The 70,382-nt window shown below is 40.5% G+C and overlaps 5 protein-coding genes and 1 long non-coding RNA gene across 8 annotated transcripts; 4 read left to right on the plus strand and 2 right to left on the minus strand.

Annotated features, from left to right (window-relative positions):
- Positions 1–611: 611 nt before the first annotated feature.
- Positions 612–9,467, plus strand: LOC137295995 (small ribosomal subunit protein mS25-like). Of its 2 annotated transcripts, none has more exons than XM_067827614.1 (5): positions 612–989; positions 2,206–2,364; positions 3,682–3,788; positions 5,045–5,132; positions 8,692–9,467. In XM_067827614.1, the coding sequence occupies exons 2-5, from the start codon at positions 2,228–2,230 to the stop codon at positions 8,876–8,878; spliced, it is 519 nt and encodes a 172-aa protein (XP_067683715.1). In that variant the 5' UTR covers positions 612–989; positions 2,206–2,227; the 3' UTR covers positions 8,879–9,467. The 2 variants fall into 2 exon arrangements, with proteins under 2 accessions (XP_067683715.1, XP_067683714.1); XM_067827613.1 differs by lacking the exon at positions 612–989 and adding an exon at positions 1,368–1,411.
- An 896-nt stretch (positions 9,468–10,363) lies between these two features.
- Positions 10,364–10,720, minus strand: LOC137297249 (uncharacterized). Its single transcript, XM_067829261.1, has one exon. It carries the CDS (start codon positions 10,718–10,720, stop codon positions 10,364–10,366), a length of 357 nt encoding a protein of 118 aa, XP_067685362.1.
- Positions 10,721–11,553: 833 nt separating this feature from the next.
- Positions 11,554–12,342, minus strand: LOC137297250 (fap1 adhesin-like). The gene has a single exon (XM_067829263.1). It carries the CDS (start codon positions 12,340–12,342, stop codon positions 11,554–11,556), a length of 789 nt encoding a protein of 262 aa, XP_067685364.1.
- Positions 12,343–13,779: 1,437 nt separating this feature from the next.
- On the plus strand, positions 13,780–28,313 carry LOC137296801 (dentin matrix acidic phosphoprotein 1-like). Of its 2 annotated transcripts, none has more exons than XM_067828657.1 (7): positions 13,780–13,948; positions 18,521–18,769; positions 19,347–19,484; positions 20,782–20,823; positions 22,289–22,318; positions 22,970–23,042; positions 24,627–28,313. In XM_067828657.1, the coding sequence occupies exons 1-7, from the start codon at positions 13,879–13,881 to the stop codon at positions 26,551–26,553; spliced, it is 2,529 nt and encodes an 842-aa protein (XP_067684758.1). In that variant the 5' UTR covers positions 13,780–13,878; the 3' UTR covers positions 26,554–28,313. The 2 variants fall into 2 exon arrangements, with proteins under 2 accessions (XP_067684758.1, XP_067684759.1); XM_067828658.1 differs by having other exon boundaries at positions 13,840–13,948; positions 22,295–22,318.
- A 7,866-nt stretch (positions 28,314–36,179) lies between these two features.
- Positions 36,180–41,449, plus strand: LOC137297251 (attractin-like). Its single transcript, XM_067829264.1, has 4 exons — positions 36,180–36,459; positions 37,808–37,999; positions 40,289–40,465; positions 41,439–41,449. The coding sequence occupies exons 1-4, from the start codon at positions 36,180–36,182 to the stop codon at positions 41,447–41,449; spliced, it is 660 nt and encodes a 219-aa protein (XP_067685365.1).
- Positions 41,450–58,418: 16,969 nt separating this feature from the next.
- Positions 58,419–64,541, plus strand: LOC137297122 (uncharacterized). The gene is made up of 3 exons (XR_010957687.1): positions 58,419–58,613; positions 63,141–63,311; positions 64,471–64,541. It is a non-coding gene; the product is annotated as an uncharacterized lncRNA (long non-coding RNA).
- Positions 64,542–70,382: the final 5,841 nt, after the last annotated feature.

Genomic DNA, 70,382 nt, shown 5'->3' on the forward strand with positions numbered 1-70,382 from the left:
ACAGAATACTAAAACTCTCTCGATAGATAGTTTATATGTTTATTAAACTCATGAATGATTCGCTCGTTTGATACGAAATCATTAACTCGTTCAATAAGAATGGTATTACACGTATCTACTATCTAGTTGTTTACTATCCTCTTTGGATCGTTCAAATTTTATGACCTAATATCGGGGTTCATATTTTCCGTATACGATACTTTAGGGTACTCCCGTTGAACCCTTATGCTTGTAAGACGTGGCTAACGGGATCGGGTGATCAGGCTCGCTGACTTGGTTGACACATTTCATAGGTTCCCAAGTGATGCTCATGCTGCTGATCACTGGATTGTCTGGTCGAGACTCGATTATCTACAGACCGCCGACATATAACTGGACTATTGCTGAGTGCGGCGCACGTAAAACTAAACTCACTCACTCACTTTAAGAAAACTTTGAGTGAGTGAGTATGGTTTTACGCCACTTTAAACAATATTCCAGTAATATCACGACGGTGACACGAGAAATTGGCTTCACACATTGTGCCCATGTGGGGTATCGTACCCAGATCTTTAAGGCTACCCCACAGCTCACAAATCGAAAAATCTGTGCGTGCACACAGAATGTACATTGACATGTGCTGACGCCCCGGTTGGCTTTTGTTTGTGTTAGTGAGTGTGTTTAGTCCTAACTGGCACTATCCATACTCCTTCAATAATAATCGGGTCTGGATCAAACAGTATAGGGATGAACAGTATAAGCTTCATTATTCGCAGTTAGGATACGATGACGTGTGTGAGCCAAGTCAGCTAGCCGGACTTTTCGATCCCGTTAGTCGCCTCTTACGACATGCATAGTCGTCTGTTGTGGCAAGCTTGGGTTGATGAAGACCTATTCTACCCCGAATCTTGGTGTTCGGTTTGAGGCCTCATAGAACCAGGGATAATCTACAATCATATTGTCTCCCAGATAGAACAGAGGCGATCTGGGATTTTTAAGATACGTATTGAGTGAGTATTATGTTTCATAGACAGCGTTTCAGCTATACTGGTATTTTTGTAAAATATTTACCTTTTTATAGCAAGTCATTGTGTAAAACTCGCATTTAATTACTGCACTGACCATTTCTTATTTAAAAGGAGTGTAGTCACATGGAACGATAGGAGGATGGAATAATTTGAGAAACTGCCCTGTTGATATGTAGCTATATATCACGGGGAGCATACGAATAAAACACCGGATTGTTCTAACGACATTAATATCTTTGATAGCCATTACATCTCATTGGTATCATACGTATTATAAATATGCCGTTTGAAGTAATACATCTGTATTAATGACGCTATTTGAAAAACACTTCGTATATCCTCAACGTGTCGTAAAACATTAGACTGAGTTACGGCACAAACTGACTTCCGGTTTTCCAAGCATGGTATGAAACTATCTCACGAAATTAGGTGTCTGTTACTTTGAACTGTAATTAAACCCTTGGGTAGCTGAGCATATACCTTGTTTCATGGTTGCTTGTTACGTGACGTGTGGATTACATATGATTACATTAAATGAAATCAGCGTGTTTCAGAACACTTACTTTTAATTGTTGCAGTATGAAAAATACAAGACAAATCTTATGGACAACAACCTCTTTGTTCATTTTTCACGTTTCTGGGTGCATATGACTAGAAGCCAAAAAAATTGTGTTAGGTCAAATAGAGCCTTGCATAATGTGTGAAGAAATTTAGTTTTATGCCATACTTAGCAATGTTCCATCTATAAGGCGGCAGTCTGTAAATAATCAGATGTTTACCATGAGATCTACTGTGTGAACATTGATCTATGCATTTGGGATACAATGACATGCATCAACGGGATTGAGTGGTCCGGCTTGCTGACTCGGTTTACACGTCATCAGTTCCCAATTGCGCAGATCGATGCTCATGTTGTTGATCACTGGATTGTCTGGTCCAGACTCGATTATGTACAGACCACCGATATAGCTGGAATATTGCTGAGTGTGGCGTAAAACTATACTCACTCACTCACTCATGGGTCAATTGCACAATGAAGTTTAGGAGGGATGTTGGTAGAAATCTTGCCGAAGAACTACTTACAAACAACAACATAATCACAAGATCTATTTTTTTGAGATTTCTGAAGAAATATGTTGTAATTTCTGTGTAATGTTGTGAATGTTATAATTCACAAATACTGTATTAAATTTTTCAGCTCTGAACAAACAAAACAAGCAATGCCATTTATGAAAGGAGCTGCGCCTGTTCGGCGTACATTGCAGTATCTCCAGCGTGGGCAACTTGTGTTCAAAGACACAGTGCAGATTATGACAGTCAATTACAACACAGGACAGAAAGCCAGCAAAGGCGCCTAGTAAGGAGGGAGTATTAGACCTGTATTATATTGCATCCACTTTTTCTTGTTGCATTCATATTTTAGTACTCAGGATGATCTGGGTTAGAGTTGGTGTTCAGCAACCCACGCATGTCGTAGGAGACTAACAAGATTGGGTGGTCGGGCTTGCTGACTTGGTTGACACATGTCATTGTATCCCATTTGTGTAGATTGATGCTAATGCTGGCTTGGACTGGAGACTCCAATCTGGTCCAGATTGGAATATTTCCAGACTGCCACTATATAGCTGGAATATTGCTGAATGTGTCATTAAACAGCAAACCATTGAACAACCAATTTTTGACAGTAAATGTGTCTAGGGTATTTATCATTATACAGTGAAGATCAAGGTACTCCAGACAGACGAACATGAACTCTTGGAGTCTCTGAATTGTAAATATTATTTGTAATCCAGTGTTCTTGCAGAAATAGTATTACCACTACTTGAATCAAGCGTTGACATCTTTTCATGTGTGACATAATGGCAAATTTTCACGTATATAGTTAAGTTTAATGGAAGGTATGGTGATATTACACCATATGAACAAACAGGCCATCCTTGATTATCCAGTATGTTCAATCTTCATTTTATTATGCTTACAAACATCGGCCCCATTGCACCAATTTAGGAAGTGCTGTTGCCTACTGCATCTCTCTTGTTACTATTTTTGCACTTTATGTCAAGCACTGGCTATACTGGTCTCATTCATGATAAGAATTGATAGTTGATTGATCCAAATGACATGATGCTGAAAATAGATGTCACTGGACACTGAAAGATACAGAGATTCTTCCATCGTCTTAAATCACATTGTCACCAACAATCCATTAAATCTGAAGTAATAACAAGGCTTGACTGCAAAAGTTCATTTATCTTCTGGTGGTGTTGGAAAACCAGGGCGCCATTGTACAAGCACTTAGCAATCAGATGACTCTTGCGACAGTCATAACACTGAGCTAGTTTTTTACAATGGCATCCTGTAAAGTTAAGATCGGTTAGACTGAGGTAGTACTTGATACTGGAAATTTCAATCTCTCTATGGTAGTCTTCAATGACTTTGGATATAATTAATCTCTGAAGGGAATAAACTGGAGTTATTTAAGAGTCTTTTTGATGTATGATATCGAGAAACAGGGATACTTTCCTCTGAAACTGTTGTTGATATTTCCAACTGCATGTCCAGGTGAGGTATTATTCCAAGTGAAATAATCTAAAATGGGAGAATTTTCTGATGTTTTTCGTTTCTATATGGAATACTGTAGTTGGGTTTTAATGTTTATTTTGTGTTTTCACAGTGACTTTGTGTTCTGGCATCTTGCCCAGATCCAGTACAAGAACCCTTCTGTCCAGATACTGACATTCAAGAACATGACGCCATCACCCTTCCTGCAGTTCTATCTCAGTAAGTGACATATCCTGATGTGTGGCATGGAACTTTTATTGCTCGCCATTAGTACATGTATTTATGGTGACTTTGGATATGCTTTTGATCAATTAATGTACATCATGCTGAGCAATATACTGTTGTAATTGTATATAAATATAGTCATATCCTCCCACATGACGTTATGAAGAATTACTTCCCTTGGGCACTTAAGCAACTCTGTGCAAATCCACTCAGCAATATTCCGGTTTCATGTCAGCAATCAGTAATTAATCTTGTCTGGACCGTTGCTGAAGGGGTTGCTGATGACCAGTTTTAACCTGGAACTTCACAGGTAGCAAATCCAGGGAAACATACTTGAGACACTCATGACTCTGGGTATGTCAACACCAAAATGTGTGTTTATGGATTTCACCAAAGTTGTAGACAAGGCCTGCATTACCCCTTGCTATCTTCCAACATTAAGCTGACATGTCATGACAAAACTGGAATGCCCTTCAAAGCTGTGGTGAAGGCAGCTCACTGTGTTATACAATATCAGCCATCTATCCTACTCAGTCACAATGGCTTCCATAAGAATCATGAGTTAGTGTGGCTCCCACCTCTGAAAGGCATGAATACACAATGCCATTCAGAGAGTGGTCAAAAGAAATGCATGTCATATTTTGGATTACACTTTCAATGTAAAGTGCAGATTCAAGTACTTAAGTATGTTGGTTCCATATGAGATTAATACCCATACTCTCAGAGTCTGGTGCCTGATTGCACATTAACACTTTTACTTGATACTTCTGATACTACGAAAGACACTTACACTTTGCTAAATTTGAATGAGCTTTACTTGGAGCATATGCTTAATGTTATTCTAAACAGTGGAGATATTTGTCTTTCTGAATATCTCTAAGGAATGAGTCCTTGTTACGTAAGGCAGGGATTTATCTAGAAGTTAGTGAGTTTTAAGTTTTTGCCACTTTTAGCAATAATCCTGCAAGATCATGGAGGGGGCCATCTGAAATGGGCTTCACACATTGTACCCATGTGGGGAATTGAACCCAGGTCTTCAGCGTGATAAGTGAACGCTTTAACCACTAGGCTATCCCACCGCCCCATTCATCAAGAAACATCTTTTAAACTATGTAGATGTAACTTTTTTGAATAGTATGTCTTTGAATTGTGTCGATTCCAAATGTATTCCTGTGCTTCAAATACTCATTAACACACTTAATTTGGCCAACACATGATGTTTATCTCCTAAATGATGTTTGTTGTTTCAGATGGTGGAAAGAAAGTGCTGGTGGATATAGACAGTCAAGATAAGGATGACATTCATGATCATGTCAAGCACATTCTCTGCAAGTCATCGTAAGAATGCTCTATTTTCTTTCTACAGACTATAAACTCTGATTCATTTGAATACACTTACTGCTACTTTGGTTAACTGATTTTTTGCTCACCCGACTTAGTCATATGACCTTAAGTTGTCCCCTGTTATATGTTGACAGCTGTAAATATCTTCTCCGATGAAATTAATTCACTATTTCAATGAAAGTGTATGTATTAGGATGTCATGCCAGTATGGTAAGTGAGTGAGTTTTATGCCACACTCGGCAATATTCTAACTCAGTGATCTGTAAATAATCAAGTCTGCCCCAGACAATCCAGTGATAAACAGCATCGGCATCGTTCTGCGCTATTGAGATATGACGATTTGTCTACTTGGTCAGTGAGCCTGACCTTCCAATCTTGTTAGTCGCCTCTTACAAGAAGCATGGGTTGCTGAAGACCAATGTTAACCTGGTTTTTCACAGGTTGACCCAGGAGTTATATAGGTTATCATGCGAGTGTGTTTTGGGATGGTTAATAAACTGCATTGGGAATAAAGATTGTATTTAGCAGGCCTTGGTGAGCTAAGTACATAGTGTTTAATCCTAAAGCAGGTTATTAACCATCCCAAAACACACTTGCGTGTTAACCTGTTTATCATACAATGTCATTCTTACTTTAAAATTTAAAAAAAGTGATTTCATTTGCCACAGATCAAGAAATTAAACTTCCAGGGATGTACCTGCATATCAATGATGTCACAAATATATGCGTAGTAATACGTGATGTCACAAGCTCGGTGACACAGTTTTCTACTGTTCACTCATTTGACTGCGTTACGTCATGAAGTTCCCAGTCAGCTTTTATGTTAAAGAGCCTATGAACGAGAGTTGCCAGATAACTGATCACAAGTTTCATTGTATAGGCTCTTTTTCTGGCTGCATTCTTGTTTTCAATTATCTTGTTGATGTCGTCTACTTCAGCGTTTCAAAACCTGGATTCCCATGCCATCTGCTCGCTTGCAGTGGGTCGGGGAACTGGAGTTGGTATCTTTTAGACCCTATGCCATTCTAACTTAGCTTCGTAATCAGTCCCATCTATCATTACGAGACAAGAAAGCACTCATCAAGGCACTCACGGTACCGTAACCATGGCCGTCAATCTGGACACGATTGTCGATAGATGGGCGTGATGCTATGTTTGTTTACTGTGTGAAAGGAGACCCTAAAATTTGCATATGACCTCTCTAATTTGCATCGGTATCCATATATGACCCCAACGGATACTGAAAATATTTGTTGGCTTTGTCCTGCAGAGAACACTACCCACTGTATGATAATACAAGCTATCACACCATACCAGGAACTGGTAAAAACAAACATATAAGCAAACATTGACTCCAGATTTCACAAGCCGTGTATAGGTCAGTGCACCAGTAGGGCGTTGTCGGGCTGTTTGAATTTAACAAGAAATACGTTTGGGAGTTGCACAGTGAAAATCTATTCTTTCAAATTTACATATTTAACACACACACAGTGATAATAAATCAAGTGATCAAGAACAGCAACATGTATCCATGTGAAGGGCAAGTGAAGGGCAAGTTAATGAGTACATTCAGGGATTAGAAAAGGCAGGAGCCATGGGCCTCTTTGCACATTAGAATGAAAAGTAGCCCATTAAAATTTTGAAGTTTACTATTGTTACAAGGGAAGTGGCCCATTCTAAATTCAGAAAATGGCTAATAATCCTGTAAATGGTCCATTTTCAAAGTTTCTCTTTCCCAATCCCTTTCACATCTGAAGAAGACTAGAAACTTGTGCAGATGGCATGATTTCTAGAAGTACAGACTCCGTGTAAACGGGGCTCGACTGTATACTAACTTGAATCATTCATCATTATCATCATGGGTCAGGTTCTTTTGGATGTATCTGGAAATTGCTAAAATATCTTGCAGCTTATTGAACCAGTGACACTGTTTTGTGGTGCAACCAGAATTGTGATAGTGCAGCCAAACCTCTAAGCCTGGTTGCACTCAGTGCAGGAACTGAAAAAAAACCCCGAAACACACCCTGGGTTAGTCAGATTTCCTGGATCCCTTGTTACAAATGTTTTCTCAATGTAGTTATGACAATTTTACTTTTATTAATATTCGTGAATCTTATTTGTGTTCCAAAACCTTAAACCTCCTGAGTAGATAATGCTCATGATGCTGTTAGTGGATTGGCTGGTTGTCTGGTTGTCTGGTTTGTACTCAGATATTTCCAGACTGTCGGTATATAGCTTTACTCCTATTTGTGAGACTCCCAGTTGTGAGACTCCCAGTTGTGAGACAGTAGAGTAGCTAATTAGCAAAGAACACACACCATACTCCCCTATCTGATAGAATGGATTAACCATGGCTAATTAAGGTTTATCTATGTAACTGAACATTGTGTACAGGATATCACATAAAGTACACAGAAAATATACAGCATATTGATACATATTAATACATGAGGATGTTTACAGAAATATTGGTTAAGAAACTGAACAGTGTCTTCCGCATTAATAAACTAATTAAAAAACTATGCCTTGGGCTGTTCCCACTTTCATTGTTGTAGGCCTGAACTGAACTTTATTTACACTCCGGCCGCGGTCTGCGGCATAAGAGGTACAAGATTACACACAATGTATTACTTAAATACAGTTGTAAAGCGTAAAATGTTCATATACACATATCGCTTGATTGCAGGCATGAGTCGTATGTACATTCATTTAAACAATTTTACAGGGATGGGGAAGCACCACCCATGTGCATTCAACCATTATTTAATGTGTCTCACAACTGGGAGGTCTCACAAATGGGAGGACACCACAAATTGAACACACGTAATTTCATCTCAATTATTTGCTCTGACATCCTCATAAATCCAACTATTTGCTGTGCAATGGAGGATGCTGGATGAATGAGACTTGACTATAGCGATTGCAACTGATTGTGTAGAATTTATTTGATTGGCTTACCTGTCAAATTTTCCATAAACGACAAAAATATGTCAATCAATCAATCTTTATTTCAGTACATGAAAGGCCGCAGAGTTTATATGAGTAGTTCTTTACTGAAACAATACTTTCTCTTAGCCTCATAGCGAAGTAGATGTGCATTGCCAGATTCTGTAACAGTGATGTGGTAGTGTCTGTTAATAGTGAAGTTAATGTTCTTACACTGGGTGCTTATAAAAAGTATGGTTTTAGGTAGCTTGTTCGTAGAGTCGTATAAACAGGACAGATTAGAAGGAAATGTAGTTAATCTTCAACAGCATTCGTATTATATAACAGATATGTCATGCCTACAAATGGACTGGACCTTCTGTAGCATTACTACGCTGAACAGTTTTGTATTACTGTATTTAAATGAGAAAATAAAACAATAGCCAGTGATGTTATAGTTGAAGTATTTATCAGTGAAGTGACTGAAATGTGTGCATACCTTTCATAAATCTTTGACATGGATTAACATTATCAAGGCATTATGCATGTATTTTTCCATTAATATCTCATTAAATGCAAACACATGTTCTTTATCAAATGTGTCTTATGCATGTACTCTTTATTCCAGGGAAACCCTGAGAGCTGAAGCACTTGCCAAAGCAAAGACGTCTAACCCGGCCAACTTCGGCATGAGTTTCTCCAGGCAGTGTATATGTGAGATACCTGGACAGGTACCCTGCCCTGGATGGGTACCGTTGAAGAAAGAACTGAGAGGAAAATATAAGTTTCAGAAGAAGGATGTGGAAGAATCATAACTAAAGTAGTTAATATATATGTGTGTGTGTGTGTGTGTGTGTGTGTGTGTGTGTGTGTGTGTGTGTTGAAGATGGATATTATGGACAGAAAGGTATTGAGGATTAACTACAAGGTGGATATGGATTATAGGATGGACAGGAAGGTATTGAGGATTAACTACCAGAATGGAATATGGGAAGGAAGGATTACCTGATGGTATGATGACTTGCCAGGGTTTGCTCATTTGGATCCAGCTGCTACTCCTGCTACAGAAGACCATTTCTGACATATTGCAGGTATATTGACAACAGCAGGAAAACTGAATATTAAAGCTTATTCACCTCAGTTAGAAGTGAGAGGATTTAGGACATGTCATATTCTGACTGTGCCAAAATATTTGAGGCTTCCAGCTGAAACACTGTGAAGGGGTGTGAGAAATGTAATGTCAGGGGTTTGAATCCTCTCTCCTGAGGTGTCCATCTTTGAGAGCTAGTCCTGAAGTGAGATGTGCCAACGTTCAATGTTAGGTGACAGATGTATGCAGGAAGTAAATTTGTATTGCACAGTCATTTGTTTGTAGTGTAATAAATCATCATTTACATACAGAAATAATTTTTTCAAAATATTTATCACAAGAGAAATTGATTTGACACTCTGTTGTTACTTAGGTTATTAAATGAGTTGTAAGGTTATAGCCTATGATATCCATTAGTGCAGTTGCTCATGCTCCCTAGTATCACAGCATGGCTTGTACTGTTCTCAGATTGCAGTACTGCATTATTACATAAAGCAACTGACATTATGCCATCTACGTATACTTTGTGTGACTTCTGACAAAAATGTTTCCACCATAACTGTGGATTGAAAGGCAATGATTCTAAACTCACATAGCATAAGAGAACAATCTATACAGACTGCCTCTTTTGGGAAGTGGATATAGTGTCCACCTGCAGAATGGGAGGTTGCAGGGTTCAGTCCCCTGCCGTATCATACCATAAGAGGTTAAACTAAGATACTTGTTGGTCCCTGGATGGTGCTAGGAGTTAATGGTTACAAGAAGGACTGGTCGGCTCGGAATCAGTATATTGTGTCTGAGCTTGATATCCTTGCTAACTACGCCATGGTATCTCAGTGGGCTAGCACTATAAAGCCAGCTGAATTATGGGCTAGTACAAGCAGTCACACATACCCATGTGTTCATATGAGCGAAATATTCTTAAGACATTCAACCCTGTTTCACCTCACCTATAATGTGAAAGTTTTGACATAAACTTGGGTGAATTCATCTAATGTATGAGTATCATGACTAAATGTCACTATTTGACCTTAGGTCATCACCATCGTGTCGCGTATCATGGACCTGGAATATCCTGTAATTTGCAATTGGTATCTCACCCACAGGAGTGTAAACAAAAATGTTTCATGTTCTTTATATACTATGGCTAAGGCCCTATGGGGCTAGATGGTGGGAAGGATGATGGCCCATTGGTGAAAGCATTTGCCCATCATGCTGAAGACCTGGGTTCAGTTCCCACATGGGCACAGCATGTAACACCCTTGGTGTCCCTTTCCATGATGTCATTGGTAATGCCCTTCGTGTCCCTTGCCCTGATGCCATTGGTAATGCCCTTGGTGTCCCTTTCCATGATGCTATTGGTAATGCCCTTGTTGTCCCTTGCCCTGATGCTATTGGTAATGCCCTTGGTGTCCCTTGCCCTGATGCCATTGCTAATGCCCTTGGTGTCCCTTTCCATGATGCCATTGGTAACGCCCTTGGAGTCCCTTGCCCTGATGCCATTGGTAATGCCCTTGGTGTCCCTTGCCCTGATGCCATTGGTAATGCCCTTGGTGTCCGTTTCCATGATGCTATTGGTAATGCCCTTGGTGTCCCTTGCCCTGATGCTATTGCTAATGCCCTTGGTGTCCCTTGCCCTGATGCCATTGGTGATGCCCTTGGTGTCCCTTGCCCTGATGCCATTGGTAAAGCCCTTGGTGTCCCTTTCCATGATGCCATTGGTAACGCCCTTTGGTGTCCCTTTCCATGATGCTATTGGTAATGCCCTTGGAGTCCCTTGCCCTGATGCCATTGGTAATGCCCTTGGTGTCCCTTGCCCTGATGCTATTGGTAATGCCCTTGGTGTCCCTTGCCCTGATGCTATTGGTAATGCCCTTGGTGTCCCTTGCCCTGATGCCATTGGTAACGCCCTTGGTGTCCCTTTCCATGATGCAATTGGTAACGCCCTTGGTGTCCCTTTCCATGATGTCATTGGTTATGCCCTTGGTGTCCCTTTCCATGAAGCCATTGATAACGCCCTTGGTGTCCCTTTCCATGATGCCATTGGTAACGCCCTTGGTGTCCCTTTCCATGATGCTATTGGTAATGCCCTTGGTGTCCCTTGCCCTGATGCCATTGGTAATGCCCTTCGTGTTCCTTGCTATGAAGCCATTGATAACGCCCTTGGTGTCCCTTTCCATGATGTCATTGGTTATGCCCTTGGTGTCCCTTTCCATGAAGCCACTGATAACGCCCTTGGTGTCCCTTTCCATGATGCTATTGGTAATGCCCTTCGTGTCCCTTACCATGATGCTATTGGTAATGCCCTTGGTGTCCCTTGCCCTGATGCCATTGGTAATGCCCTTGGTGTCCCTTGCCATGATGCCATTGGTAACGCCCTTGGTGTCCCTTTCCATGATGCTATTGGTAATGCCCTTTGGTGTCCCTTGCCCTGATGCCACTGGTAACGCCCTTGGTGTCCCTTTCCATGATGCTATTGGTAATGCCCTTGGTGTCCCTTTCCATGATGCCATTGGTAACGCCCTTGGTGTCCCTTTCCATGATGCTATTGGTAATGCCCTTGGTGTCCCTTGCCCTGATGCCATTGGTAATGCCCTTCGTGTCCCTTTCCATGATGCCATTGGTAACGCCCTTGGTGTCCCTTTCCATGATGCTATTGGTAATGCCCTTGGAGTCCCTTGCCCTGATGCCATTGGTAATGCCCTTGGTGTCCCTTGCCCTGATGCCATTGGTAATGCCCTTCGTGTCCCTTTCCATGATGCCATTGGTAACGCCCTTGGTGTCCCTTTCCATGATGCTATTGGTAATGCCCTTGGAGTCCCTTGCCCTGATGCCATTGGTAATGCCCTTGGTGTCCCTTGCCCTGATGCCATTGGTAATGCCCTTCGTGTCCCTTGCCCTGATGCCATTGGTAATGCCCTTGGTATCCCTTTCCATGATGCTATTGGTAATGCACTTGGTGTCCCTTTCCCTGATGCTATTGGTAACGCCCTTCGTGTCCCCTGCCCTGATGCCATTGCTAATGCCCTTGGTGTCCCTTTCCATGATGCCATTGGTAACGCCCTGGGTGTCCCTTTCCATGATGCTATTGGTAATGCCCTTGTTGTCCCGTGCCCTGATGCCATTGGTAATGCCCTTGGTGTCCCTTGCCATGATGCCATTGGTAACGCCCTTGGTGTCCCTTTCCATGATGCCATTGGTAAGGCCCTTGGTGTCCCTTGCCCTGATGCCATTGGTGATCAGTTGCTATTCACTAACCCACTGATTGCTTCATAATGTGTGAAGCCCTCTGCTATGTTACTGCTGGAATATTGCTAGAGGCAGTGTACAAGACAACTCACTCACTCAGTCACTTACTGATGGCATTATGATGTTGATGCATTGACTGTTCTTTGACATGAAACGGTATAATTTTCCCCACATATTGAAGAATCTTATGTATTGGGTGGTCACACGCTGTGACTATGCTCATTGTGGCTTCAGACATGTTGGTAGTTGCTCATTCTATTAACCACTGGTTTGTCATGCCTTGACTTGACTGTAACTGATTTCACTGCTGATAACAAAACTAGATAGGAGAATATATATGGCATATATAACAGCAGTCTGTAAATAATCGAACATGGACCAGACAGTCCAGTGATCAACAGCATGAACATAGATCTTCACAATCAGGGTCAGTGCACCATCCGAACAGTTAGTCGCCTCAAGTTTGGGTTGCCGAAGATCAATTCTAACCCGGATTTTCATGGGTGTCACGTGTTCCCACACCACGTCCATCAGGTGTAATGGCATCCTTTGACGTCATTCACCTATCATATTGGTACTAATGAAATCCTTTGACGTCATTCAACTGTCATACTCATATCTCAGGGAACACAGGCCATAAGCTGGTCTGTGTCATCGAAGCAACCGAACCAAACACATTTTGTAAGGACTAGTCTCTCAATATATATAATTTTTATAAAAACAATTTGTTTTAGCTTGAAAAGGAGCTGCAGTAAGAAGGGAGATTGTTTTTTTCTCATTAATCTCATTTTTTTTCACACTTCAAAATGAAATAGGGCGGTGGGGTTGCCTAGTGGTGGAAGCGTTCGCTCGTTACGCCGAAGACCCGGGTTCGATTTCCCAGATGGGTACATTGTGTGAGGCCCATTTTCTGGTGTCCCCCGCCGTGATATCGCTGGAATATTGCTAAAAGCGGCCTAAAAACAAACTCACTCACTCACTCAAAATGAAATATTACAGTGGAATCAGTGTATACTGGAGGTATTATTGACTTTATTTACATGTCATTGTGACGTAATGTCGGGGTTCGAATGTCCAGATGGGTACAATGTGTGGTCTGATGTCCCCGTTGATATTGCTGGAATGCTGCTTTAAAAAGTGGCGTAAAACCATACTCACTTAATTACTCAGGTTCATGTGTGGACTCTGGTCCCTACCCTTTGTCGTGACGCATATATGAAAAATCTTCTCAAAGACAAACAAAAAAAGTACCCTGATTTTCGCACAGAAGCAACCCGTTCTCCTGTACTGCTCACATATCTATTAGGAAGACATCTTGTCCGTATCAGTTTGTGAAACAGATCCTCCTATACACATCTGATACTGGCTATCAGCAACAGGGCAATGTCGCATCACGAATGCTGAAGATAACGGTCACTTACAACAAACGATAATGTTTTTTTCCCTCAGTCACGGAGAATACTGGCGTTCTTCAACATGACCATGGGGGCAGTGCTTCCTGCACTGTGTGTAGCTGTTGTGAGTTCAAGTCTGTTTGCAGCAACAGGTAGGTCTCTACTGATGGATCCAAGTTTCCAAGTAACATTGCTCGCTTCCACAAAGCGTATGTTATCCTATGCCAAATCCCACCCGACGTATGTCAGTCGAAGTACCAAGAGTGCGTAGTGGAACGGGTCCAGGGTATTATTTCCTACAGTACGGCCTGCTAGTGAAGTGAATGGCACTACTTAGCAGCGGAAAGTTAGGGTGCATTTTGCGATTTGTCAGTTCGTATTCAGTCATCATAACAATTTGCCCAAAAAAAGGCGCCAAAGAGGACATGATGTTTTATTTCCATCTTGTCCTCTTCCGGGTTGTCTTATGTCTTTTCAAATGTCTTAATGTTTAAAAATGAATGTCAATAATGTTGGATGTACCTGACAGTAGACAGCTGTTATCTGTAATGTGTTATCATATAGATACACTGTACACGAGTGTTTCTTGTACACTGGTCAGAGTCTGCTATAGGCTTGGTTGTTGTTTGACGCCTCATTCAGCAATATTTAAGCTGTTTGTCGGCGGTCTGTAAATAATCGAGTTTGGATCAGACAATCCAGTGATCAGCATCGTGAGCATCGATCTACGCAGGAGAGATATAATGACATGTCAACCAACTCATTGAATCTTACCACCCGATCCCGTCAGTCACCTCTTACGATAAGCAGGGTTTACTGAAGACCAATTATAACCCTGATCTTTATGGGTATCCACACCGGGTAGGTGTTGTATATATACCCTTAAACAGTTCTTCCGTTCGTGACCCGTGAAGGTCCCGGGGTAGAATAGGCCTTCAGCAACCCATGCTTGCCATAAAAGGTGACTATGCTTGTCGTAAGAGGCGACTAACGGGATCGGGTGGTCAGACTAGCTGACTTGGTTGACACATGTCATCGGTTCCCAATTGCGCAGATCGATGCTCATGTTGTTGATCACTGGATTGTCTGGTCCAGACTCGATTATTTACAGACCGTCGCCATATAGCTGGAATATTGCTAAGTGCGACGTAAAACTAAACTCACTCACTCACTCTTCCGTTCGTTTGATACGTTTTGAGTGAGCATGGTTTTACGCCGCTGTTAGCAATATTCCCGCAATATCACGGCGGAGACGCACTGTTTAATCGAGTCCTGGCGTCACATGCGAACGCTTTTACCAGTTAGCTATCATACAGCCATTGTTAGGTCTTGAAACCTTAGGATATAATGTAAATGTTACCTGGCAACCACTCTTGTAGCAACATGTGGACACATATATTTCCTTGACGACAAATAAAAGATCTTTGTGGCTCGAAAATTTGTAGTGCCATACGTTGAACATCGACAGGATGTTCAAAGTGGTATGATCGGCTTTGAACGAACCCAGACCAAATGTATGAGGACTGGTCAGGGTGGGAGCGTGCTTTCCGCGTAATTTTTAAAAGACATTTTTGAAAATAGATATCATTATACACATGGTCAAATTAGTAATCGGTGCTTAACATCAGGGTAAAGTACTTTTCTTTGAAAGTAGTTGTATCTGTAATACCGCAACTCTACGTCTCGCTTCCAAATGTAGGCGGGCGGTAGGGTAGCCCTGCGCTTAAAGCGTTCGCTCGTCACGCCGATGACACGGGTTCAATTCCTCAAATGGGCACAATGTCTAAAGCTCAGCGCTGGTATCCCCCGCCGTCATATTACTGGAATATTGCAAAACTAATCTCACTCACTCACTCACTCAAACACATTACAAGTTGAGTCTTCTTGATTTTACTCCATACATTGACCTACCTTTAGTAGCCACGTAACACAGTGACAGGTGAATGGGACATGTATCTGATTCGTTTTGTGACGTTAGTGGTTTCGTCACCTGCACGTGCGACATGGATCTGCATCTACAAACATTAATACTGTAACTGTTATTTTTCTAGTATTTAATTCTCCGAGTAATTTTCCGATTTTTACATTTCAAAACAATAACGCTACGACTCGAGAGTTTGTAATGTTACGGAAATGTGGACATTTATATACGATGAAGTCTGTTTTGAAAGGTCTTTTACATCACTTCAGCTTTGGCTAAAATAATAGCGGGTGGTATCGCGAAATAGAAACTTTCCCACAGAATTCGAAATTGTGAAGCATGTTTGTGTACGTGAAATATTTAGAATTTCATTGGACTTCTAAAAGAGGGTTGAAGAAGAAGTCCATACATATGTCCCTGTGGCACCCAGAGGGTTAATATCTCAGGATATATCTGATGTGCTACTGAGCTGATCATGATTCTTGGGGACATCGACCCAGTTGAATTAAATAGAATATCAGTGTACATGTATTTTTATGTAAAGTGGCCCTTCTACCCTTATGGAGGTATATATGTGTTAAATAATGCTGTTGATAACCCGAATACATACCATCTTTATGTACAAGTCCAAGAAATGAGTGAGTGTGTGAGTTTTACGCCGCTTGTTTGCAATATTCCAGCAATATCACGGCGGGAGACACCAGAAATGGGCTTCACCAATTTTGACCATGTCTGGAATCGAACCCGACTCTTGGATATGACTAGCGAACGATTCAACCACTAGGCTACCCCACCGCAACCAAGAAATCATTGAGATCAATGGATACATGTACTTTTTCCAGGAATAAACAATAAATAGAATAATACATAAATATTATGTCCAAGCCGTGCTTGCTTGCTGTTCAATACGCCAGGATTTTAACTTCATTTTCTGAGTGTATGATCGACTTAGGTTAGTTTGTATCTTGCACATGTCTTTTCCTGATACACTTGTCACTCCGTCGGTGTGATGAAAGACATTTTTACGACAAACATTACGTATCTTGATTACTGTGGTTTCATTCATTGTGGTACACGACAAAGATTAAATATTTCGGCTGCTCTCTGTGTCTTCTCAATGTTAGGGAATACATATTCCATAAAAAGGACAACCACACAGTATATGTTGCATGCACCATAAAACAACTTTGATTAAATAAACAGACGTCATCATATCAACAGCATACGCGGACATGACATTGCTAAGGGACGAAACTCTGCACGAAGGAACTGCAGCGCTAAATCACCAAGTAATATATAACTTGCTAGTCATTCCAAGACGTTTCCTTGCATTCAAAAGCCAAGGACTTTTGCTTGCGTTTATATTTTTACACAATAATGTATTCAGTTTTATGACTGTCTGATGAAAACATGAACTGGGAATTGTGGCGCCAAACAAAATAACTAAGAATAGAACCGTTACGTTAAACGCATATATATATTTCTGCAGTTGCTTGCGTATTAAAAGCTTTAATGACGGAGCCGGAGATCGAACATCTTACTTCCTGGGTACATTGCACCTACTACGGTTCACTCCCATAACGCAGACCTCCCAAAACGTAGACCTCCCAAAATGCAGATAGAAATAGCACACTGATTAGTTGGTCGATGCTGGTCACCCCTAATGAATGAATGGTCTGGTCCATACTTTCATGAATACGGAGAACAGCAATGGACTATGTGGACATCCTTGTCTAACACCAGAGGAAGAATCAAAGTAAAGGATGCCATTCGCTTTTAAACATATCCATTTCCAAAAGTGGTTTGATTGGTAAACAAACAGGATACCTTTCCTAATAGAAGTAAAGTAATTTATTTCGGTTAACCATGTCGACTGCTTTCTTGAAATCCTCAAAAGCGAGTGATGTTTTCATAATTACTTCCCCTTTTTATACTATAGGTATTATAATAGCAGTAGTCCATACAGCTGGGAAATTACCTTCACTCAATATTTGTGAAAACAATAAAGCAAGGTAGGGCGAAATCATATCTCCTTAATTTGGGAGTTGAGATTGAAATACGATGAGCTGTTGAGATTGACATCCGGTGATCAAGGGAAAAATATATGTAGCGCTTTGAGCATGCTTTATGTGGTGAATTCAGCGCATTATAAATACACATATTATTATTAATTTTCTTTAAAAGTGCTGATGGAATATCGTCGTCTCGTGGTGACAGTTTAGCATCGGCTATTGCAGATATAATATCTGCAGCTGTAAAATCATAAGCCACTTCTGGTCACAATCATCACGTGATATAGAATTTAAGAAATCTTTAAAGATATGTATGCCATTTTCTTATAAAATATTATTTTGAAAATATTATTTATCAAATAGATTTTGATTAAATAACTACAGTGTTACATTGTCAAAATGCGATGCATGGGCACGTGATACCAATTTTTCTTAATGAAGAGTACAGCCTACTAATCACACATGCAACTAACCATTACAAGTGTTGTTATAACGAGGTTGCTTTGAGCTATATGAAACTTCTTGATTTTGAAATGGAGATTCTAAGAAATCGTGCAGTGCGAAAAGTAAGGAGAGGGGAAGTACTTGCATAGTTTGAAAAAAAATCGAATATGCAGGAGAAAAGATAAGGTCAAAAGAAGGTAACAAGCAGGATATGTGTCTGAAAACGAATGTCTTCTGGGTCCATGAAATGTAACTACAAAACACATGCCGTTATATACAAAAATGTTTGTCCCTCTGACCAACTCATCAAACTGACCTCAGTAATCACATTTCTTTCGAATATGCAGGTACCACTGGATTGCCAAAGGCTGCTACACAGAGAACATCGACGAGTACCCCGTCGACACAAAAGACGACGGCAGCCGCAACGCAAGCAAGTTCAACGCTAATAACAAACGCAGCATGGGTAACCTTATTCGATTCAGACACAAGCGCACCACCTTTAACGTCAGTGGAAAATCCACCAACACATACCACGACATCACCTTCAACGTCAACGCCAGCGGCCACAGCGTCAACAGTGACAACATCACAAGGTTCAGATAATGATAAACGAAAGGGTGATAGCTTAGTGATTAAAGTGTTGGCTCTTAACGCCGATGAGTTCGATTCTCAACTTGGGTACGATTTGTTAAGCCCACCCAAACTGTTTCCCTCTATTACAATAGTTGGTTTATTGCTAAAACGCCTCATGTATAGCTGTTTGTCCATCATCTTGCTAGCGATTGATTTTCCTCATTTATCTAAACATACATCACATGATATACTAGTAAGCCATTTTCCATCCACAAAACATTTAATTGCGTGATTGGTTTAGAACTTTTACATCGTTTGCTACAGTAGATGATGCTGTAGTTCAAGATAATGACCAGTGAAAGTCTAATCTCACTCAATATCTCAAAGAGAAAGAGCGAGTTAGTGTCTAGCTGCCGGAACAGTTTGTTGGCGGGTCGGCTTAACTTGGGAGAAAACCCTGAAGTAATGCAAGTCTGTTTATCTCCTTGGTTAAACCCACAATGGCTGCTGCTGCAAAAAGTCATGATGAGGGCAAATCTGGGAGTCGACTATTCGCAGAGTGTAACTTGAGTGCCATTCCTTCTCGATTATTTGTAGACTGTACTCATTGCGCCAGCAACTCGTCATGTGACATAGAAACAAACTCATCCTGCCTCTATCTACTCTGTGATCCTGTGACGGGCAGTTGCTATGGCGACTGTGAAGATGGCTGGTTTGGAGACAAGTGCGACAGAGGTGAGAGTGAGTCAGTGAGTCGAGATTTTAAGTCTTATCAGCAGTATTTCACCCATAGAGATACCGGAACTAAAACAAGTTATACATTCATAACTCATAAAGTTAAATCACATATCAATCACAGAATGTAAACAAAGGACGAGGAGGCAGCTCGAATTTGATAGATTTACATGTTGCAGATAAATCTAAACTTTTCAACGTTATTGGAGACTGCAGTATTAAAACATGCTACATATCGCCACCCTAGTTGGATTAACACCACCCCTATCGATGTGAGCAATTGCTGAACAATCTAGCCATCACACATATCCAGCGGTTAGTGATGTTGGTAGGTTTACATTTAGTTCGAATGTTTCGGAACTTACGAATTGATACGAACTTACAAATGCTTTTATAATACTTTAATTCATTTTGAGAATACAGCCATTAACAATCTCAGTTGCTAAGTTATATAATCGGTTGTTAAATATTTATCTATTTTCAACATAGCTATAAATAATTATATAAGAATTCAGTTTCTTTTAAAACTGCAATAAGTAATGAGATTTGACATTATAAAAAAGATCCTTCATTGTTTTTACGCTATGATATTTATCCCTTGAGTTGGAAAATGTTGAGAGGAAGCGATATCAACAACAACTGTTGGTGGTAGCAGTTAACACACATATTTCATCAAATGACTCTGATGATTTACTCGGTGGATCTACTGAAACGTTAGAATTAGAACGTCAACAGCAGAGAATACACTGAAACAGACTTCGTGGGGCGCTAAAAACAAAACACTGAAACATATGGACACGAATGGAGAAATCAAAATCCAGTGAGCAAGCATGTCGGCTACATTGGAAGCGCACATTTTCACAGTTGTCATCAACAAAATAAGTACAAGGAAATATGATACAGAAACTCATAAAGACCATCTAAAGGCCATGGCATGGGATAGCAGCATGTCATATTTAGCCAGCGACCTGTATTAGTTTATATCTTTGACGTGACGAGCAAGGGATTTAATCACTAGATTGCCCCAGCACCCTAGATATATGTAAATGTAGTAACTAACACAAGCTATGTGAAGTAATATGAACTACATATGTTCATATATTACGTATATAAACCGTGCAATAATTTATGTTGTAAAAACGTCCAGGTGTCGTTAAAAGTCTAGGTTGAGCAATTAGTTCTTCAATATTTTCTAGAACTATGTTTTTCTCGAAACCACCCTTATAGCCACCCTTAACACTGTATGATCGATCATTACTACATTTGGCCTTTTTGGAAATGCTGCCCTCTGCTTCAGATCAGTCCAACGAAACATCATCAAACACCACAACGGCAACAGGTGAGAGGTAAACGGTTAGAGGTACAAGTTCTAGTCCATGCATACGCAAGTAAACTGTAGGTAATTAATTCTACCCTGACTTTTGTAAATGCTGGATTGTGATTGGTTAATCAAAGTCATTTCCAGGTATATAATCAAGTACAGACCTCTCACTTTTCCAACATGGTATGTTTAATTAATATCTTTAAACCGCTGTCATGGTAGAATGGAGATAAACATTCTGTGTTGGAAAATCAGAGGTATATATTGAATGAAATTTTAATAGCTCCGAATTTAATTTAAAACTGAAGGCGTAGCATCGGTCCTTTTGCAACATGCTACCCCTATTCCTCTAAATGAAGTCATCCCCTGTTTCATTCACCGAATGATTTATGCATCAATCCTCGGTCATCCAGGGAAATATACCTCCGTTATAACGTCATATATACTCTGAGCCCATATGTTACCCTGGGTTCTTTTCGAGTTGGGTTAGAAAGACAGGAAGCTAAAATTGACGTACAGTCAAACCGCAGTGTTTATTCATGGTTGATACGGACAAAGTAGTGAGCGATATTATGAGCAACGCCCCACGACGTCGGGGCACGATGATATATAGTCAACCGAGTCAGACCACCCGATCAGGTATGTAGTTGCCTTGCTAATTTGTATAGGGGTACACAAACTACACAATATAGAGTACCAGTTTTCAGTGGGTTAGATGGCTTTGTATGCCGATCCGAATTTCCTCGTATGAAAGAGAAAATAGACACCACAAGCAACTCCTTTTTTCATAAGAAAATGATATTTACAAATGAATTTTAATTTTAAACTTTAATAACACCATATTTTTTAACTTCATGTCGAGGTTCAGGCAGCATACCTATACTATGGAATCACAGACGGCCCCTGTTTGATGAGGTCGCAAAATGATTCACTGTGCACCTGGATCGTTGTTTAAACCAGTTATGTGTCTGTTTTGGTGCTTATTCAGCGTAGTTTTGTAATGCACAATGTGGTTGATGTAATATCACATCCGTACCAGACCGCCAAACGTTTCTAGCGGCAGAGCCTCGTTTTGAGATTTTCAGGTTACCGTTGTCAGAGCTCGCTGTAGGACAAAGCCCGCTGTACGACGTGCTTGCAAGGATTAGAAGGAGCGTACTGTTGCATTTTACAAGTGCTTAGACTTATCAGATCTTACTGTTTAATATTTATGCATCCAGTTAAATAACACAGTCTGAAAATTCTGGAATGGTTATCACACTAAGTTACGCAATAAGACGGAACCCAGACTGTTCTGTAATCAATGTTTTGACATGTTCACGGTTAACATACTATTTTGTTGAGCCACTATTACTCGCAGTCCACACGAAACGTACTTATGCAATGAAACAACGCTAATCCAGGGGATCTGGTGTCTGTTGTGAGTTAAGAGCTAATTACTATCAACGACATTGTAAATGAATTTTGAATGTGTGTTTTTCAGTTTCAGACTCTGGTTCCTCGTTAGGATCGAGTGAGTATACATTTTGGCCGCCAACTGATAATTTTCTATATAGAATATAGACAGTCAATTAGAACGAGCGAGAGATAATATGTTTTACACTGACGTCACTGACGCATGGCGTCACAGCGGTAGATCAAAGACTTATGGACGGAGGAGAGACGGTCCGGTACAGTTGCCAATAGTTAACTACAATTATACAGCGATTGGATGTGTGTTTGGTGTCTGTTGACGTGATGTCCCTCCCGACGGTCTGAAATGCTCAGTACCAATCTATATGATGACATGCATTCAAGAAGAGTGCTAGTCTGAACAATGTAACAAGGCCTATTCTTAATTTCGATATGTCGATATGAGTTTTTGGGGGTTTTGAAGGAACCTTGAAATAACAAGAACATAATGAAAGGAACGAAATTTCTTTCCAAATTAAGATTTTGTAAAACAAAACCCACAACAGCGAGGAAGATGTTGAAATTACGAGAAAATGATAGAAATAACCCTGAAGTAATCGTGCAGCGATGAACATAGAACGACGTGCGTGTTTTATCGGTCTTTGGCTGGATTCTTCATCTTCTTTGAATACTTTTCATCTGGGACCACGGCATTGTGATCGACACCATTATCATATCAACAGTATTTACTGTTGACATTTTTCACTTTCAGTGGAAATCGCCATAATTACGTTGTCTCTCCTTCTGGCTGTCAGCGTGGCTGTCAACATCATTATTGTTGTCGTGTAAGTTGTTTATGGACTTCTTCTTCTTCCTCACCATCGTCGTCGTCGTCCTTATTATCACCACTATCATCATTATTTTCGTCGTCATCACCACCATCACCTCTGTCACCACTATTTTCGTCGTCATCAACACCATCACCTCTGTCACCATTATTTCCGTCGTCATCGTCATCATCACCTCTGTCACCATTATTTTCGTCGTCAGCATCACAATCACCTCATCAATATTTTCGCCATCATAATCGTATTATAAATATACTCTTGGAAAGAAATAAGGGAACACGTGAAAGTACAAGTATTCCTTTATTCGTTTCCAAGTTTCGTCACGAGGTATGTATTGCACTGTGGGTGGGCCTCTAGAAATAAATAAAGGAACGTTTATACTTCCATGTTCACTTATTCGTTTCCATCATTATATTATTACATTATTACATTGGTGGTCTACTCATAAAACGACAACGAAATACAATATTACACGTACAGTGAAAACCACTTTGTTTATATGTACCACATCCACTACTAGTTCTTTGGAAACACGTGTTTACACAACCAGATGCTGTCATATTTCCAGAAAGACGGACCTCTCCATGTTAAGTCAGTGTACTCATACTGCATCTGGGGCGCTGGGTTAGTCTAGTGGTTAAAGCGTTCGCTTGCCACGCCGAAGACCCGGGTTCGATTCCACACATGGGTAAAATGTGTGAAGCCCATGCCGGTGGTCCCCGACGCGATATTTGTGGTATATTGCTTTAAAGTACGACCATGTCAGAGACGCATGGATTTTGTTTCTTGGTTTGTCAGGAGTACTCGTGCTCAAAGGTTCCACCAAGCCTCTAGAAACCTTCCACTGTCACGTGATTAAACCAGATCCTTATTGATGCAATGTTTGACAATCGAGGTTTCGAGTTCCTTTCCTTCCCTCATATTATGTTTGTAACATTACCGTCCCTGGACTGATTACCTCAACCCTATATATTGTAATTAATTTTTGGGGTTTTAGTTATTTTTGTGAGTTCTCTAGTAATTGTTGCACTAGGTTTTGTTCGTACGTGTTAATGCAGACATATCATGTGGGATGGTAGAACGGGAGGAACTCTTTCCGAGGTCTCTTATATGAATTTAGAATTGACCTTCAATAACTCATGCATGTCGTCAGGGCAACTAACCGGATTAGGTGATCAGACTCGGTTGATAAATATCATTATATCCCATTACATGCACGCTGCTGACCACTGGATAGTGAGTTAGGGGCTCTTTTATTTACAAACCCACCCATACGGCTAAGTGCGGCGTTAAACAACAAGTACATTTTATATAGGGGCTGCGCTGGATGCAAGAGGTGGCCAAATAGATGAGACAGGTCCGACCGGTGACTTGGATAACAACCAAAAGGCGACGATGTTGATCGTTGCTCATAATGTAGGTCACTGGATTCTCAAGTCCAGTCACAGGATTGTCTAGGATTATTTACAGGCCGCCGTTAAATAGTTAGAAAAAGGAATCGTTCATCAGCAAACCTGCTAATATATTAATTAATGATAATTTCTTTCACATTTGATGATAAAATAACTGGTTTATTTTCAGAAAAATTAAAACAAAGTTCCGCAAAATAAAGGGTAAAGCCGTGTTTCACCTCGAACGTAATCAGTACAGTCTTGATCGTCATGAAACTGTTGCACTGAAAGCCCTCAGTGCAGTCGAAACCCTTGAGTATCAACCCAACACAGGACAGCCACAGTTTCAGGACGACGAATATGAAGTCCTGGCTGTAGGAACTGAGAACGCTGCTTATGAAATACCGGTCAGAAATACCATAGTGCAACCGGATCTTGCAAAGACTAACACGAAGACGTTTACTCCGCCGATGCCGGTTCCCGGACCGAGAGCCGATACCGTGACGTTATCTAGACTCTCTGATGAACCTGGTCAACGAGAAGGTAATGCTGTGCCAAGAATACGATTTGACAAAACTCCAGTACAAAATGTACCTCTGCCACCAGTACCATCTGAACGACGTTCGAGAAACCAATCCCCTGAACCTTCAGAGAGTCCAGACGAGGATGAGACTGACGGCAGTGAAAATATACTGAGAGTTAGAGATTCTTTGGCCCTTCATGCCCAGAGGATTGGATTGACCATTTCTAAGAAAAGGAGATCAGGTGCTTATACCCTACCCGATGACGAAGCTAACTACTCCGTCAGTGACATTGAGGAAGACATGGAAAGCGAGGAGGACCCTGACGATGGACTGTATGAGAATGAGGTTGTCACGGGTGATGACAAAAAGAAGCCGACTGACATGGACGATGACAGCGATCCGTATGAGAACGAGGACTTTATTGACACACAGTTTCGGCGACTAAAATACAAATACAAACTGTCACCGGATGATAGGGTAAGAGCTGATAATGATTGTGATGATGATCCATTGAACACCAGTACTAATGAAGTCGACGACAGCGAAGATGACGATGAAGAACGGGGTGGCACCATCAGAAAGGCCAGTATGGCTGTGCAATACAACAGTAATGATCACATACATGATCTAGAAGTAGAAGAATCAGAAGAAGGAGGAGGAGGAGAAGTGGAAGAGGACGAGGAGGAAGCTGCTGGGGATGAAGTGTTTGATGAAGAATCCAGAGGACCCTATACAGGAGATTCGAGCCGGGAACCGGAATATTTGAATTACAGAACTGTTAACGGTTTAGTAGTCAGCGTCGATGCTATCATTGATGAAGGTGATGATGATGACGATTATGATGCTGATGATAGGGATCTGTATGAGAATGAAATGGTGTGGAGACGCAATATTGGTAGACGCGATGAGGGCGGAGCTTCAACCGAGAGGAACGTGGATGGTCAAAAGGAATCATTTCCTGGTAATGTGAGTGGAGACGAAGCCAGAGACATGGGTCAGGAGGACGCTGGGTTTGTAGTAGACTCCACGCAGTCTCTGACCGGAGATATAAATGGAATGGTGGGAGATGAGGAGGATGAAGATGAGGATATTGATGAGGATGAGGATGGGGATGTCGTCCAAGATGGTAAAGTGAACGATGTTCACAGCGATGGCTGTTATGACGAGGCGTCGTCATTTGATCCTAATATGAAGCCAGAGCAAACAGACCCGTGGGAAACGCCTCAGTCCACTGAGAATGGTAGCGATGATGGTATTCCTTCAGAATCGTCATCACCGCAAAACGAATTCGGCCGTAGAAACAACGACGATGGCCTGTGGGGCGGTGCTCAAAAACGTACTTGGTCTAAAAATGAAAGTCCTCAAAACGGATTTGCCGAAAATGAATTTAATCCCGATAAATTCCCAAATTTACTCCCAGCCTCTCGCCAGCGCCAAGTTCGTTGGACAATAGGTGATTCTGAGAGTTCAGGACAAACCATTGGAGACGAGGACTTAAATGAATGGTCCCAAGCCTTGGACTCCGACTTTCAACAAGATCCTAGAGGCCCCGTCACCGTGTTTGAATCCGAGTCTGACGAATATGACGTGTAGCTGATACTGAATGAAGATGCGCTTTCGCCCACTCAGCAATATTGCCTCTGAAAAGGAAAATGTGGTTTGTGATTCCGGTTCTAGCGAGTTTGACGTGTAGCTGAGTAGCTGAAGACATATTTCCCCTGACTCAGATATATTGTCTCCGAAAAAGAAAATTGGTTCCATAATTCCAATTCTGGTAAAGCTATATGTAGCTGATTAACTGAAGATACATTTACCCCCACACAGCAATACGCACAAAACTTACAGCATACTTGCTACGCTTGTCATATTTAACCCTTGCTCCCTTCACTATAGGTGACATGATTTGTATTCGGATACAAAGGTACACATCTCAAGGTATTTGTGAGCAGTATGTGGTGATTAATAATTGTGCTTCTTTGTTAACAGTTTTCATTATATATTTATTGTGTTTCCAAAAGAAATCTTGCAAGTCGATTCACTTATTATGCTGAACATGGATACCTTTAAACATGTGCACAACTTCACTTAAGTCATGTGAGATCTTTTATCGTTTTCTCTCGGTATAGGGCATATTGTTTTCTTCAACGTTAGACATAATGACTGAGGGCGTACATCAAATCACGTAAACAGAGGTATGTGAATGTCTTCTCGGGATACGGCAAGGTTGTGTTCTAAGTCCGTTTCTGTTCTCCTTTGTCATTAATGTATTGGTCGATGAAATCACGTCCACTTGTACAAGTTCCGTTATTCCCCGGCTTACTCGAGTTGTTTCTTCTTGCCGATGGCGCTGTTGCTGATGTTTTCTCATACGGTATTTGAGTCCAAAAACAAATTGATATTTTAGAGAATTACTGCGATAAATGGAGTCTCCAAGTTGATTTCAACAAAACAAGTATTGCGGAATTTAAACATGGGTACAGTTTTTCTAGAACGGAAAGCGTTTCATCTTCATCCAAGTACCATGGTAGGCTATTTACCAGAAACCTCACTCGGCAGGTATCCATGAACAATCTGGCTCTTAAATCCAAGAAGGCTCTCAGTTACATGCTTGCAGCGTTTTCATGGCATCCGCATATCAACAAGTAATGATACCGTATCAGGTGAATGCGGAAGATACCCGATGTATATCTTGGCACTGAAACGTTTTATCTGTTATTGGTTGAAAGTCATCCCAAAGCGTCCGCTATCCCTTTAAAGTTTGCTAGAAATAACTGGGCTATGTTAAATAAAATGCTTGGTTCCAACTTCGTCTTCGATATGCATGTGTTGGGCACGGAGGTAGCTATGCTACAACTCCATGTAAGGATGCAAGGACTCCAGAAGAGTGGATCTGAAACATTCAACTGGAAAATGTTCATATTCGTAAACTTTGTTTAAACAACTGTGAATAGTGTTTAAGAGTTGTAAATGTAAGTGATTTAAGAGTGTCGTTATCGCAGTTTCGATGTGGTTATGTATGATTTTATGTACAATAAATGAATATGTCAAAGTACCGAGAACCAATCCTGTAAAATGTGTGACAGGGTATACTATGTCCTTCTCTCCGCTCCACAGTAAGATGATTTAAGGAGGTATGATATACCATCTAAGTATATGTCCTGTCCCACATTTTACACATTCTGTTTACTAATGTCAACCAAACGTCACGTCAGTATCTTCAGAATTTTGCAACGTTAATACTCCATGCACTGTTATAACGAAAACGCTCTTGTACCACTCACTCATTATAACCAGTTATATGTGTTCTACGTGCCTCTGGCCTACATTTCAGAAATAAAGAAGACATATATTGATTTGGCTGGTTTTGATCTAATTTAGAGACTGAGCGAATTAGCCCCATCCTTCAAAACTAGGTTCGTGTATCTCCTTGACGACAAGAACGCTTACACGTAAGTAAACATGGGTACAAACATTTGTTATCTTGGACCATAACAGAAGGGTTATTTGCTACATCTCTAATTAGAAAAAAAATCGCACTATGGGTAGTTGAAAATAATGATTAAAAACACATCGATTTTCGAAAGGATTAAATTGTGAAACAAACAAAAAAACAAACAACAAAAAACTCGAAAAGATGTATTTTAATGAATTAAATCTGCCAATTTTAAATTGAGATGATACAGGTACTTGATCAGCTGCAGCCAAATTATTTAACAATGTAGAGAAAGCAAATGTCTATTACCTTGTATAGCTGTGAAAAAGTAAAAACGTTCAGTTCTTAAAAGCGCCCCCTCCCAGGTCAATATCTGTTGTGAACCTGTTCTGCGCCCTCTCGGCAAGTTTTTGAACTCGACCGTGTGAAATTCTGGGCCTAGATTTTCGAAGCTAAGATTGTCGTACGTTATTACGTACGAATGTTAATGTATTATTAATGTTAATGCATAGCACGACTATCTTAGCGCCAAGAGAGCCTAGGTCCCTGGTTCAATCCCCTTGCAAATCGTGCGACAGTTGATCTGCGGCGCCGGTTGATGTCGTTCAAGGTCATCCCCTAAATGGTCGGGCGATTTGGAGCACCATGGAAGCACTGTAATGTTCTCTTTCTAAATATACAGGATAGTATGTGCTGTGTGAGGCCTGGCATTATTTTGCTGGAACAACCCCTTCTGGCGGTCACTGATATGAACCATGTGAATCCATAAGATTTCAAATGACAGTTTAATTAATCCGCAGGCGCACAAAGTTAGATTCCTGCGTGTAGGCTATGGCTCCCACATCATGCTGCAGCACTACTTGTGTTCTAAACGTTCATTTCGAAGTCGATAGACACGTATCCTTCCGTCACGGACTAGTAAAATTTCTGAGAAATGTGAATGCATTGGGCAGTTTGTTAGTAAAAACAAGCAAGTGACATATTCTGGTGTAGTTTTGCTAAGTGCAAAAATGCCTAATTAGGAATCTAATGTGGGTATGAGTGCAAACGTGTTTAAAAAGTGATGTATTTTTATCAATCGGTATGCACACAAATAACTCAGTTTATGATATACTGGGCAAAAATAGTTAGGGATATATGTAAATTTTATTCACAATTTCATTTATATCTGTTCACTGACACAGTGATAATTCATTAGAACTAAATGTCACTCCTTAAAGGAGGACAAACTAGAGTCTTCTGGCTGCAGTTTGTTTTTGAACCATTACGAGTGGTTTGCTGAAGTTGCTGAAATCAAGATGTGTCAACCTGTCATGCATTTGAAGGTGTATCAACTAGTGGATTATTCTGTGGATCGCGTCGATCACGGTTTATTAAGAACTGATTTGTGGACACTGGTGGGATCAGGTGGGACATGAGTGAGTGAGTATGGCTTAACGCCGCTTTTATCAATATTCCAGCAATATCACGGCTGAGGACACCTGGAATGGGCTTCATACATTGTACCCATGTGAGGAATCGAACCCCGGATTTGACCACTAGGCTACCCCACCACCCCTCATGAGGAAAGAGTCAGTATGTCAGTGAAATGTGTCTGAACTGTGGTTTGATTACTCAGTGTGCTCACTATCCACGATTCAAAAATCCTACGAACACAACGACCATGAAGATCCGGGTTAGAATTGGTCTTCAGCAGCCCATAATTGTCTTTAAATGCGACTAACGGGATCGGGTGGTCAGGCTCGTTGACTTGGTTGACACGTCATAGTATCCAAATTATGTTGATTGACGGGCGCGCGAGCACACATACACGCGTGCGCACGCACGCACACACGCTATTGAAAGGCACCTAACGGTATATTTTCCTGTTTGCCAATGACCTCTCATGCAACAAACACTTTGACTCTGCCTCATAGCTGTAATTGGCCTAGTTTCTCTTCCATATAAACGTTACATTATCTTATCCTAAAGTGTAAATATTATCAGAATGTAAAGATAAATGTAAAATGGGTTACGGAAATTTGACAATTGGCACCTTTTTGTTTGTCGTCATGGCGTTTTTCACACGAGACGAGCTTGTTGTATTGATTAATGCATGCATTGCGCTGCTGCCGTTCATCGTGTGAAGAGAAATTCCTGACTATGTAAACTGAATTTGAAGCATTTGAGACAGACCAAGAAATGATCGACTATGGTCACCATTAGCGCCTGTTTCGGTATTATCAGAACACCACACCTGATGAGAATGACCTCTAATCAACCTACACGCACCTGTTCGATTTCCGTTTTGATATAATTTCAAACTCGTGCAATATTCACGTTGCTTTTGGAATTCAGTATACACATACGTGTGTGCAGAAGCTGAAGATTACTGAAGATCATTTTAAAGTATGAAGTTTTAGCTCGTTTGAAATAGATCACGTGTTTTACTAATGGATTTCGGTGTTTTATTGTGTTATGATACCGTCGCCCATGCTATGTTTACAAACAGTAAGCTGATTAGGCATGTCACAATAGACTCTTTAACGCGTTTTAACTACCGGAAAGGATCCTGATAAGTATATGGCAGTTTGTAAGAAAACTAAATATTACCAGGGGGATATTGATCAATGATATGCGTTTTCTGGAAAATGAACGTAGGGGGATATGTTTAATCTATTTTATGTCAACAGCAGAGGTTGCAATACTGTAAGTTGCCAGTTGGCCATCAGGGTCTGCAGGCTTTAAAATCTACAGACCCATTTCATCAAATCAATAAAAACATAATAGACTAAACTATATACCCAGTTTCAGACTCTTTCTACAAAATCAACTAGCGAGGCCAAAGGCGCAGAGAGATTTTATTTGTTAAAGACTTGCTGTGGGACAAAGGTGGGGTGTAAATTTTATATATATGAGACAACAGTGGGGTGTACAATGTATGTCTCGACCCTCTGTTCTACAGTGTATGTGTCTGCAGTCACGTACATGGGGTTTGTGTTCACAGTTGGGTGTACGGGTATGTGTCTACAGTTTGGTTTAAGGGGTGTTTGTCTACAGTTTGCTGGAAGGGGTGTGTGTTTACAGTTGTGTGCAAGGGGTGTGTGTCTACAGATGAGTGTACGGGTTTGTATCTACAGTTGGGTGCAAGGGGTTTGTGTCTACAGTTGGGTGTACGGGTAAGTTTCTACAGCTGCGTGAAGGAGTTTGTGTCTACAGTTTGGTGCAAGGGGTTTGTGTCTACAGTTTGGTGTATGGGTTATATGTCTACAGTTGGGTGTACGGGTTAATAGGGGTTATGTGTCCACTTCTGCAGTTGGGTGTACGGGTTATGTGTCTACAGATGGGTGCACGGGTGTGTGTGTACAGATGGGTGTACGGGTAAATCGGGGTTATGTGTCCACTTCTGCAGTTGGGTGCACGGGTATGTGTCTACATTTGGGTGTACGGGTGTTGTGTCCATAGTGGTGAGTATGGGGTGTGTGACAACACTGGGATGTACGGGTCATGTGTTTCAAGTGGGCTGTACGAGATATGTGTCACCGATGGATTGTAGGGACTGTGTGTCTTTAGTGGGGTCCACGAAGTATATGTCCGTATTTTGGTCGGTGACGTGCACAGGCTTTCCAAATTTCATATGTCCTACTGCTTATCGTGAGGAGGCAATAAATGGATCGTTGGTCTGGGTCCCATTTCACAAATTGATCAAAACGCCAAGAACTCCCAACACAGACGTAGGCCTGTCGTAGCGCTACGATCGCTTTGTGAGACCGGCCCCTATTCTGTGAGGTTGTTATGGTATCATGACAGCAGAAACAAAGCAGACGCATTTCTTTAGAGTATGATCAGATTCTATGTCTTAGTTCCAACCCTTTTAACTGTTAGATTACACAGTGCCAGAAACCAATAAACTTCTTAAAGAAGAATCGGAAACGTGACGGTGAAGCAGTTAGATATATCGATTTGTATTCAAAGACTTATGACAACGTGGATCTGTCCAAAATGTACATACATTTGCTTGTCTTCCTGTGATATTGCACCCAGTCGATCAGAAGATCAACTTTCACACAGGGCACAATACCTGAACATTTGTTCCAGACAGTATAGATACCGCCTGAAAAGAGCCTGTATGACACGAGGTGGTTTAATATTTCCAGTAGCCAATTATCCTGTCGTACAATATTTCAACAGCTTCAACCACTAGCGTTTACGTTTCACAACGTTTAAGGTTCCCGTCCTTGCTGGTTTTGCAGTGATTTCATACAGCACCCAAATTGATTCAGTCACCATATGACTGAAACATTGACGAACTCACTCACCCCGAGAGTTGAGATTGATGATACGATATGACGCTGAGGAATCGAGGGAAGCAAATGCCAGCGCCATGAGCAAGCAATACGTTGCATGGATATGTGTACTATCTGTAAATATCCTATAACAATAAAACAAATAATAGTGAGTGAGTGGGTGTACGAGTGAGTGAGTGGTGAGTGGGTGAGTGAGTGGTAAGTGGGTAAGTGAGTGGTGAGTGGGTAAGTGAGTAGTGAGTAGGTGAGTGGGCGAGTGAGTGGTGCGTGGGTGAGTGGTAATTAGGTGAGTGGGTGAGTGAATAAGTGGGTGGGGGAGTGAGTAGGTGCGTGGGTGATTGAGTGAGTGAATGAGTGAGTGGATGAGTGAATGGGTGGGGCAGTAAGGGAGATAGTTTAGTTTAAGCTATAGTTCAGCAGCAGGAGACACCAGATATGGACCTCATACGGCGTGCCCACTGGGGGAACTGAACCGTCCCTGGTGAAACACTAAGGTAGGTTCATTTGGACGAATAATGTGCAGGACCATTATTGTCCCAACCTACAGTCCTTAGGAGTTGAAAATTACGGGTGAAATTTTATTCGACACCCAAAACTTACCTTGTGGATTAGAACAATTGCACGTAAAGTTAGTAGAACATGTTGCACGTATTTGGTAAGTATGAAAATATCACACTCTTTTGACCAAACACACATTCAAATTGCATTGATATTCAGTTATCAACAAGTTGGAACGGACAGCCCTCTTGAGTCTACGACACTGATCGGAAAGTGCAGCTCACAGATACTCGTGTCTTATTTTACATGATATGAACATACCATTTATATTTACACAATGAAAGTCGGAAATAACTCTAGTTCTTCTGGTCAACATCAGCTAGCTAGAAGTTGGTGATTAGACAAGGAAACGACTACATCCATAACAGTGCATGACTCAACATCGGAATGTGGATTAATGCATGACTCAACATCGGAATGTGGATTAATGCAATTAGAACAAGAGGTTGGCATCCACCTAGTTGCTTGTGTTTTCTTTCTACTTACAACACTGGTACACGGTCTGGAATCTACACGAAAACGTTGCTAAATGCATGTAACTCGTTGCTTTCCATATACTTGTGTGAGGTCTTAATTAGTGTATTGCTAAAAGCGGCGTAAAATAGCTCACTCACTCTAAGCTAGTAATTTGTCGACCAAAAAAGACTATAATTAATAAGAAGATCCCATGGACACGATAAGATCCCAAAGACACATTTACCTTGTGTTTGTTCTTAATTAATGATTTATCGACTTAAAAGATGATGATTAAGAACACGATAAAAATACGTCACTATCCTTGAATTTGCGTGTGTTCTTAACGAGTGTTATCGATTAAAAAGTGGTAATTAATAATACGATGCAATAAACGCTGTGTGATCCATAAACCTGTTTATTGTCATAATTGTTGATTTGTCGATTAATAAATAGTGATAATACGATGCAGGGTACCAAATGTTTTTTCAGCATTCTGATCGAAAGAGACTGAAGGTTGTTTACCATCAAAGACGTTGTAACGGGTTCCATATAGATTTGTTTATGATTATATACTGGACAAAATAAGTTAGGGTTAGCGTGTCTTATGTCAACAGGAACCACGCTGTTTTTCCTAGTGCAGTAATCATAGGTGTTCTTGTGAAATATTTATGAACGCATATTTATGCTTTCAGCAACCCATGCTTACCATAAAAGGCGACTGTGCTTGTCGTAAGAGGCGACTAACGGGATCGGGTTGTCAGGCTTGCTGACTCGGCAGACACATGTCATCGGTTCCCAATCGCGCAGATCGATGCTCACGCTGTTGATCACTAGAATGTTTGGTCCAGACTCAATTATTAACAGATCAACGCCATATGAATATTGCTCAGTGTGGAGTAAATTGAACTCACTCACACAAGTTTGAAGATCCAGGTTACAACTGGTCTCCAGTTACCTATGCTGCTCAATGCGCGAATAACCTATCCAGACCTGGCTGACCTGGTCATATCATTGTATGCAAATTGCATGGATCGATGATCATGCTGTTGTTCACTGAATTGTCTGGTCCAGACTCGATTATTTACACATCGACGCCATACACCTGGGATATTGCTGAGTGCGGCAATCAACAACCCACCAACCAAACTATTGTTAAGTGCTTTTGACGGAATCCTCTTTGAAACAATGCTCAAACACGCTCGGGTGCATTCATATTGCAGTGTGCATATAACAGAATTAGTAAAACTTAATGAAGACCAGAGATGCAATATGGGTTCTCTTCAACCAGTTATTAAGGGCTTTCATTTGTTATCTCTCGAATTACATGAACATCGATTTATCTGGGAAGGACGATAGTTTTCTCTTTGGAAAGACACGTGCGTGAGGCATGAACGTGGGACTGACCGGGAACATACCCCGAGAACTAAAATGAGCGTTGTTGCTTTATTGGTTCAGTTGATTTTGTTTGTTCTTTAACAATACACATTCCAGGAATAACGGTTATTGTCAAAGAAACACAAATTAGTTGACATATATTGACATGCTTGATTCGAGATGAGATGAATTATATTTTCGCAGCGGTGATTAGTTTTGTTTATTTCTCGAAACATCAAGTTTCTTTAAAAAAACGTGGAAATTCTATTTTTTGATGGAATCTTGTGAGTAGAGATGATTAGAAATTAATCAAAGCAATGAGAAAATACTAGAAATTTTAAGCATTTATAAATAAGTTGAAATAACGAGAAAATAATTAAAACTACGAGAAAATGTTCGGCTTTTCGAAAATAATTTACATGCAATCATGCAATAAGAAGATAATGACTCAAAGGTCACATCGACAATATTTCAGTGTGTGTGTGTGTGTGTGAGTGTGTGAGTGCGCGTATGCATGCAAGCTTGCCATCGTGGTGATTACAAGTCTCCACCATACAGCTAGAATATTGCGGGTGCGACAAAACAAACAAACAAACAACAAATAAAATCCCCTATCCTACAAAACGTGAGAACTACTACAGGGTAACGAATGATGTTTAGGGTCGATCGATGACCAGACACAAAAACATTTTTTCCCAGTCTTTTGGCCCTTTCCCTCCCTCCCATATCAATGTTTCTTGAACACTTACGAGTACCGATCGCCAAATGTGAAAGCCTGTGTTGTGATATCATTTAGAACTAATTGGAATTTTCTGTTGCCCAATCACAGTAATCCACTGATATAGGTAACACTGTAACGTTACTGTGTTAGGTACCCCGATGTCCTTAAAAAGCTACCAGCTACCATCAGTGCCATTGATTCCTGGCCAGTCATTACAACACGAATATCAGTAAGAAACGCGGTGCAATTCGCTATCTCCTCAAAAGGCCTTGGCAACCAATCGGCCAGCGAAGGCAAACAGCAACAAGACAAAGACGTGGCAACTCATGACAATCAGGTTTTTCTTCCAAGAAAAGTGTCAGTGTAAGATCACTGGGAATAAATCTGCAGGATGATCGGAGAAGTTGTACTCGTAGTTCTATATGTATCATCTGGCGAAGGTGTCGGGAACATTTTTACCCACATGGCGGATGAAGATGACTTTCTGCTTCAAGGATGGTTTGAGAACAATTACCCGACCTCGCGGCAAGAGTGTGCCTTACTGTGCAACAGTGACCAAAACTGTTTCTACTTTTCCCACATTAACGACAACTGTCACTTGTTTACTCATTACGACTCTACTTCAACCACAAAAAGACACGTGCTTGGAATGAAGACCTATGAAAAGAACTGTACGTAAATTGTAATCGTAGTTTTATAACCCATTGGATTTTTTTCTTATTTGACAGACGGATACATGTTTTACAGTAATGTTTCCTCTTTGTGTTTGTTTGCTTTGTTTAACCGTGCACCAGCTAGTGAGTGACATCATGAACATCGATCTGCGATGAGGTGACGTGCTCGAATAAGGACTCCGTTACGCAAATGTATCGTAGCGAAAGGTTGTCGTAACTCCATTACTTTAATATAGACAATCGACAGTCGTGCTGCTAACAAAAAGTTCATGAAACTGCTGTCTGAGCAGCGTTCGTGACCTCGTGACCTTGTCGCCTCAAACGTCAAACATATGTTGCTGATGGTCACTTATAATTCGAATCTTCATGGATGACTTCTCTTTGTGAAAAAAATTGCGATGATTGTCTGTTGAAATCGGATACAAATTCTTGTTAAACATTCTGACTGGTTGATTGGTTTGATGTTTAACGCCGCATTCGGCAATATTCCAGGTCCGTGGCACCGGTCTGTAAATAATCTAATCTGGACCAGACAATCCAGTGATCAAGATCATGAACATCTGTCCACACAATTGGGAGACGATGATATCTGTCTACTACGTCAGCGAGCCTAACCACCCGATTCTGGTTACAACAAGTATTTGTTAAACTAATTCTACGTGTGTTCTTTACAGTTATAAACCTTTGGAAGATGAAGCTATGCGTGAACCTTTGTTAAAGGGATCGGCAGGATTTTCATTACAACGTATAGGTTTTATTTTCCTGCGCATCCCTAGTCATTTACATTGTTTTTAAAACGAATTTTACAAATTTTGAGCGTCAAGTGACACAGACCGATAACCAGGTTTAATAGATGACATTGTGCCAAATTCCCGACTGCACTCAATCGATTTGTATATAGTTTTGGTGATGCAAATGAAACATTAGGTTTTGTCCCTCATCACTTTTGTTTTCAGTATAAACTAAATAAAAAATCTTACCTCTTCCCTGCTGCCAAGGACATACATTCGTCGACCTGTACTTACTCCTTTAAGGAACACATACCAAATAAATACTTAATTCAACCTCTAATGCAAAGATCCGTGAAGATCCGGGGTAGAATTGTTCTTCAGCAACCCATGCTTGTCGTAAAAGGCGACCGACGGGACCGGGTGGTCAGGTTTGCTGACTTAGCTGACACGTCATCGTATCCGAATTCCGTAGATCGATGCTCATTCTGTTGATCACAGGCTTATCTGGTCCAGCTTCGATTGTTTACAAACTGAAAAGAATAACACATGAACTCATTCTTGACATCAGCAAAAACCACCGCAATGAATAAGTACTGATAACCAGTTTATTTAAGGTTGTCCCTCCATGTACATCCGGGTGGGCGACACGTGTCTGCGGTTTTCCGATACAGCGGAGGACAACGACGGCGCCAGGAGTCGATGTTTAGAGGAGAACGCCCATCTGCTGTCTATCGCCACTGACAGCAAATTTGAAATGATCACTAACTTCATTGCCGACAATGGTATGTATCGATTAAAATGGTCGTGTATTTATCGATATGTATTTTGGTTAGCAACGATCTGCTACATGACATCTTTACATGCAAACCAACGTGATTGAGTGAGTGAGTGAGATTTTACGTCTCATTTATCAATATCACGGCGAGTGTCATTAGAACTGGAATCAAACCCGGTCCTTCGGTGTGACGAGCGAACGCTGTAGCCACTACCCCACGGCCTCACTAACCTATGTAAGTCTGAAAGAGTCAGCGAACATTTACAGAAATTATAAGCCTAGTTCTCTTTCTCGTTACTATCGTATATTAGGAATGAAAACGTTGATTAAACCATTCGCAAACGTACCACTTAAATTCCATTCCAAATTTGACGGAATAGCCATGTTAGAACTGATCTTCAGTACCTCATGCTTAAGAGGCGACTATGCTTATCCTAAGAATCGACTAACGGGATCAGGTCGCTGACTTGGTTGACAAATTTTGTCGAATTCCAATTGCAAAGAACGATGCCCAAACTGTTGATTCATGGGTTATCTGGTCCATAGTCGACTATATACAAATCGTCGCTATATATTGCTGAGGGCGACGTTAATATAACAAACAGAGCAAAAGAGCCATTTCTAATTTACGTTTCAGTCGATGTAATAAGCTCACCATCATTTAACTATGCGTACTTGGTGATAATAGTATTTTAGACTGTCACACATATAATCAAATTTACTTAAAATTCACACATATAATTAAATTAACCTTTTGTAAGAATCCGTTACGCGGATTCATACAGTTTGCACATTGGTTTTTAGTTTCATACCTCAATGCAACGAAAGAAACACACAGTCAATCCTTTAAAGAATATAAGACGTAAGTTAAACGCAAGGCCTCTAATATGTTGAATGATCATGGAATATGACCATGTTTGCTCGCAACAACAGTCATACATCGACAAAACAACATTCAATCACTTAAGGAATATTATGCCTTTGTACACAGCTAAATATAAACCGTCTCTGCTAGGCGAGGTCATTTGCATAGATCGATGCTCCTGATGTTGATCACTGGATTGTCTGGTGCAGGTTCGATTACTTACAAACAGCTGCCATATGGTTGGAACATTGCTGATAAAATCTGACGTCATTTTGACATAAATGGGACTGGCTATGGCATGTATCTAGTAATTTAAAAGATTTTGTATATTATCGTAGTAAAAGAGGCTGATCGTTGCGTCGCATCTGTAAGCAAGGGCTAATTCCAATCGTCATGACAAAGATTTTATTTAAGATATTCGTTCTTTTTTAAACAGAGAACAGGTCTAAATATTTCACCACGTGGCAAAAGAACATTTGCAACAAGACTATTTAGTAATTCTGTCGTTATGATTAAAGACTGCTTCTAATCAAAATATGAACTTTTGACAACAACCACAAAGACAAAGAAGAGTTCTTTTGAACAACAGAAAGGCAATTTTGCCGCATTGGTAAATGACTTCATACACAGAAAACCGTAGACTCCAGATGTTTTAGTCATGTCAACCGGGGTAAAACTGCGAAAAGGCCGCAGACAAGTTGCGAAATGTTTCGCAGACTAAATTTGCCATTCCACAATGACTTTTGAACACAATTCTGATTGATCAATCGGAGGTTTCAAACCACTGTGATCACCTTGTAAATAACCAAATAAAATTCTTTAATAATATTACGTAATGTTGATTGGAACATTTTAGTTTGTAAAGATTCACATCTTGTGCAAGCAAATATTGATATGAAACATATCATTTTAATGTTTAAAAACACCCTGTGTTTGAACAAACAAGACGCAGACTTAGTTATCGGCGTTTTTTGATCTATATTGACACTCACCCAACACAGCATATTTTTTAACGATTTTAATAAATCTGTAATAGGTGGGGTTTTAAACTTACAAAATTAACGGTAATTAACGGTATGCTTGTTTACGGAGGTTATAATTCGAAGCAGGTATTTTGCGAGGTTGTAAAACCATTTAGGTATGAGGCGACTAACGGGATCGGGTGGTCAAGCTCGCTGACTTGGTTGACATAGTCATCGTATCGCAATAGCGTATATCGATTCTCACGATGCTGATCACTGGATTATCTGGTTCCCACTCGATTCTTTACAGACCGCCGCCATACAGCTGGAAGTTTGCTGAATGCGGCGCCAACCAACCAACCAACCAACCAAAATAATATTTTATTATGTTTCGTCCGTGGAAGATTCGGCTTAAGATTTGCATATACAAGGAAACATATTTCTTGTTTTACCCTTAATGCGTATTTATCTTACACCTCATGCATTGTTGCAGTGGCTGACGCATTAGCCCGCCGGACACTGGGCGCTACCATAGAGGCAGGACAGTGGGCATGGCCGGATGGGTCCTCCCTGGACACTAACTCCATGTTGTGGTGCCCAGGGGAACCTAGTCATGGAATAGTCTGCATGCAGCTTTTCGAGAACAGGTGCTACAAGGACGGTTCCTGTGGTACACCTCACCATTACATTTGTGAACGAACACTGAATTAATGCACAACGGGCACAATGTGTGAAGCACATTTCTGGTGTCCCCCGCAGTGATATTGCTGGAATAACGCTAAACGCGACTTAAAACTAAACTCCCTCCCTCGCTGAATTGATAGAAACATGAGTTTGAAGGTTCTGGACAATTGAAGAATCGAAAATACTGAGAGAATTGCTGGTGTCAAAAAAAACCCAGGAGAAATAGCACACTGGAAAAGGTGACTTTCAATTACACACTGACACCAGATTCATACGACGGTCCATAACTTGAGATTCTTCGCGGATTCTCGATGTGTTGCATATTTCAACTTGACCTGGAACGTTCAATGAAAGTGTTTGGTTCTCACATTTGTTGTCTCATCCACTACATTAATTTTACATACGTTTGGTTTACACATATTTATTCGTGAAAAACGAACTGATTGGCAAACAAGCTAGAACATTACGTCAATGCCGCTCTAATACAATTTACAAAGGTAAATAGACCAAATATAGCGTACAAACTAATCACACGACAAACCACAAGGTTAATGTGCAATCAAATTATAATTAATGATTTAATCAGTTTCATGATAACAACTGATGAATGTCTTAAACCTAACTATTCTTCAACTATATTTGGTGTAAGACCTATAAGGAGAAGTGATGAAAAGGTAAGATGGCTATGTTATCAAGATCGCATGCATCAAACGGGCAGATGAACCAGTGGCCAATGAAAAGGCTTCGTTACACTTGAGTGTACACTCACCGGCTCTGACTTGGTACGGTATCGCGTCTGCTTCGTTTCGAGGGAGGTAAGTCCAAATACAAAATATTACACTTTTCATTTGCGATTTCACACATAAATTTATTTATTTGTTTGTTTTCTTCATCAGCAATGCATTTTATTATGAATACGTGATAACTGTGTTTGATTATGTTTGATTTTTGGGTTGCAGTTGACCGTTAAATTCAGGTAGCTGGGCATATGGCATTCACGTTTTACAGCCAAGAATAAACAAGTCTTTTCCATTAATTAACAAGGCAAACCAGTCATACACGCATCAAAGAAATAAAGGTCGCTTTCAACAAAATCACAGTATAGAAAAATGTGGACATAACATTCATACTTAATCAACATTTCACAACAATCACCAAAGTCTGACAACAAAAATAGGTCTCATAAATGAAAAAAGAAAGAATAATATACACACTTTCAATATTCTAGATCCATGTCTACATTGTTCGCTTTGATCAGTACTGGCTATATTTTTACCTGAGCTGAAATTTACAATCTGGCAATATTTCAGCGATACTGTGAGTAAAACAGGTAATAGATAATACAGGTATCAGTGACAGATAATATTTGAACAAAAATCCGCCTACAAAGGACATTGAAATAACTAGAATATCACAATTTGAGATGTTAAAACTAGCATTTGACTTCGATTCGATGACTATTTGGGGCAATACAATATATACAAGAACGGGCAATAGATCACCAGCAACTGAAGGTAGATTATCATACTAAGGAGCATGGGGACTTATCCTTTGCTACCCGTGAAGGTCCCGGAGTAGAATAGGATTTATGCTTGTCGTAAGAGGCGACAAACGGGATCGGGTGGTCAGGCTCGCTGACTCGGTTGACACATGTCATCGGTTCCCAATAGCGCAGATCGATGCTCATCTTGTTGATCATTGGACTGTCTGGTCCAGACTCGATTATTTACAGACCGCCGCCATATAGCTGGAATATTGCTGAGTGTGGCGTACGACCAAACTCACTCACTCACTCACTCACTCACTCACTATCCTTTGCTACTTGCATTGACCCGAGATAGATTCGATATTTTTAGGCATCTTGGTTATTTTTACTTAATATCACACTGCCACCTTCTCAACGTTATTCAAAACTTTCACATGTTTCTTTAAACCGCCCATAAGACCTTAAGTAGGTCACGGTACCTTGCGGACCTTAGTACTTCCGGTGACAAACAGCCTCTCATACCTTTTCGAATGGTCTCATGGTTGTCAGCTGACAGAACTTATATTTCTTGCAGGAATAACATAATTCCGATCAAACCATCATCAAATTCGTCAACTATTACGACTGGCAACAGCTGTGACAGCCAAGCATGGTTGTACACTTCGTCCGGTCAGTTCGTCCAGTCTTGAATATACGCTTGTTACTAGAATTAGACTAGGTCCCGGATTTACATGAAGGTATGGTTTAAGTTTTAATGTTTTATGTGCGAAATTGCTTCCCATTAGAAAAACCGTAGCCAATCTACATTTGGTTGAAATAGCAGGTTCCTTTAACTATTCCCATCGATGTGTGCAGACCGGATATTACGTTTATACGTCCTCTATGAAAGCTATGAAGTCACTCAAGTAGATTCTTATCGAATGATAAGTCTAGGATAATAATGCAACAACATCGCGGGGAGGTTATCAAACAAATAACATACAAAACGAAGAGGAAAGGGAGTGTGTATGAACGTCAACTTCCGTATCAAGAGGAACACAACGTTACGGGGCACATCCTTACTCTTTTGTAGCCTAGTGGATGTCAACTTCTCTATTATGAGGACCTGCCCGTTGGTTGTGGTGGAAGGTGGTGAAAGACTAACCTCATGAATGTTAGCTTCTCTATTATTAAAGAACTCAACTTTGGTAGTGGTGGAAGGTTGTGAAACAGTAAGGATGTACTCCATAGCGTTGTGTTCCTCAAAATATAAAAGTTGACATCCATAAAAACTCTCTTTGTGTATCACTTCACATTCAAAGACATGTTTAAAACAATAGACAATGAAGCAAATTCAATAATATAACGTAACACCGGCGCTGTTCAAACATCTTGAGACCTTGTAGAATCGGCGTTTATATCCGCAGTATGACTGAGTGTGGTAGAACGGACTGAGGCAACCAGGAGAAGACGGCTAAGTCAGGCTGACACATGATCAGAAGAGGCTGGATGAGCTGGATGGGCAGGTCAGTGTTCTCCCCTGCTCGTCCCTGGACTGCCTTCTTAATGGCCTGTCCACACTCTCCCACAGTGTGCCAGGTCTCCCGCAGCCACAAAGTGTCTCTGGACTTCCCACTACTCGTCAGGGGTGTAGCTACCATTATAAAAATGCCCGGGTTTACACTTGATTGTTCGCACGAAAAGATGGCTTGCAACGCGCCTGACAGTCTGTCTAGGTGGTCAGTTTTCTTAGACATAATGCGCTTAGCTGTTACAATGCTTGCTATATAATATCTCCGTAAAATGTACACAACAAATAGTGTTACAATATTTCACCGAACCAATGCAACAAAAATACTCAGTTGGACGTGTTCTAATAGCCATAACCTATGGAAACAATGAAAATGAACCCACGCTGCTTGGTTGAGTAATCAAATGCCGGTTAATGTCATTTAAGTAGTGATAGTGCTTATATTGGTGGCAGGTGTGTCATTAGACTGAGGAACCACTTCCTCCTTCTTTGTTCTGTTCCTGAAGAACATGTCCACGAGAGTGTTCCTGAACTGCTTGCTGCTGTAGCTGTACACGATGAAATCATTGGCCGAGCTGATGTTCCACCCAAGAGTCAACACATCAATCATCACATACAGCAGGTAGTGTTGGCGACCGAAGATGCGGATTTCTTTGTCAAACTGTTGAATTACTGTTAGGATTGAGAGGGGAAGAAAGACTGCCAGGAAGCAGAGGGAGATAATCAACAAAATCAAGGTCATTCGGCGTTGGTCTTGACCCATTTGTCTGCTAATGCCATCCTTAGCAAAGAGAACCTGTCGTCTTTTGTTGGCTTGATACACCATGACGAGGATACCTATATTACATACTATAAGAACCAGGGGAGGTATGTACACGAATAGAAAAGTGTAGATATTAGTGTAGACGCTCTCAATACCTAAGTCGGCATACCAGGACTGTTTGCCAAGAGCATACATAGTGATATTGCGGGATGGATTGAAATAGGTCTTTGGATAGTAAATAATCAAATAGTGACCGTGAAAAAGAAAGCAAAAGACCACAACGCCAATACAGATACTAAGGGCGTGGCGGGACAGAAAAAAATCCCTTACAGTCAGTGGTCTCAGGACAGCCACAAACCGTTCTATGGCCAATGAACATATGACAAATTCGGATATTCTAGTAAATGTTGTTTCTGCAAATATTGAAAGGTACGGGAACATGTGCATTTCGACAAAGTTGGCCATGACGTCATCGTATAGGTGCACGATTTTTGGAATTAAATCTAAGATACCGCACAGGAGAACGAACACGTCTGAAATGGCGAGGAAACGGAGGTAGGTGTAAGTGGATCGTTTGAAGGATTTATGAAATAGGACAACGACACCGATGGTGTTCATGACGAGACCGGCAGTGCAGACAAACGGCTTCAGTATGACGTTGATGACAAGGCTGCATGTCTCGTACTGCTCTTTGGATACCAAACCTTCGTGGATGATAGCGTAAGGATTGGGTCTCTTGGAGTTAAGGTCATTCGTGCTACCATTAGTCCTTTCGTCAAGAACTTCATTGTCCTCCAGTGACAAACCTGAAGCGTTTTCGGGAAAGGGTGTCATCGCAGCGACTGCTTCGTCATAGACGTTCACGGCTGTAGTTTGAAGAAATCCTGTTTCGTTACTCTCAAAGGACTGGTTGAGACTGTCAGTCGTAGTGTCTGCCAAGATAGTTTTAGTGCTTGACATGATGAGAAGGAACCAGGCAACCAATCTGTCCATCTGGAAATATAAATATAATCAGGTATTTCTGATTTAAAAGGTGGTCGTTTGTTGGGCGTTTGTGCATTCAGTGATATGGCATATAAGAGTGGGTGAGTTTAGTTTTACGCCGTATACAGCAATATTCGAGCTATATGGCGGCGGTCTGTAAATAATCGAGTCTGGACCAGACAATCCAGTGAACAGCATCGTGAGCATCGATGTACGCTATTGCCATACGATGACATATGTCAACCATGTCAGCGAGCCTGACCACCCGACCATATCTAAATGGTTTTACAAGATCGCAAACTAACTGCTTCGAATTATAACCTCCGTCTTTTGTGGCAAGAGTGGGCATATAAGACATATGGCAATACTTTTGCAAAATATCAAATTATCGCTTCGGATACATCATATTGTTCAAAACCTGTCAGGGAATCCTGTCACAGCACTTCGGGCCTTTCTTGTGCATAATTCAAAGCACCACACCCAGGTCATTACTGTGATCACGGTTATTGCATGTATGGTCAATATACACTCTTCAACATTTGAAACGCATATTTGATTGTGAGACCACTGGGCTCATGTAGCTGCGGCAAAAACAATGCAAATATACTATAAAGTATTTCACTTTTTTAAGAAACTTTTGAAGAAATATTCGCCGAAACGTCACCAAGAAAACACACAAAGCAAATGCACATGCAAGTATGGAAAGAATGCGGTATCGATCACTACAACACACACACACACACACACACACACACACACACACACACACACACACACACACACACACACACACACACACACACACACACACACACACACACACACACACACACACACACACACACACACACACACACACACACACACACACACCATCTGGGCGCTTTTAACAAAACATAAAACTTATCATATCTCTGAAGAGGTTTGGAATTTTGCACATATCATGTAAACATGTTCGAAAGATAAAACCCAAGTCCCAGGTATTGGGCATCATGGTCATTTTTTTCAATTGCGTACTTGTTTTGTAATTATTACTTTAATTAAAAAAGTTAAATAATATTCCTACCAACATGTTAAATTGTATGTCCATGGAGATTTGCCTGTGTTGTTTTAACTGGAGATGCTTTGATTGTCGTATCTATGAAATGTGAAGGTGACATCCACACTCACGTGTCCAAGGATATGGACTATTATTACCCACGTGGTACTATTTTGTGCATGAGTGTTTACGTTTACGCCACTTTCAGCAATATTCCAGAAACATCACGGCGGGGGACACCAGACATGGGCTTCACACACCGGGAATCGAACCCGGCTCTTCGGCGTGACGAGCGAACGCTTTAACCACTAACCTATGGTCATATTTGGACAATAAATAAGAATTGCAGAAAGACATATATAGCAAACAAGAACATTTTCAAAAAGCTATCAACAATCAGTCATGATCCACAGTTCACAACACTCAGTCAAGAGCCACGTGTCAAACAACCACCAGAGTTGGCGAACTCTGGACACACATTTTAACTTCAATACCTACTGTTTGATCTGTGCTGAGGAAATTCGTTTTGTTGAAGGTCGTTGTTATCCAAGCCAGTCCTCTGAAATAGGCAGTGTTGTATATGTTTACATTGTTGCAAAAGCAAGGATTTTACAAAAAGTACACTGTTACAGGTTTGCAATCAGAGATCTGATCAGACAGCCACAGAAACCAAAGCTAGGATTGTAACGACGCGTGACATACGTGCTGTTGAGGCTAAATACCAATGACCATGTATGCAGAAGTCCTTGTCTGGACGTGGTAGAAGTGACACACATACACCATTAATTGTACACTCCAAACCGATGTATATTTGTATCTGACCTATTGCAGGCCTTCATACTCTTAATATCATATCCCGTACATATCAATTTCGAAATTGTTGAATCGAGCTGCTCAACACGATATCGACATCGTCTTTTGTTGGTTGCCAAGAAATGTCGAGATCATTGGTAACGCGGTGGTTGATGTGCACCTAAAGAAGAACAGTGATGATTTACACCACATCTGGTGCTTGACAGTGACAATAAACCTGTAATTAGTTGTGTAAATAGATTACATGCTATAAAACCCTACATGTATATCGGCTACACCTGCTTGGGTTGTCAGTCGAAATTTGAAGAATTCATCATGCAACGAGGTCGTATTGGCCATACTAGATTTTCCCATGAATACCTGATCAAAGGTGAGGATTCTCCGTTTTGTGTCCCTTTTCAGCTAACAATTACATATTTTCACAACGTTATTCTTTCGTCGTTACAAGGCTATTCTGTAGACACCCATTTGCGTTGTCACAACGTTATTTGATGCTAACCTATTTAACGTTGTCTTGACGATCTATTTGACGTTGATAGTTGAAAAGTTTCCAGGATAGAGAAAAGTATATATGAAATAAAGCAGAAATTCACTTCAATATGTCTCGTCAGCTTGCATGTTGGTGTTTTGGTCATGTGTTTTCCTAAGCTGTAGCCGAATAGTGAAAAAGACCCTGAGGTCCAAAGTTTTACAGAAAACTATCGTGACACAGAGTTATAAGAAACGTAGTTATAAACGTCTGAAGGACCCAAAACATAAAGTTTCCTCAACGTTGAGGCGTTGTCAGTACGTTGTGACATAACGTTATACAATGACGTAACACTCACGTTGTACCAACGCTGTGTCATGACGTTATCTACAATCTTCCCACAACGTTGTGAAACCTCTTTACTAATCTCAACTGTCATTTAGGCATTGATTTTGTAAAACAAATTGATTGATAAATTTTGATTAATATTGTTTGTGAATAGATTCATGATATTATATAATCGGAAAACATATATTAGCAGCCCAGATAGTTACCAGCTGTTTCCTCGAAGGGGGTTAAAGTATTGGAAAATTATTGTCCTCCTGTGAGGGTAATTAGATACGCAGGAAGCCAAAATAGTCCCCACGGTCGCTAGTATTTTGACGATTTATAACCCGTTTGTACACTTCTACATGCTAGAACAAAATTAATAAATGTGATATATCAGTTATTTTACTGTACTTTAGCGACAAGTTTATAACATAACATCATAAATTTTATAGCGTAAACTGTTTTAGTCACGATATGGCAGAAATCGTCAACATCAAAGTGACTATAAATCTTCTATCACCCACTTTCAACAGAACAGCTCTGTAGCATCTTACCTTGCAGAATATGTGGAATCTTACAGATTCAAATACCTCAAATTCCTGCAACACTTTTGTACAGAGTATGTTGCAAAGTTGATAGAAGACCAAATGTAGTTACTGTTGCTGACAGAACTCCTATCACAAAGATAACGTTGCCAAAGATGATACGTTGCAACAGGCGAGAAAATTGGGATGGCGTATCGAAAAGACTTTGGAACGCCCCAAGAAAACAGATTTGTTTTATCCGTCTCTTCAAGGCACTGGCCGTGATAAACTTGAGAATGACATACCTGATGTTCTGCTTGCATTTGTCAGAGGTCTGATGCGAAAAGGGCACTACAGAAACTGACTTGGAAAAGCAACGGCTATCAGTTATTGTTCTTTGATGTGGATTAATGCAAGCTTCAACTTCAAGCACCTATCTGTCACTTCTGATGCACTGCACGGGCTTTTTCATTCACCAACCTAGAAGATCCAGATCATTGCTTACTGTTTTGTCAAGTCTTGAATTTTCTGTGTCTAATTACCAAGTAATGGATTTCGTGAGCGGTCGTGAGCGAATCTGTTGTGGATATCCAACCTGGCATCGGGGCAAAAGAGCAAGTTGGTGCATTGTCAATGGGCGACTGATAATTTGAATTACCTGGAGTCGAGGCAAAAGGCCAAGTTGGTGGATTGTCTGAACGGGCGACTGACAACTTGGATTACAATGAAGACATTGTTACTGGACAACTCATGTCACAGGTGTAATTACAAACAAACAATAATTGTTCCGAACAAAAGGTTCCGTCTTCTGGTTACTTTGGTAATATAATACAACCCCAGAGACAACTCATAAACATTTTCTATTCATGATAATGTTCCGGCAACTTGAACCAGTTGGCTAAAGCTAGACATTGTGTGGATGCTGCCAATGGCCATATCTAGGTATTACCGGGTTGGCAAGGTTTCATGGTAAAAATCATACATGGGGAATGTTTGTACTCCTGAATTGTGAATCACCCAAAGATACATCTAAACCCTCATGCAAGTGATGCTGCACATAGCACTTGTTATTTCAATTATAAACAAAGACAAAAAGCTATACAATGTTGTGCACAGATAAAATAACATATGGCCAATCCTGTTGAATTTCGACATGTGTTTATCAGCTGATGGTCTTTTCTAGGGGCTGGTTGTAAGGCTGTGGGATGTTCTGGACAAGACGACTCATGGGCTACTGTATATGTTGAAAGTCCATCCCCAAATGGTGGAAGGAAAGGCTTGTACAAAGACAATCAGAGCATGTCTTCTCATTAGAACTAATTTGCACATACTTCTATTGATGGCTCAAGGGGATATTACTGAATGATAATGAAGCTGAACTGGAAGACAACTATGATTGTCCAAACAGTCAGAATGAAACAGAATGGTATTCTAAGAAGATGTCTACTAGATATTAACACAGCTAGGGGTCTCCAATGAGCAGCTTATGCAGCGTGAGCAAACTATCACTGGTGTTTTGAACAACAACACAGTAACAGATGTATTAACCAGATTACAAAGGGCAAAGCATAAACTACAAGAATCAAGGACTAGTTGTTAGTTGTGTCAGTTGTCTGTCTGTTCATAGTGGCGGAGTGCATGTGGATCTGACACTTTTATGTATAGGTTAATCACCCTTACGAGGTACCCGGTACGTATTTATATATACTCTTCGAGGACTTTGCTTTTCAGTTCTAAAGCTTTGGTCGTATTTTGTTCATACTATTTTTCACGTGATAACTGAAGTATGAATGTCTTTTACTTTGGGACTAGATGGGAGCTGGCACCAATTACGATATAACCAAAGGGCGGCAACTCTGTCCTGTTTATCTCGGTTAACAAATGTCTCATAATGGCATAACATTTCAGCGCTTATATGGATGATTATACGTTCATTGCAAGAACAAAATGTAATTTAGTGTATATATTAAACATTAATATTTACTAATTATAGAATTCCATTGTCTTTCACATCAGAATACTTTGGATTTTATTTACATCTTCCCCTTAAAAATGAACATGATATAGTCAAAAGGACCATTCGGATTGCAAGTTATGTCGAACCGGGATCGGTAAATGGGTACCGGGTGGTATGAGATAATCTGATACTCAAAGCCGTCTTGTTTGGGGGTGATAAAGTTAGCTTTTGGAACATAGAGCTTGTGTGTGGTAGTTGACACAATATACGCAGACGTTCGCAAATTATTATTGTTCAGGCAAGGTAAGCAGCAAATCTTACATACCAGTATACAATAACATATGCTACACTAACCTTTTTGAGACTGGTTCCTTCTTTGTCTCGTGCGCTACAATGTTGAAGGTTCATTCACTCAGTCACTTGTGCGTGTGTGGTTCTATGGCGGGTGAGCGTCAGTACCTATCACGAAATCATTTATATCCAGTCAGTTGGCACTGCAGCTATTGTCACAGTGAATTCGAATGTCTTGAAATAAAGGTAATGAAATTATGGGATGGTGCCTATTCTGTGGACAAAAAGTCCATATAGATTTTGTTCTCTGTTAATGCATGCCAGAGTATATATAATTAAATCAGCATTAAGGAGTAATAATTGTCTTTTATGTCCACTCAGAAGCACAAAAATCTGAAACTATGACATTAAAATGCATTTCCTCTTTCATCAAAGGGCGGTGGGGTAGCCTTCTAGCTAAAGCGTTCGCTCGTCACGCCCAAGCAGCTAAACGTGCCATTTCTGCGAGAATTCTAGATTTTGGCCAAGTCATGGAGGCAATTTATGTTATTTTCAAATAGTCGCTTTCATGTTTGCCGTCATTGAATATTTTGTTTTCAACTCATTTGACTTCAGTTTATTTCATTTACCCTTTCACAACACCCCTTTTCTACAACATCCCGTACTCAATTACGTTTAGGAAGCAAACTCTGAGACAAAAATGATCCCAATGTTGGGAGTGAGTTAGTAATAGAGTGACTAAAATAGTTCTAAATGCAGATTACATACATATGATGTATAAAACCCTGTCAACGAACGACAATAAAAATACTAGTTTATCTCAAAATGAAAACCAGCTAGGAACCAGCTTGGACAATACAGTGTTAAAATAGATCACCATGCAAGAGACCAGGCCCATGTTGGAACCTATTGCGTGAAGACAACACCTTAATATTATCGACTTAATCTCATGTAGCCTTTACTTGTAGTCACGTAAGTAGTGTACGTAACTTCCGATATTGTCATCAGTGGTATTCATTTCTTTTCGTGAACACGTGTCTTACACTCATGTATTCTTCTTGTAACTTTCTGTAGGTAATATTTTACCATGCTGAGGCAACATAAATGAATAAATCGATGAACTGTTCTTGGTGTATAAAGACAATGGTCTTTAGACTATGTTTATATCTGTGAGTATATTGATAAAATACCATGCTTAAAGAGAGAAATCAATAACGTTATCACACTCAAGTGAATACAAACGATTGAAAAATATCGTTCGTTTCTGTGTAATCAGTTAACTGTCCTTGTCATTCTCAGTCAAGGATTTATAGATCAGATAATTATAGCTACAACGAGGGATAACTGAAGTTCATACGTATTTCGATTAAAATCCAAACGGAAAATTCAATGAGCACATGCGTCATTAACAGATCCTTAAAGAGAGAGTGAGAGAGTTTAGTTTTACACTCAGCAATATTCCAGATCTTTGGCTGCAATCCGTAAGCTATAATCGAATCTGTACCTGACAATTCAGTGTTCAACAGCATGGATCTGCGCAATTCAAGTTAGTCTCCGTGTACGACAAGCATTGGTTACTGGAGATCAGTTCTAACCCCAGTGTTTGCGGTAGGTTGTGTACGAGTGCATGCAGAAACAGAGCAATAAATGTGCAGTCCAATTTCTTTGCGCGTGAGAGAGAACTTGCTCGCAAAGCCATCCTGTCTTTACCATGTTTTTTGTTTTTTTTCTGAGCAAATGCAAAAACTCTTCAGTGTTCTGTAAGCCAATGCATTGTCAGTAGTATGCTTATGGTAGCTTGATCTTATGCATATCCTGACTCAGAACAAGACAGCTCAAATGTTATTTTCCTCTAAAATTCCACATGACCACTGACATTCGATGCGAATCCTACAATACTCAAAGACAATAAAATATTAAATGTTAATAAAGTCGCTGGGTCACCGCTCAGAAGAATAGCGCAATCAATATCACTTAAACATTTCATAAGAACGATGAGGTTAGAGTGACAAACTTTAAAGTGAATAAAATTTCATATACATAAAAATAATGACAATTACTTTAATGTTTACCATACGTAAAATGAGAAAAGAAATTCTTATAAACTTACCTGGTCAAGGTAGAAACTCTGGTACAAAAGGTTTAATTTGCTCATGGTATATATAGAGTGATATCGTCATTGACCAAACTGACGGTGTAAATTAGCCAGGAGAAGTAATTGCTTCATTCGTGTGATTTTACTGTCTCCCGTATTTCACGCATTCTCACCCTCCAGACCCCATTGAATGTGTGGGACTGACTGCTATTTATCGGACTGTGGAGGGTGCTGATACAATGTTCTCACGTTCCATGACCAGCACATGTCCTGCGTGCACTACCGGGCCAAGTTGCCCAAGGCAACACAATTCACTGTACGGAGTTGCGACCCTTGGTGATGCCGGAAACCTATGGTAGTTTCGAATCCCTGTCTGTCCTGGTTATATTTCGAGATACCAATGAGTACCAAACCTGTAACATCATCTTTTCCTCAGGAAAATGCGAGGCTTGGGTTTAAGAGCGTTGCCCAAATTCTAGTCTGTAGGATTTTGTTTCTGGGTTTTTGTCCACGGCATACCCTTGCTCGGGGATTTCAACGTTTGTGTTTAACCCTCCAGGCATCCGGGACAGATTATCGCGAGACAAACTTCACTGCATCCTCGAAAATCTCCAGGACATAAATGTCCTCTAATACTAGCACGACAGACCTAAATACGTAGTAAGAAAATTCAAGGCAGGAAACCTGATACCCATGGTACGACTTATCCACCTCTCCTCTACACTCAGATGCATTTAGTAACCAGTTCATATTTATCCCGGTTCCTCTAGAGTCATCGGCGATCATCTCCAGGGTCTACGATGATATATTTGCTGGTCTGCACCTGTTTGGGTTGCTGGCTGACCAGTAACCTCGCAAAATCTTGACCGACGTGGTTAGACATAGAAACCAGGTGATCTGAGGAGCGACTGCATTGCCATCGGCGATCATCTCCAGGGTCTACGATGAAATATTTGCTGGTCTGCACCTGTTTGTGTTGCTGGCTGACCAGTAACCTCGCAAAATCTTGACCGACGTGGTTAGACATAGAAACCAGGTGATCTGAGGAGCGACTGCATTGCCATCGGCGATCATCTCCAGGGTTTACGATGAAATATTTGCTGGTCTGCACCTGTTTGTGTTGCTGGCTGACCAGTAACCTCGCAAAATCTTGACCGACGTGGTTAGACATAGAAACCAGGTGATCTGAGGAGCGACTGCATTGCCATCGGCGATCATCTCCAGGGTCTACGATGAAATATTTGCTGGTCTGCACCTGTTTGTGTTGCTGGCTGACCAGTAACCTCGCAAAATCTTGACCGACGTGGTTAGACATAGAAACCAGGTGATCTGAGGAGCGACTGCATTGCCATCGGCGATCATCTCCAGGGTCTACGATGAAATATTTGCTGGTCTGCACCTGTTTGTGTTGCTGGCTGACCAGTAACCTCGCAAAATCTTGACCGACGTGGTTAGACATAGAAACCAGGTGATCTGAGGAGCGACTGCATTGCCATCAGCGATCATCTCCAGGGTCTACGATGAAATATTTGCTGGTCTGCACCTGTTTGTGTTGCTGGCTGACCAGTAACCTCGCAAAATCTTGACCGACGTGGTTAGACATAGAAACCAGGTGATCTGAGGAGCGACTGCATTGCTTTTTGTAACGTCTACAACGGGCGTTGCATTACCGACGACAGCGTCTACGCCGACCATGAACGTTTGTCTGAACGGGACGGGGACGAGCCCTCTTTTCTGCACTTATATCTATTAATATGTCAATAATGATAGGTGACGTTTGTTTTCAGACACATCTTCACACAGATATATAGCAGTGCATCGTCCGGTGCGTTTGGATAGCCTTGTGGTTAAAGCGTTCGCTTCTCAAGCGGATGACCCGGGATCGACTCCCCTCTTGTGTTAATGTGTGAAACCCATTTCTGGTATTCCCCGTCGTGATATTAGAATAATGCTTATATCGACGTAAAATCAAACTAACTCACTCACTAATGACATGATTTATACGTCCACATATCCTCAAGAATGTTTGTTTCATGTGAGATATTCCGTCTAATATTCTGGAGCCCTTCCTCGCCCTGTTACCCGTGAAAGTCCGGGTGTGAATAACCCCTGTAACCCATACTTGTCATAAGAGACGACTAAAGCCATCGTGTGGTCACTTGGTTGACACATGTCATCGGTTCCCAGTTGTACAGATCGATGCTCATGCTGTTGATCACTGGATTGTCTGGTCCAGGCTCGGTTATTTACATTCAACAGTCATATAGTTGGAATACTGTTGAGTTGAGAACGGCGTAAAACTAAACTCACTCACATTCACTTGTTGCCCAGCTGTGCGAGTGTCGGTCATGTGGTGTTTTGCATAGCGACAGGTGACGTATCTCCTGATCAAGTTGCTCAGGGAGGTCCCATACGGTACACTTACATTCAGATATGTGTGAAACAAACACACAAAGGATGTGTTGTGAGGATTCTGTGTGCAGTGTCTTTGGGCTTTCAGATGTTCAATACAGCTCAACAGAATAAATGCTGGTATAGCATAACCACTCACGGCCCCTACTACACCACAACAAAATACGATTTTTGAACAGGTCCACTCGACAGTTACTCATAAGAAAAATACAACACGCTGTATATCGTGAGTAATTATATTTTAACGCCGCTTTTAGCAATATTCCAGCAATATCACTGCGGGGAACACCTGAAATGGGCTTCACACATTCTACCATTTGGGGAATCGAACCAGGGTGTTCCGTGTACGAGCAAACGCTTCAACCACTAGACTACCCCATCGTCCCACTGTTTATTGACTGATACGTACTGTCATGTCATCTTTTCGCGAAGCATTTTAGAAATGTATAATGTTCAGTGCTACAGTAATTGAGTAATGCGTTGCTGCTTATTAAACAATGATAATATTGTGTTTATACGACTACAAAGTAATATAGGCTAAAACGCTCTCTTGTCGGTAGGGAAATTATGATAACAAGGAATCATTTAATTTGGTGGTTAATACATCACACAAGGGCCCCCGGTTCGAATCTCCACATAGGTACAATATGTGAAACCATTTTCTGGTTTCCCCGCCATGATATTGCAAGACATACTCACTCATCAGAAGGTGGGGCGGTGGAGTCGTATATAGGTTTGGAAAATTGCAAATAAGGCTGCGAAAGTAATTTATCCAGATTTATGTTTTCAGGCTAATATAAGTTTTTATACTCTTTTACTCCCAATGTTAACTTATGCCAAGCACGGATTAAAACGTGTTGATAAGTATTGCTAAGTTTTTGAAAAAGGCACGTAAATTTAGAAATGCATAAATTCCAGTTGTTATTCTACAACTTTAGATCCAAATAATACTTATCAGAAGGTTATAGTGTGTGTATTGTACACATTGTCCGACTTAAAACTTTTTTCAGTCAGTATTCTACAAATAGTATCCACATGGTATCTTTGAAACTGTGTATTACTCCTGGATACTGTGCTCGAGGTTGGATAGTTGTCCCAGGCAACACTTTATGACAATCACTTGTCACCAGCTTGAAACAAACTATACACTGGTGTTCTGTTCTGTAATGTGGGCCATGGCCCTGTACACTGAATAAAGATGCCTATCTGTCTTAACTCTCAATCAATTTTAATCATGCCGTATTATGAGTGAATGGCGTGACAAGCGAACGCTATAATCTAAAGACTACCCACCGTCTCTCTACAAAATCGACTTAAAATCGATTACAGGTGAGACTGCCAGAAATTATCACACCGGTCACGTTTCCAGGTGATCATCATACCCCCTTCGTGGATGACGTTTTAAACACCTCAATAAACCAGTTTGTCATTAATGATCTCCTTACGTGTGAACGGGTCATTTGCACATATACGCGTTCCTCATCCATGGGTGACAGGCCGTGAAATAATTGATCATCTTCGCGTTGTTACCTGAAATTCAACATTTGCCCTGATAATGTTTTAAGGTGTGATCAGCACTGTATCGCTTTATCGTAATCGTGGGTTTCATGAAAGCGATAAAGATCATCATCTTCATCCTCCTCCTCCTCATCGTTTGTAACCATAACCATCGCCTGTCGAGTCGAGGCCCGTTGTGTTTAAAATCCATTCTCACTGACCCAGATGATGATAAAGGCTGTGTGAATAAATCCCAACTCATTCACTTACTTAAAGGGTTATGCAACAAAATACCAGTGAATAACTTGTAGCCAGTGTTAATGGTCTAATATTGCCCGCCCGTCTCGTGATTTTCATCCAGTGCATCCTGTACACCGTACCTTGTCTGCTTTAGAGTTCATGTTCAGTTTCGTTTAAATAATCGATAATCTGAATCCCATCGATCACCAACTCATGCGTGAAAAGGGATCGTTCAGATTTAAGCCAAGGGGAGGGCAATGAAGATTTTCAAATATTCACCTGTACTGAAATGACCCGTGTGCGGTAACCCCTCAAAACTAGGATACTACTTTATTAAACTACAACCTACTGTCTCCATCTATCACCCGGATCTTTCTGCAAAGTTTCGACCTTTCAGTATCGATGTTTTAATGTGTAGAAGTGGAATAATGGTTTGAAGAAAACACCGATACAACCTTTTTCACACACACACCCAAAAAAGAACAACAACCCCTCCCCCCCCTCCAAAAAAAAACCAACAAAAAACAAAACCAAAACCCCCCAAAAAACCAAGAAAGAAAGAAAGAAAGAAACAAACAAAAAAACTCCAAAAAAACAAAACAAAACAAAACAAAAACAAAAGAAAAAACAAACAAAAAAACCCCTCCAAAACAACATGTTTATGGCCACAAATATTTACCGTGCGTGAATTACCACAAATTAGTTTTGTTTTCTCTTCAGTGGTATAAGTAACGCCACAAAGCAGACAATGGGGAGAAACGCTCAGAGTTAGGGATAACAATGGTGAATTAATATAACGCCCCTGTCATCTGCGTACAAAAAGAAAATCTGCAAATTGATCGTTTATTTTTTATGATATATTACTCTTCAAAATATAAGTCGAACAAAAGCATCCAAGCATATTCGATACATGTCAAGTTTTTGTACCGGTTGGAACCAGACCCTCTGTAATTCAGAGGTGAACACAAAGTGGTCTGTGAAAGAGACCATTAGCGGGTTCGCTTTAGCTTATTGAAGTTTATATTTTACCTGACTAGACATATAGATTAGGAATACAATGTATTATTACGTATTGTGTGGATTAAGGTAATATGATGGGGACTTATTTCATAACGATTGGCATGTGCTCAGTTAAAAGTTCGCTTTAAAAGGAAACATTTTGTTGACTGAAAATCTGGAATATATTACTATCAACCACCCACAGTCTCATTCATTACCATGATTAGTTTCAGACCGGTACGCATATTTGCAGTTAGTTATCTTGCTTTTCATGACTTATGATTTCGTTTGAGGTGTTAAAACATAGTTTGACTACTAACTCTCTTGTTCTGCTAGTTACCGTCTTTGCTGACCAGTGACATCTGACCTGTCGCATCTTTGTGACAACTTTGTCACATGTTTTGAGCAACAATCTGAAATCATGAAGGCGTGTTTCTTCACTCTCTTATCATACATGTCCATTGTAGCTCAAGAGATTCAAACATTTAGTTGCGGAAACGTTTCATTTGCACTGAGCTTGAAGAATTACTTCTCGCCCCCTTACAAAGAACTGCACAGCGAGGAACTTCTGGAGTGTGTGAGAACATGTTCGGGAGATGCTGAATGCGGTACACTGACGTACATGGAGCCGATTCGGAAGTGTTACTTGCTGTCATACGACGTCAGCAAATATCAAGCAGCTAACATGGCTGTCCATGATGGGATGAAAACGTATACGGTTCTCGGTAAGTACGTTTGTTTGTTTATGCCGCTTTCTAGAAATATTCCGGCAATATCACCACGAGGGATGGGCTGCACACATAGAACCCATGTAAGGAATGGAACCAAGGTCTTCAGCGTGATGAGTGAACGCCTTAACCACTAGGCCATCCCATCGCCCATATGCCGCTTTCAGCGGGAGGGGTATTAACGTTCATGTTAAAATGCATTTTTGATCATACTGGGTGGGGATGGGAATTGGGGAAGTGGGTATGTGTACAGAGACAGAGCTACTTTCCATGTGGCGAGTACTAACGTACAACAGAAAATTCACATTTGTTTGGGGGGATTATTTTCCAAAACGATCGTAAACATTTTTAAAGATTTGTTTTGATATATTAACGTTATTATGATCAGCACAAGCCTGGCGAGAACGACATATTGGGATTTGGAAGATAAGAGGATGGCACAGTCATACGCCAGAACTTTAGGCTTTACAATGCAGACCATTATCGGAATCATAAGACGCGTCAACTAGACAAGCCAGACGTTTGACCGTCTCAGAACTGCAGAACAGAGAGAAGACCGGAAGATGACCACATCTCAACTTGCGCAACTGGTTCCATATAGTAACGGCGTCAATATTACCACAGAGAGTGACCGTTTACTGTCGGAATACGGCAAAGTAATTTATTTCCCATTTTCTCCAAAAGCATAGAATTATTATGTGAAGTTTTAGTTCCCAAGTGGTCAATAAACAGACGACGAAATCCAAAAGTCGAGAGGACTGGTCTGACACGGTACTTTGTTCTGTGAAATGACTTCAGTATACCAGCACTGGTGCAGTACACCCATCCTCGATATCTCCTGAGTATACATTCCGATAAATCTCCACTTTTCCCTGGGCGCATCTACGGCTCAGTCCGATAAATGTATTACCTCCCTTGGCTGGCTTTTTATCCAATCAGGTGTCTACGCTGGGAAGTTGAGCGAACCAATTACAACTTACTTTCACTTTTTAAATTAACTAACCGATTAAACTTGGAAAAACAAAGCATGAAGACGTTCTCTGCAAGAGGTAGAAGGGGGTTTTGCATACGTTTTTTAAACGTTTCGGACCTATAAATTTGTCTGTTTGCTAACCACCAAATCCGAGTCGCACTGCGATGCAAACCTTCGCAGTTGCGACCGTTACCTGTGTTAACACTGGCAAGCTCGGTTATAAAGGTGACCTAGCTGATTGGCTATTGTGAGAATGCGGAACCAGCAAAGGGAGGTGATAAAATTATCGGGCCGACCCGTAGATGCGTATACCTTGGAGATATCGAGGATGCAGAACACCGGGTAGATCGCCTATTTTGAGTAAAATACAATAGTTGCTTAAAAGGGATTTGTGGTGTTTTCCTTAATCACTGCCAGAATCGTGTTTGGAAACACTGCTAAATATACTTGATATGATGTGGACTACAGGTAATTTTCCAACTTTATGGCGTAGTGCCACTGTAGACTCCATTCCAAAACCTGGCCGGGATCATACTGATCCGTCTAATTACAAACCAGCCTCGTTAACGAGTTGCGTCTGTAGGACGAATGGTAAACGACAGATTAACTTGGTATCTTGAAACCAATTACCTGACAACAAATATTCAATATGGTTTCAGAAAACATCGGGTCATTGATTATTTGGTACGTTTAGAATCCGTTATGAAAAATGCAATAGTAATTAAGCAACATTCAGTATCCATATTCTTCGATTTCGAGAAAGCATACGATACCACCTGGAAGCATGGGATTTTAACGGATTTACATGACTATGGCTTGAATGGTCGTTTCTCTTTTTATATCACAGATTTGAAGTGACAGGCAATTTCAAGTCAGACTGGGTTCAACCGTACTGTTTAGTATTAACATCAACAGGTTATCAAAGGCTTTAAAGGATTCAATAGGTGATCACTTTTTGTGGATGATTTTCATATTTCTTTCCCTGGTAAAACTATGCATGCTATTGAACGGTAAACGCAGTTGTGTTTAAATAAAATAGGTAAATGGTGTCTCGAAAATGGCTTTAAATGTTCAAAGTCAAAAGCTGATTGTCTACATTTTTGTAAAAAAATATATGCCGCATAAAGACCTAGAACTATTATTAATTGTCATTCCCATCAAAGATGTAAAGGAGGCCAAGTTTTTTGGGCTAATTTTCGACTCCCATTTAACTTGTCTTCCGCAAGTGAAATGTCTCAAAAAGAAATGCCCGAAGGCACTGTGACGTCTTAAAAGTCGTTTCAAAATCTGTATTGGGAGTGAATCTATCCACCCTCTTGCAATTATATCGACGATTGTTCCGTTCAAGACTTGATTGCGGATCAATAGTATATGGTGGGTCCTGCAAAAGCAACCTCAAAATTCATGTTTTTGTCCACCACCAAGATCTAAGACTTTGTTTTGGATCTTTTAGAACTTCTATTGACAGTCTCTATATCGAGGCATATGAGCCTTCAATTACCAAACGACGTATAAACTTATCCTTATACTACAAAACTATATTCTCACGTATTTAACCCAGCATTTAACTGTGTCTTCAGTCCTTTTTATGAGGATTCGTACATCAAAAAGGCTTTTGTTATGTCTCTTGGGCGAAGAATTACGCCAATAAATTCTGCTAGTTTGAGCTGGAGGATATAGCTGCTTCCCGTCGTCCTTCTCCTCCTCCTTGGCAAGTAGCGAGGCCAAAAGTTGACCTTACACTGACCACATTTTAAAAAAAAGAATCTATTGAAATACAGTATAAACAAGAATCTACTCAATTAAGACATAAATATTATACATAAAAATCCTTAATTACAGATTGGTCCATTGGTGGTGGCGCGGTAGTTTGTGCCACTGTCGTTGGATCCAAAACAATATCTTGTCGAATGCTGAATAACAGCTTTATTTTTACAGCCGAGGCTAAGCCTTAAGACATATTAATAAACACACACAATATAAACGATGCATAATCTATTCCGATTCTTTCTCTTGCCTCCGGGTCATTAAAACCCTTTCTTGCAAACATCCACTTTTAACTAAAATTATTGAATTCTATTATCATGCTACCACTGGCCAATACGACATCGTCATCTGTTGGTTACCCAGCCACGCTGGCATTTCTGGGACAGCACTGGCCAATCTCGCTGCCATGGCAGCACTCAACAAATCTGTGACACCACTTCATATCCCATACTCTGATTACAAACCTAGCATTAGAACTTACATTATATGAACTGACGCAGAAAAAGAGGGACACTCAGGTAGGTATTAATAAATTACATGATATATAACCCTATATTGGTTATACCTCTTTGGATTGGCAGTCCAGATTTGAAGAGAACATCATCCGACGATGTTGTATTGGCCATACGAAATACTTTTATGAATACCTGTTAAAAGGTGAGGATCGGAGTTTTGTATCCCTTGTGATGAGAGTACCATTGTCAAGCATGTCTTACTTGAGTGTATTAATTTTCCATCACTAGGAATAAATATTTCAATGCTAAAACGTAAGGCTCTTTTTTAATGTTAATTCTCATTGAATCATTGATTCTTTTACAAGAAACAGAATTACTAGATAAACTTTGAATAATATGTTGTGAAAGTAAATATATATATATAATAAATATTTTATTATTTGTAATTTAGATTAGGAACTTACTTCATTCTGGGTCTTTCTTGACTCCAGAACACCTAAAGCATACAGGAAATGCTCGATTTGATTGAAATTAGCGTGTTTTCCACAACATTCAGAGGCTAGAGAATAATCAACTGTTTTCAATTTTCAATATCAAATGTGTAAACTTCAAGTGTAAAAAAATGACGCGAGGAATAATCATTTTGCACAAAGTGCTCGTGACACCAAATTGTGCAGTGTGCTTCGCTATTTTTTAGTTTAATTAAATAACTTTTGAAATAACTTTTTACCGTCAGTATATGTATGAATCCCAGTTATGTTTTTGTATACAGAATGGAACTCCCTAGCTGCCGTATTCCTCACAAAATAGTACTGTAAACGTTGTTACAAACGTTTGGTATATTCACACGATGTGACTTGTAGTACTTGTAGTAACGTTTAGCACATGACTTTCAACAGAACAGACCGCAAAGACCTTGGTTCGACTCTATAGGTTTTAAATCCCTTACTCGATCGTATCTCGTGGGATTTTAACGCAAAATTCTGAAACATGGATTCGTCGAGGGAAGCTCATTACATCCAACTAAATCACCGTATATGCTCACAACTCAAATCTTCCCCTTCTTGAGCAGGGCAGTGGGGTAGCCCAGTGGGATAGCCTCGCTCGTCACTCCAAAGGTATGCTGTTACCGCTGTGATATTGCTGGAATATTTCCAAATTAAAATTTTACTCATTCGCTCCTACATGAAAACGCCTGCGCCATCATCGAAGGACATCATCATTAGGGCATGCTAGCGAGAAGGTAGCTAAGCACCACAAATAATTAAGTAAGAATAACAGCAACATTAATGCTAACGAGAACACTGAAAATAACGTTTACATTATCAGGTCTCTGTCAGAGCGATTACACATTTATCGGCGGAAAGTGCCTCAAACTATCAAGCTCACCACACAGCTTCGTCCAGGCCAGAGAGTCCTGCGTTGCTGACGGAGCCGATCTTGTCCAGACCACCAGTGGGAGGATTTTAATGGAGCTTCAAGGATACCTGCGATATCATGGTATGAATCGGCATCAGTTGATTATGGTGTTCTATAATTGCCAACGCCATGCGATGCCAGTTACCGGACATCATAGTTGATCTATCACTTGCTGCAGTCATATTTATGTCAATTGTATGACACTGTGTGATTATTGTTTTACGTCGACTTTAGCAATATATAAATCTGGTCAAGACAGGAGACACGAAAATTAAGCTAAACACAAGGTAAATGTTGATTGCAATATGTCTGCCTACAAGACCAGTGTACAACGATGTCTGGAAGGAAGTAGTTTTGTTTTTCTATTTGGGAGGATAGTGCTAAAACGAGTACAAACATGCTGTTGGCCAGGTCTCACAATCAAGACAAATCCCGGACTCGAACTTACACTAGATGGATTTCGAGTGTAACAGATCATTGGCAGCAGAGTTTGAATATTCGTACGTCAAATAAGGTTCATTCCATCACACCTACTTTATTTTAGCGGATTTTAAAGAAATCAAACTGTGAGAAAATATAAATATATTTTCTACCCCTGACTGTGATACTGATATTTTAGTGATTGTCGACGTCACTAATACTTTCATTGTCACCGGTTGATTGCAAAACAAAACTGTTAATGCGGCGTAAAGCAATACTCACCCATCCTCCCTGGTGAGGTTATAATATGGACGTTAGGAGAAAGTGGTGCTAGTGCAGTGACGTGACGTCAAATGTGACTAGCGCATAAAGACTAAGCGCTCCAGTAATACAAGTCGTGTTGTCTCTGATGTTTTAGCAAATGCTATGATGATTTATTCAGTTACCTGGGGATGCATGGAATCATCGAACAATGAAAAGAGCCACCATTTCATCCGTTTTTCAAGTGTAAAGACAGATTTAGGCAAGTTCAGGAGTTTACTTTCAAGACCAGTTGACATCGGAATGCACTCATATTAAGAGACTATATTAAAGTACAATGAAAACATCTCTGTGTGTGAACTGTAATACCACCATCTATGTAATTCATCTGTAAAAATAGTCTGTTTTTGTATGGGTGGGTAAATGGGGTGAGATTGACGGGCAAAGATCAGGGCGTGGATTTGGTCAGTGTGTGTGTGCGTGCGTGCGTGCGTGCGTGCGTGCGTGCGTGTGTGCGTGTGTCCATGCTGATACAGTGCAGCGTGTTTGTTCTCATCAGGATCGCCGGGTCCTTACTGGGTTGGTGCGACTGGCAGTGCCGTGGATGGACTGTGGAAATGGGCGGACGGGTCAACTGTTTCTCCATTGTGTACTCTACTGCATCAGTACGACACAGTAACTTCTTACTGTTTATCTCTGATCTTCAGTGACATGTCTTGTTATCATGTTTATGATTGTATGGCACCTTTTGGGTTCATCTGTCAAAAGGCAGCGGGAAGGATTTAGGAATTTCGTTTGGTTGTTACAAGTAAACATGCATTCGTCAATACACCAACAATTTGATTGTTCTTAGTAAACATGTATCTGTCAGTATATCTACAATTTGATTGTTCCTAGTAAACATGTACTCGTCATTACACCAACAATTTGGTTGTTCTTAGTAAACATATCGTCATTACACCAACACTTTGGTTGTTCCTATTAAACCTTTATCTGTCAATACAACAACAATTTGATTGTTCTTAGTAAACATGTATCTGTCAATATATCTACAATTTGATTGTTCCAAGTAAACATGTACTCGTCATTACACCAACAATTTGGTTGTTCTTAGTAAACATATCGTCATTACACCAACAATTTGGTTGTTCTTAGTAAACATATCGTCATTAGACCAACAATTTGGTTGTTCTTAGTAAACATATCGTCATTACACCAACAACTTGGTTGTTCCTATTAAACCTTTATCTGTCAATACACCAACAATTTGATTGTTCTTAGTAAACATGTATCTGTCAATATATCTACAATTTGATTGTTCCTAGTAAACATGTACTCGTCATTACACCAACAATTTGGTTGTTCTTAGTAAACATATCGTCATTACACCAACAATTTGGTTGTTCTTAGTAAACATATCGTCACTAGACCAACAATTTGGTTGTTCTTAGTAAACATATCGTCATTAGACCAACAATTTGGTTGTTCTTAGTAAACATATCGTTATTAGACCAACAATTTGGTTGTTAATATTAAACCTTTATCTGTCAATACATCAACGATTTGATTGTTCCAAGTAAACATGTAGTCGTCATTACACCAACAATTTGATTGTTCTTAGTAAACATGTATCTGTCAATATATCTACAATTTGATTGTTCCAAGTAAACATGTATTTATCAATACACCAACGATTTGATCGTTTCAAATAAACATGAACTCGTCAAAAAAACCCAACAATTTGATTGTTCCTAGTAAACATGTACTCGTCAAAAAACCAACAATTTGATTGTTCCTAGTAAACATGTAGTCGTCAATACACCAACAACTTGATTGTTCCAAGTAAACATGTCTCCGCCAATACATCAACACTTTCCTTGTTCCACGGGGAATGTATCTTTTTAATATATCAACAGATCTATAACGGGGTCAACGTGGTGGTGTCAGTTTATCTCGAGCCATTTAAAATAACGAAACATTTGAAGGCCAGGTAGGCCGTGATGGTTTACAACGTGAGAAGTGAATGGGCGAGTGAGTACATTTTTACAACAATAATCCGTCAATATCTCATTGGAAACACACGAATATGCCAACACCTAGTTGCAGGCACGGCCAAATTACTGTGACTGTGTGTCCCAGTCCACCCAGCTGTGAACAAGTACCTCGTAAGAATGAGAAAATCGCAATGACTAGGTGCGTCGAGTGGTTACGAGAGTTGTATTGCCCAGGGAGTTGAGATTGTTAATACGACGTGCCGTTGAGGTTAACATCCAGGAGACTGAGGGAAAAACAAGGCGCGTCTGATCATGTAAATGTTAGTATAGTGATAAACTGATGATAGAAGTAACTGAAACGTTCATATAATACCACAACTTCAAGCACAAAATACACAAGGCCTTCATTGTGGTGGAGTGAATGGGCGTGAGTTTATTTCAAATACAGGGGTCACTGGTCCACTATACAACAGTAATGCATGCTTATCGTTACTGAAGCGCACAATGTTCCAAACGAAATGGCTTACATGCAATAACCCATGAGTTCTACCTTTGATATTAGCGCCATAGAGTTTAAACAACAAACTACATCTGGCCTGCTCAGGTAAAAATCTATAATGCTCTGTTCATTACTTCATTGACCCAGTTACGAACAACCTTTGAAAATATTTGACTTGAAACTTTTAGCAGAGTTATCGGTTTTGGGGAGTTTTTTCAATTTTTGAAGAATTGGTTTTACTCCGAGAATGCAAGGTTGACGTATGGTATCGTTAAAAACCGGACGATGAGCTTTAACCGCTAGGATCCCCAGCGTCCTCATTGCATATGCATATCAAAATTCTTGAACGAACCACTTGTCCGCACTGGGGAATCGTATCGTGAAAATCCCGATGAGGATTAGGGGAGTTTACGTGCGCTTTTCGACATGACACGTTTTTCGCCAGCTTCATACCTGGTGTCTTCCTCGCGTCATTGTAGTGGAGTTACAGCGCGGTGGGTCAGCTCAACGTGGGAACAGCCGGAAGTGTTGCTGGTGTCAGTACACCTTTAGTGAAATCGGGGACAGGAGTTGAGGTAACCCAAGCACCTGCAAACTGGTTACTCAACCACAATGCTACCCCGCCGTCTCTCCTCTCTCCGTAATGAATGCTGATACGTCCTCTGAATTCTTTGGGGCGGTAGGGTAGCCTAGTGGTTAAGACCTTTGGTCGTCACGCCGAAGATCCGGGTTTGATTCTTCACATGGGTATAATGTAAAGCCTATTTCTGGTGTCCCCTGCTGTGATATTGCTGGAATATTGTTAACACGACGCAAACTCACTCACTCACTCACCCGCCCACTCACTCTGTTATATCTGTACAGAATTGTTCCAGTATTGTGTCATAGACTATGTCATTTAGTAACTTTCTCTAAAACTTCATTTATGCAAACCATCCGTACCAGACCGTCAAACCTTTCTATTGGCAGAACCTCGTTTTGCGATTTCCACGATTTCATGTTTCTGTTTGTCAGAACTGGCTGTTCCAAAGAGCACGATGTAGGACGCGTTTGCAAAGATTTGAAGGAGCGTGGAGTGCTTAAATGTATCAAATCATACTGATTAACATTTATGCATCCAGTTAAATGAATTAGTCTAAAAATCTGGACTGGCTATTGCACGAAGTCAACAGGAAACGAGACTGTTATGTAATCAATGCTTTGACCTGGTGACAATGTGGCGTAATGGCCATGTGTGTAAACCCTGACTGATATGGTAAGTCAGGGAGACCCACCAGGGCGACCAATCAGGGAGACCAGGGGAACGAGACGGCCCCGAAGCGGACGGATTGTGCGACTGGTCGGGGTGTCGGTATTTTACAGTGCTGGATGCCAAGTCATTTTTCTGGCAAGTACCACAAGACACCCAGTCGTCAGTACAGACGACATTCTGCACTCCATATTGATTCATGAGATTACACTTTGGTATCAAAAGTGCAAGAGAGATCTTTCAAAAAAGAATTGGGGGTATGTTGTGATACTCACCCTACTGTTGATGACTTTGTGGTCTCGGGTAGCACTACAGCAAAACACGACAACACTCCATTAAGTGAGATCTTCTCCTGGCTACTTATGGCAAGACGTTTCAGGACTGGTTTTCCCAGTCATTCAGATTTACTGAAGCCAAACTTAATCAGCTGTGAAAGAGTGCATCAGGCAATGGCAGATTCTAAAATGCGTCAAAAGCTTTACTACGACAGATCGTCACATCCTAAGGCTGCACTAAGTACACATACGTAACAATGTGAGAATGAGGCAAGGAAAGGACTGCATACCAGGTGTTGTGACAGGTTACGCCAACACACTTCGTTCATACCATGCTAAGACTGATGACAGCGCTGAGTATCGTCACAACAAAGGCGACCAATGAGATTCTCTCAAGTGTACCAGGAAATCATCTGTCTGGTAAAAGCAACGATGGTCCATCTAAACCAACACATGTGGAGAGTACTCCACAGTCAGAATTCCCAATGAACCGTGCCTACTCATCCTGTTATCGGGCTATCTTTAAGCCACCAAGATTAGAATTGTTTAAAACTGTAGCAGTCTACCTAACAGAACCCTTATCATTGAAATGACTTATTATTTGGAGTTAATATAAGACAACATTTAATGGTGAGCTGTTTTGAGCCCTAACAGAGTGGACTTCAATAGTGTCTTCTGTTGGTTTGTAATGGGGTCCAACAATTGATAACAATTCGTAAGACTTGACATGTATAAGTTTTGGGAACCCTACATGCGCAGTGTATATTTTTAAGTACAATGCAGTTCTGAGGAGTGCACTATAGTGTCTTGATGTCACTCCATGCCAGTTCAATACAAAACAAACAACATGTACCACCATTTATCAGCTGGGCTACGATGACATATAAGTCAGCGAGCCTTACCACTCGATCCCGTTAACCGTATCTTAAGACAAGCGTGGGATGCTGAAGACCAGTCCTCACCTGGATGATAACGGGTCGAATATATAACGAGTGAATGCTACACACATTTAGGCTTTCCTCCAGTATTTCCCTAATAATCAATGGTATACATGACCCTGTCAAAACAGTCCATCAGGAAAGATGTATATAGTGGCTACCAGATGCCTTTTCTTCGGTAAATACCATTAATCAGCATGCAGTCTGGCAGCACTATTGGTCAACCGATCACCCCTCCACGTCATTGTAAGTTGTTTTGAGACATACCGACAACACAAGAGGTTATAGCAAACAGAATGTCCCCGTCGTTTCCGGCACTTTCAGGACATGAGTTTTTGTTGCCATTACCTCAGCTGCAGCACGGCAGTCGGTATATCTGTGACATATATCACTAGAGAAATGTACTGGGATATGTAGTGTAGTGAGTGAGTTTAGTTTTATGCCGCTGTTAGAAATATTGTCAGCAATATCACGGCAGGTAACACCAGAAATGGGGTTCACACATTATACCCATGTTGGGAATCGATTAAATAAAGGTATTTGTCAAAAACTATCATGAATATAACATTACTATGTTACTCTGTACCAGCTTAATTAAAAAAGACAATACAATATAAAACAGGATATTGCAGACAACTGAAGGAAGATCACCATATTAGGGACGATTATCACTTACAGTACATTTGCTTCCTGCATGGTCCCTAGCTGGATGTAAACCATGATCCCTTCAGCTTTCAGCTGTTAGCAATTTAGGCAGATAGACGATCTAGCTATGAATGAATAAGACATATACACTGTGATTAAAAAGGTGGTAAGTTTAAATTGACTTTGAAAGTTTTAGGACTTACGTACCCTCTCAAGGGGACAATATTTTTACAGGGCTTCGATCTTCCAAGCTCTCTTAGCGTCAAGACAGCCGTATGTCTATATTAATGTATGACACCTACGACAACCATGTGACTAGGAGAGCGTCGAAAATCTAGACCCCTCACTTACTAACAATCTCAGTTGATGACGTATACTATGAATTTTAAAAAAAAACACCCCAAAACCATCATTTGTTTACAAAACGTGCACAAATTTATGCAACAATTCAATTTCTTTCTTTAAGAAAAATAATCAAATGACTACTAACAGAAACAGAAAGGCCCTTAATATTTTTTACACTGAAATATTTATTCATTGTGATGGAAAATGCGCAGCTACAAGAAAGCTACAGGAAAGCTTGGGGTGCAGGACATGTGTAAGCAGCATTGTGTTAAGGACATGTGCCGTCAGCTGGGAGCGCAGGGCGTGTGTCAACAACATGGAGTGCAGGACATGTGAGCAGGGAGCAGGGCATCAAGAGCAGGGCATCAAGAGGAGGGCATGCGTCATCAGAGTGGTATGGGACATGAGGGATTACCAGGGTGTACCCGAATGCAAACCTCAGAAGTTGAACTTAAACTCTATCAGATAAAGAACTTCTGTTAAACAGCAGTAAATTGACAATGGAATAATACTAGTTTTTCGCATT

The sequence above is a fragment of the Haliotis asinina genome, chromosome 9, assembly GCF_037392515.1.
Source record: "Haliotis asinina isolate JCU_RB_2024 chromosome 9, JCU_Hal_asi_v2, whole genome shotgun sequence".
NCBI lineage: Eukaryota > Metazoa > Mollusca > Gastropoda > Lepetellida > Haliotidae > Haliotis > Haliotis asinina.

Excerpts from the sequence above, each read along its gene's own strand:
- LOC137295995 (XM_067827614.1), top strand. The coding sequence starts at position 2,228 with ATGCCATTTATGAAAGGAGCTGCGCCTGTTCGGCGTACATTGCAGTAT. Across the intron at positions 2,365-3,681 it reads AAAGCCAGCAAAGGCGCCTA|TGACTTTGTGTTCTGGCATC; the intron begins GTAAGGAGGGAG and ends GTGTTTTCACAG. Across the intron at positions 5,133-8,691 it reads CACATTCTCTGCAAGTCATC|GGAAACCCTGAGAGCTGAAG; the intron begins GTAAGAATGCTC and ends TCTTTATTCCAG.
- LOC137297249 (XM_067829261.1), bottom strand. The coding sequence starts at position 10,720 with ATGGAAACGGACACCAAGGGCATTACCAATGGCATCAGGGCAAGGGAC.
- LOC137297250 (XM_067829263.1), bottom strand. The coding sequence starts at position 12,342 with ATGGAAAGGGACACCAAGGGCGTTACCAATGGCATCATGGCAAGGGAC.
- LOC137296801 (XM_067828657.1), top strand. The coding sequence starts at position 13,879 with ATGACCATGGGGGCAGTGCTTCCTGCACTGTGTGTAGCTGTTGTGAGT. Across the intron at positions 13,949-18,520 it reads AAGTCTGTTTGCAGCAACAG|GTACCACTGGATTGCCAAAG; the intron begins GTAGGTCTCTAC and ends TCGAATATGCAG. Across the intron at positions 19,485-20,781 it reads TGGAGACAAGTGCGACAGAG|ATCAGTCCAACGAAACATCA; the intron begins GTGAGAGTGAGT and ends CCTCTGCTTCAG.
- LOC137297251 (XM_067829264.1), top strand. The coding sequence starts at position 36,180 with ATGATCGGAGAAGTTGTACTCGTAGTTCTATATGTATCATCTGGCGAA. Across the intron at positions 36,460-37,807 it reads GAAGACCTATGAAAAGAACT|GTTGTCCCTCCATGTACATC; the intron begins GTACGTAAATTG and ends AGTTTATTTAAG. Across the intron at positions 38,000-40,288 it reads GTATCGATTAAAATGGTCGT|TGGCTGACGCATTAGCCCGC; the intron begins GTATTTATCGAT and ends GCATTGTTGCAG.